This window comes from Scomber japonicus, chromosome 17 (assembly GCF_027409825.1).
Source record: "Scomber japonicus isolate fScoJap1 chromosome 17, fScoJap1.pri, whole genome shotgun sequence".
Taxonomy (NCBI): Eukaryota; Metazoa; Chordata; class Actinopteri; order Scombriformes; family Scombridae; genus Scomber; species Scomber japonicus.
In genome coordinates, this window is record NC_070594.1 from 28604990 (window position 1) to 28677078 (window position 72089).

Here is a 72089-nt window from a genome sequence, read left to right on the forward strand (position 1 = left end):
GCTGCTCATGTAGGAATGTTGGTCTCTTTAAATTAAATTAAGGAGAACAGTGTAGACCTGCTCTATATGTAAGTGCCTTGAGATGACTTTTGTTGTGATTATAATAAAAACTGATTGGTTGATAGAAGTGCTATAATAATGATGACGAAAGAGAGAGAAGAAGAGGAAGAAGAATATTGATAATATTAATCAAAAGTAAGAATGTGTTATTAGACATTTCAGAATACCTTTACTAACTAAATGTATTCTGACGTCACACTGATCGGGATGTGGAGTAAAATCACTTGTTGAGCGTGTCACTTTCTGCAGTGTAGCACATCACTATCATCTCAGCCGGAGGGAAGCAGTGGATGGATGGATGCTACTCTCGACAGTCGTACGTCCACAGCCTCTCCAACACACCAACCAGCGTGTGTGTGCGCGCGCGCGCATGTGTGTGTGTGACGCAAAGGAGTCTACTTAAGCGGGATTAGAGCTGAGCGGCACACACGCCGTTCAGTCACACCCAACCCGCCTTGCGTGCACACACGACCGTACACTGGGGGGGGGGGTGCCCACCAATCGGGCTGGAGAGCTCAGGCTGGCCTCACAGCTTGCACAGCGGGAGACGCGTAAAGCAGCCAGCACCAACACATATATCCATGCACTCCATGGATAATGTTGCACCTGTCGGATACCTAGAAGTGGAATAGTAGGAACCTCCGCTGATTTTTTTTTCTTTCTGTGCACAATTTGCACCTGAGTGTGATGATCAATCATGGGCGAGTGGACCATATTAGAGCGTCTCTTGGAGGCGGCTGTCCAGCAGCACTCTACTATGATCGGAAGGTAAGAGTTGTGAACAGAAACACAGAAACAATTATTTTATTTTCAGTAAAGGTGAAGTATTTCAGGGCCACAATGAAGCTAAAATGAAAAGCTGAAAAGCATTGCTTGGTGATGACCTGGCACAGGTTTATTTGAGCTGTTAAAGTAAGTAGTTTCTAATAGCAATGCGAAGAATCCCACAGAGGATTTCAGCACTGGAAAGCTCCCAAACAGCGGCTCCGCTTCCCCTACAACTCACTGATGGACTCAGTGTTGAAGAGTTTAATCATTTCAGTGTTGTTGAATTGATCTTTTTTTCTGTTAGGCAATGGTTTGTATTTGGTTTTTATTTCTGTGCTATATGAAAAATACTTCTATGATCATGTTTGTATTCTTTATTCATTCTGTTTCTGACATCAATCTATGCTATTTGTACTCCTGGCTCAGGAAAATTCTCTTAACTGTTTGATTTATATCAGAAAACAATGAGAATTTGAAGCTATTTGATGTGGCTGAATAGAAATGTGATGCACTACAGTGAACATCAACCCTGCTTTAATTGTTGTGTAAATGACTAATCACTGTGTGCTAATGCAGTTTAAGTGCAGATTGATTTGAGCAGCCAGCACTAAAAGCAGATATGATGTGCATTGTGATTGAAACATCTACAACATCATCTCATACTTTAGAAGACAGTCAGTATTCAGTTGTAGAGAATGGAATGAAAAAATGTTAAACAACAACCAGAATATATGCTGATGGCATTTTCCCTGAATGAGTTCATCATCAAACTTTTTAATCCAACAGACACAAAAATTGATCAAACATCTGCTGTTTATATATAAATTCTGATGTACAGTATATGTATATATTGTGTGTCCAAGTCTTTACACAAATATGTTAGAAACATTATACATTTATGTAGATCATTTAAACACAAATAGGTCACTAATAGGCAGTTCTTGCATTTTACCAAAATTCTATAATAAATATATTTTACAGCACTTAATATCACTATTAAGGGCCAAATCCACAAAGAATGGACTGTGTTCACTAACAGCACCATTAACTGTGCATCCTATTCACAAAAGATGTTGTGCTAATGAAATGCTTGTGCATAAAGTTCTGCAGGTGAGTACAAGTATTTGTCCATAATGAAAACTGTAGAGAGCACAAAAGACTCAAAGAGAATAATTATTAGAGGTGCACACACACAAAGCTCTCCACAATCACACACCTAGTTTCATGTATTTTACTTTCACATCTAGAACATAATTCACTGAAATATCAAGTTTCAAAATACAGCTATTAATGTGACTCAGGCAGCTCTGAAATATGTTAGATTGTTGTCTGAATCATAAAACAATGTTGTTAAGGTGTCACTGATTGGCTTTGGCATAAACATCAGTACTGATGTTCTGTTTGTTTTCCACAGCTGGCTGTATGTCACACAGCAGCGGAAATGGTAATTGCGTCTCTAAATTGAGAAAGAGGATGTGCACATTTCGGAATCACACCGGATCTGTTATTATATCAATGTCTATGTCACAGATCAGCTGTTATATTCAGATTCAGGTTCATGAGGTGGGATTGTTTGTTATAAAGCAGCCATTATGGATAACTCCCACCCCTTAATGTCTGACTAATGATATTGATATCGTTCAATATCAATTCAGTATCATTCAAGCTTCACAATGTTGAAGATTTAAGACAGAGAGAGAGAGAGAGAGAGAGAGAGAGAGAGAGAGAGAGAGAGAGAGAGAGAGAGAGAGAGAGAGAGTGCATGCAGTTAACACCAACTCTCAAAAGACAGTAATAACTCCACCCTAACTGCATGAGCCAGTTAGTGCTGGTCTTTGTGAATTAGACAAAAAGGCTTATTTGCATATAACATTTTGCGCCGTATGTATGAATATTACCTCATTTACATACATGCATGCAACATACACACCATGATGCACTTTGCTTGGCAGCGCAGTTTGCATTGTTCATCCTTTGAGGGTGCTTTGTGAATGACATGCTATCTTTTTGTCTCATTCGCAGCGTTTTAGTACAATCCTTTTGTGGATTTGGCCCTATGTTGTTTAGCGTCAACAAATGACAACTGGATGGATTCCAACTCATGTTTGTTCAGTTTGTTCTTTGATCACCACATTTGGAGCAGGATGATGTCTATTGACAAGCTCACCAAGCAGCTTTAAAAAACACAATGAATCAATATATTATAAATATAACATAACCTATAATAACGGACCATGTTTGTGCTTTTGTACATTTGATTAATGTCACTTTCAGATTTTTTGACTATTCTGACATTTTGATTGTGGACTCCAAGGAGTTATTTCTCAGAAATCCAGGATCATGTTTGTATTCAAAAAAGGTTAAAGAACAGTAACTATTATATTTTGGATGTCATTTTCTCACATGTGCATAGTAAAAGTGGATCTAAGTTTACACAGATGATGTAAATCTCAATATATCTGTTGCTGTTGTTTCTCAGGATCCTGCTGACAGTGGTTGTGATCTTCAGGATTCTGATCGTGGCCATAGTTGGAGAGACCGTGTACGACGATGAGCAGTCCATGTTTGTGTGTAACACCTTACAGCCGGGCTGCAACCAGGCCTGCTACGACAAAGCTTTCCCAATCTCCCACATTAGGTACTGGGTGTTCCAGATCATCATGGTGTGCTGCCCCAGCCTCTGCTTCATCACCTACTCCGTCCACCAGTCCGCCAAGCAGAAGGAACGGCGTTTCTCTACAGTGTACCTCTCCCTAGACAAGGACCAGGACTCCATGAAGAGAGATGACAGCAAGAAGATCAAGAACACCATTGTGAACGGAGTGTTGCAGAACACAGAAAACTCCAATAAGGAGGCAGAGCCTGACTGCCTGGAGGTTAAGGACATCCCTCACTCATCCATGCGAACTACAAAGTCAAAAATGAGGAGGCAGGAAGGCATCTCCAGGTTCTACATAATTCAGGTGGTGTTTAGAAACGCTTTAGAGATAGGATTTCTAGTGGGTCAATACTTCCTGTATGGATTCAATGTCCCGGCAGTGTACGAATGTGACCGATACCCTTGTATTAAAGATGTAGAGTGTTACGTTTCCAGGCCGACGGAGAAGACAGTGTTTCTGGTCTTCATGTTTGCAGTCAGTGGCATCTGTGTGGTGCTGAACTTAGCAGAGCTCAACCACCTGGGATGGAGGAAGATCAAAACTGCTGTGAGAGGAGTACAGGCCAGGAGGAAGTCCATTTACGAGATCCGTAACAAAGACTTACCCAGGATGAGTATGCCCAACTTTGGACGCACTCAGTCCAGTGACTCTGCATATGTGTGATGAGGAGACTGCAGGACAGCTGTGTACAAAGTAGTTATCAAGAATGTGGGGCAAAAACATCCAACATTGCAACTTAGTTATCCATATTTAGAATATTTAGACTGAAGTTATAGGTTTCCAGTGGGAGTCAACTTTCAGAAAATCTCTGAAATAAATCACACTGCATCAGAGACAAGTGAAGTTACAGAACCCCCTCAACCCCAAACACACACACACACAGATGTTGTGTGTGTATGCTTCACTTCTTCAAAGGAATGTGAGGTTTGAATGATGGAGAATAGAGTCTGTGTCTTGAAATGAAATTATATTCAGCCAGACTGAAAACTTTTCCTCAAGATAAACACTTTCTCTTGTCAAGCCTGTGCTGAATTTGGAATGATATGATGGAACTTTATTTGTTTTATATAAGGACAGCAAAGAAACAATGAATCACATGTTTGTCATATTGATACGGAGAAGGCACTGATGAGGGTTTTCATTTTTGTAAAGTGCTTCTTAAAGCTTAGGCTGATACAGTATGCTACATGGTCAAAAATATGTGGACACCCAAATACTCCCAACATGTGATGGTGACACAGTGTTCATTGATCTGCTGTAATCACCTCCACTCCTCTGGCTTCAGGATTTCCACAAGATGTCAGAAAACAGGACTCTGTGTAGACTTCATGGAGCTGACTTTGAGCATGGGAACACTAAGCTGTCACCAAAAACACTGATGTCTAAATTATTACTGTATGCTGGAGATTTCTCTTCCCTGGGTACAAAAGTTGGTGTACTCTAAAAGGTCGAGGACTCAATAGTGTTAAGCTTCATGCCATGTTCAGGTTTAAATGTCCTTTTGCTGTTTGTAAAACAGGCTTTCTGGTATAAATTTGTACTCTTGATTCCAAAGTGGATGAAGAGGATCTGAGACTCTGGTAGTCCATTCAGAAAGGTATCAATGGTGCAAGGTTATAAAGGACTTTGAAAGCGAGGAGCAGAATCCTGAAATGTTTACCTGAGGGAATGGAGGAACAATGGACAAAGAGTTGAGTTTTGCTAAGGTGGATTTGGTACCACAGAGGAGGATGCTGTTAGACTTGAGGGAGTTGAGTGATAACCATGATTTCATTTCCAGTAAACAGTTGGATAGGGCAGTCGGTGGCAGAGTGGAAGTAGACTTAAGGCCCATTTATGCTCAACGTACGTACGAAAAAATATACGTCCCATCCTTTTCAAACAATGTTACCGTCATTGCTCACATACTTCCATGCGTCCTTTACGTTGGCAAGGATGTTAACCAATACATCCATCAGGGGGCAGCACCGAGTCAAAGGTTTATAACAACAACAAACTCAAAAACAAACATGGCGACTGTGGAGGAGATATGGATAATGTTCCTCTTGCATAAAAGACAAAAACGATATGTTTAAAGTTTCTAATCAATTCGCACAACCTTTCCTCAAAAAGTTCCACCATTGTTATTTCTTCTTCGTGTCTCACAAGTGCTACGTATTGAGTAGTGACAGCAACACTGCCCCTCCCATGGTTTCCGGTGGTACTGCTCCGTTTGGTCCGTATACGTAAGCTTTATGGACACGTGCAGAAATACGGACGAAATGATGCAGAGCACGGACAGAAGGCTCCGTCCGTATCCGGATCCATATTTAACATTGAGCATAAATGGGCCTTTAATGGAAAAATAGAGCTGGGTGTCATCTACGTAACAGCGGAATTGAATGTCAAATTTCCCATGAATATGACTAGTAGTACTCCTTGTGATGAAAAAACCTGAATTGGAACCTTTACTTGGGACTAAGGGGCCTGTCTCAAACAATTAAAAACAGCCCCAGACCAAAAGTATACAAAAAGCATTTGAACAGGAGTGTCCACATACTTTTGGCCCAATAGTGAATCGGATTTCAGTAGTTTTTTAATATCTGAGGAAAGCAAGTACATTCTTGCACTAACAAGCCAAATGAACATGCCTATCTGCTTTGAGCTGCGATGGTGTTTTAATGACATTCCAGTGATTTCCAACTCTTTTTTTACAGTAAAACACAACAGTGTCAGATTATAGTTATTACCGGATTCTTTTAACATTATGATACATAACACATTCTTACAGTTTATCTCTCATTTCAAATATCTATCTCTTAGCAATTACATTGTTCTGGATGCCTGTGCTTGCACCACTGACCTTAACCTACCGATCACTCCTTTGCTTTAGCTGAAGGGCGGTGGTGTCTGGAAAACTGCCACCATTTATTTTTTTCTATTACACCTAAGCGCCCATCTCTTTCATTTGTGATGTTTCTTGTTTTCATGTCATCAAGTGCCATACATGTAGATAAATATAGTATGTTACATACATCTATAGAGTATTATACCCTTTATCCAGAGATATAAAATTTGTATTATCATGATATCATTCTTTATCATCTGAAGACCTGTATGGAAATAGTGTGCTGCTGTCATCTTTGATATCAATTTGCAACACGAAACCCATCCAGCCATTACATATTCCAGAGTGATTTTAATCTGGGTTCACTTGATTTTAATCAAGTATAACATATATTTAAATTTCATTTGGAAAGCAAGTGATGCATTATTGTCTGTAATAACAGTGCTACGATATTGTATGTCACTGTAAAATGAATATGACAAGCATCTGTAATAAAAGGGAAGTCATATGAACTAGATAAGTGTGGTGTGTGATGTTGAAGGTTTCCATAAAGGGGGGTCATAAATGGCTGTTTTCATGTTGGACAGCCTTTATATAGAGAGATGGAGAATGATGATATTCTAAATCATGGGAAAACATAGTAAAGGATCAGGCTAAGATTATTCTACATTTTGCTTATTGTCAACCAATCACATGAAAAGACCCAAACCAGCAATGTGTTACTCTCTGTGGCTCTGAACTCCAAGCCCATTGCTTCGTACTAAAGATGCACAGTATCTATTTATTTTTTTAAAGGTCAGGCATTCATAGCTCAAGAAGAAATAACACATTGTTCGGGACTATTTTCAGTTGTGGATTAATACACATTTCTAGTGAGTATTTCTGGCAGGAGGATATTGAGTGTGGGAGTTAATAAAGGACATGTCACCCAGTGCAGCGATGTGGCTCATTGATGTGTCTCTACAGCACAGAGTAAGAAGATTTACACAGTACTTATTAGTACTGCAGGATGCATTATCAAAGGAGCAAAATGTAGAATTAAGCCAGACTTATCACATTTGGGGGGGGGGGGGGGGGGGGGGCGGTTTAATTGTTCCATAATAAGATTTTTATTCTTAAGTTAAATTATAAACCATACCAAACTGTTTTAGAAAATCTGAAAAAAACAGCTTTACACAAAACATTTCTTATCTAATGAAAAGCGACATGTGTAGTATTATATTCCACACTCCACATCAAGCCATAAATATATGAAATTACAATTAAAAGAAAAAAATGCATCTAATCATCTAGAAAGCAGGACTGGTGTGTGTGTGTGTGTGTGTGTGTGTGTGTGTGTGTGTGTGTGTGTGTGTGTGTGTGTGTGTGTGTACTCTGTGAACAGGGATGTGTGTGAGGATATCACAGGGGGCAGAGAGTGCTGCCAAGATGACTGCAACTTTGTGATTGACAAATTTCCCTTTTCGGCAGGGATTTTAGACTTTCCTCTCAAACATGCAACACACTATCACTATTTTCTCCCTTTAGACACACACACACACACACACACACACACACACACACACACACACACACACACACACACACACACACACTTCAAGTAAGTAACTCCAAATTGCCCAAAAGCGCCACTGTGTGTGTTTTATTCTACAACTGTAATATAAGTTGTGGCATTTTCCAGGTGAAAACTCAATAGATTCGATTTCAACTATGTGGTTGATTTATCCAAATAATACAAACATGCTGAATGAAATATGCCCTCTTCTTTGTTTGTTTGTTTGTTTCTTTTCTTTAGTTAGTTTTTTTAGATGTTAGGAGCATTTTTAAGCATAATATATATAATGTTGTTTCTGAAGATAAGGTCAGGTATGGCTAAAGTTCATGTTTTCATTGGACAGTGTAATATTGTACATCACATCACTGCTCCTGTGAATTCTTGTAAATTAGAATAAGAGGTGTATCTGTGGACAGCTTCTCTCAGTCAACCTGGCTGAAGGCAGAAAAGACTGCTGGGTGGATATGAGGTTATTTTGGTGTGTTGCAGAGTAATCAGAGTCCAGCTGAGCTTCTGAAGTTGTCGAGATGGGAATATATACAATAGCCTCTTCATTAGGTACACATGTGCAATCTAATTCAATCCAATACAACAGCTCTGCTTTAAATTCAACTTTTTTAAAGTTTATATATTTTCAGTTTTTGTTGACATTATCAGGTGATAATTCTAATTTATGTTTATTACTGAGGTCATACTAAGTGATGGTGGTGTATTGTGGTTAATTATAGAAATAGATGTTCCTTATATTTTGACACCCTCATATACCACCATCACCCACTATGATCTTAATAATAAACAGAAAGTAGGATTATCACCTTATGGACAATATTAACAAAAACTGCAAATGTATAAACTTTTTAAATGTAGAATGTATAGCAGAGCTGTTGTATTGAATTGCATTACATTGCACAGGTGTACCTAATGAAGAGGCCAGTGAGTGTATGTGGAAGCAAAGAAAGGCCATAATGATCTGAGTTATGTGACTGAACACCTTGAAGTGTGAAATGTTTATGTTATAATTGAAATACCACTTAATTGATAGCACTGAAATCTATCTCAATGTATGTGGTTCTTATTCTCTAAAAGTGTCTGTGCTTTCCAGTCACTCATCTAAACTTCTGTCTTGACCCATATAGACTGAGACTAGATTACTGATCAAATGAACTGAAGATGAAAAACTGAACTAATGCCACTTTATGAATTAGAATTAAAAGAATTAATGTTAATGTGTTAAACTGCATGAATTGTGATGATTGTAATAGATTTAATACATTCTGAGGTTTCAAATAAGTAGTCACTGTTGATTAAATCTCACATTTTAATTCTCTGTTTCCATGACAGCAGTCTCAAGTGTTAAACACCTAATCATCCACTTTAACCTGCTCCCTAAAAGCTTTTACAGCGCTATAAGAACATTACACTCCTGCATTCACTTCTCACAGACAAGACAACAAGAGATCCATGTCAAGAAACCTTAAAGACCCCCATAGATACTCACTGCCCTCTTTTCTTGAAAATGTTAAAGTTCGTGTAAAGTAAGACTAAATATGTGTTCTGAGTTTGACATACCATAGAAAAGTGTGTTGTTAACCACCCTGCCACATTCGAATGATTTAAAAAATCGCCAAATATATGAAATTAGGCTTCAAAGTTATCTAAAACGCCTTTTTCTTTTCTACCAAACACTGTGGGAGTGCCCACCGAGTCTGCTGAAACCCCGCCCCTACCAAGTGTCACCTGTCAATCAAAGTCACCACCTCTACCAGAAACATGGACACTATGTCTGAGAGCTTTCTGCTGCTAGCTCAGCGGCTAGCTTGACGGCTAACTCAGCTAACTGGCAAACTGTAGACTGTAGTAGTAGTAGTGTGCGCTGAATTTATTTATACCTCTACAGCAGCAGGGGCGGGTTTATGCTAATGCACCGCCGCATTACGTAACGCAGTGGTGATTCAGACCTGCCCACTAAATCCTGAACACAGAAATCTTGAAACACAGTTTGTGAAGTCTAGCTCCACAATTCAAATCTAAGTGGTTGAAATGGTTTTTACACCTTTTTTAGAAATACATTTATGACCTATTAAATGTGTTTAGAAGAAAATGTCTGAATTCACTTTACACGGTCTTTAAGTCGTTTTGCCCCTGTAACCACACCAAGCAGTGATGTAACACTCAAAAAAAGACAATATAAATACATGTTCCTTATTGTTTTTACCTGAAGGAAGAGATGAACAAAGTAATGAATTGGCAGATGTCTATGATAGTTACTTCTATATTACCTGTGAATCTCTCATCCACAGTCACTACAGTGATCCTCACACCCTCATCACGTTAAGTCTGTGAGCTTCTGGGCTTTTATTGGAAATCAAGCAGCTACTGTAGCTTTCAAATATAACTACTAATTCCCAGGGAGTCTGAGCGAATTTGGGGAGAAGTCAGTGATTAAAAAGTCACAGATGAATATGCAGGATGGAGAATTATCCTGACATGGGGACAGTTTTAAACCCGGTAGATTGGATTATCAGTTTCTAATATTTTCCAGTGCAACATAGGACAGGTAATAATACTTTCTGTTGCAGCCCGAACACACACAACAATGTTTTCATATCTCCTCTCTGCTGTGAACACACAAAAAAGCCTTTATATGCAAAGTATTGAGACTAAAGTGAACGCTATAGCTAGCAGTCACCACTGAGGCAAGCCTTCATTTGATGTCAAGGGTTTGTTCTCACCATGCTTAACATCTGAATATGTGGGGTTAGGGTTAGAGTTGTATGTAGAGTTGAGTGGATATAAAAGACTGTATACTGATGACTTTTATTTTTATCCTGACCAGGATGCTTTTACTACTTCTACATTTGTATTCTATTCCGTTCTATTCTACAGTCCTCTATTGTACATAATTGCATTTTACATCACTGTATTATATTCTTCTTTATTCTATTGCATTCTATTGTTCTCATGTCCACTTTTAGCTCAAACACTATCAGATTTAAAATTTAAAAAGGCTGTTGTGTGTGTGTGTGTGTGTGTGTGTGTGTGTGTGTGTCTGTTTCCTCAGAAGAATATACAAACCAATCCGAGCCACTCAGAGCTTCTCCAGACACACAGCCTGTCATCATAAATATTCATACCAGCAGCAACTGACTGTGTACACTTATGATCAATGGCTGCATCTGTCAAACACAGCACAGCAGGATTGCAATGGATGTTGGTCTGGTTTTGAAAGGCGCTGTTGACCCAGTTCAGTTTTCACTTGAAAGCATTGTTGAAATTATGAAACTGGCTCTCGACAGTTTTCTCTGAAGGGGCTTAAGGAGTCCAGTGTATAAGCCCACTGCTACGAATTACGAGTGGGCAGTTTATACAATACAAGGGCACCACATTGTGGGATATAACCCTCAAAAAGTAGCAGGTTAGCCAAAAATGAAAGGTATGAAATGTTAATTCAAACAAGAGGTGCATGCAAATGAATAAATTGTTATTCTCATGCTGAACTGACCGGATGAATGGTGTTAAGTAATGCTAGCAGTGTGACTCTAGAGATGGTGTAGTGTCTCAGAGGGTTAAACATCAGACCTATATGCATTGACTTTGAAGTGGTTTATTGCAAGAAACCTAAGAAATCCATCATACATCTCATATTAGATGTCATCATTTCCTGTTTTTATGACATTGTAAGGCTTTTGCACACAATGGTCTATCTTTCACACAACCACCTATCTCTTCTCACTCCATAGATGCTAATCTCCAGTCTGCTAAGAGTCAGGCTGTCTTCCTGTGGTATTAGAACCTCACTCAAAATGACTTTGCATGAACCATCCTATTGTACACCTAAATTGACCTTACAATACCATATAATCCCCTCTTTGGTGGTCCCTAAACCAACCACAGCAAATGAGGGCAAAAACCCAGCCAAGTCAATGTCAATTAGCACTTAGCATTATGTCAATTATTAAATTTGCTGGGAAATTCCCTCCCTCAATGTTGTTCTGTCTGTCAGTTGGTTCACCACTTTGGTCCAGATTGAAATGTCTGAACAAATATTGGAATGATTGCCATGATATGTTGTACAGCATTTCACTGTTATATATATATCTATATATATATATATATATATATTTCAGTTTGGACCAAAGTAGTGGACCAATTGACCAGCAGTGCCATTCACTGCTCACATCATCCTTTGGGTTTTGGAGGTCACCTCCATCATGCCGGACATCCAAATGCACCTTCTTTTTTGCTGACTGCTAGTTGGCAGAGTAGCACACATCTGTGTTACTGCCTGGAGAGGACATGATGAATTTGGAATACTTTTATTTCTGACTGCTCTTCCGGTGTTTTGATTTACAGTTCATCATCAGATTTGAACTCCAACACAACTAGACAGAAGTTTTGCTACCTGACATTCCAACTTTCTGATATAAAACGATGTTTGGAATGTCTCATAAATGGACAGGAGACGTCTGCTATGCAATTATTTATAGCTGCAATAATCTTGTTTACACTCTTTCAGTCACTGTGATAGAGTGCAGAGATCACTGTGAGCATATTTGCAGTGGCGATGTCTCTGATAGATGTGTTGTGCTTTAAAGCAGCAGATTACTGAGACATTATCTTCACTTTCAACAATTCTAATCACACATCTTGTCAAATGCCATGTCTGTAGCCACGATGTGTGGTTAATGCAGAACTATGGATCAAACATGATTGTTTAATACAAGTCGGCTAATCCTATTGTACTCATCAAAATTAACTGCTTACATCTCGGAAATTGGACGAAGTCATTACAAGAAACATGAGCAGTTGTTAAAAAAAGTTGATCCAGATTATCTGAGTGCACCTGAAATGTCTCTAATAATCCCTCACTGCACATGAAAGGCTGATCCTCTGGAGAGTAGAGACTGAGTCAGTAAATTACATGGTCTGTTTATGACATGTTGTGAAAACCTTTTGACATTTGGACATGATGTACTGATAGTGGCACTAGAGGAATATTGACTAAGCCTCCATTGCTCCAGTGAAGGCACTTGTGTGGGCCAAATGTCTTTGCAACAGATTGGGAGTGAAGCAGGCTGTTGCTAAAATAGAACTTTGAGTGCTGCTGAGTCAACCTTCACTGTGGAAATAAATGTTAAAAAAGTATGTCAACCCCTGTCTTTTTAATTGCTATCACTTAGTCTTCAAATCCTCCTTTTTTTAGCATCACGATTGAAAACATAATGTGAGAGAAGGATGGTAGCATCACATTCACTAAACTTAAGTATTTCATTTCCCCTGATGGATATATGACAACACATCAAACAGAACACAGATATTCCTCCATCCACGGCAATCACAGTGTTCTCCTCTTCCTCTACCTGTCCATCCTTGCTCAGCACAATGAGAGCCACTCCTCTCCTTTCATTTCCTCTCAACTGGAGCAGATTAAGGCTTCAAAGCAAGCCACTGTGCCGTGAGAAACAGGAGTGGAGCTGATGTTTTAAGCTCCCTTGAGATTTAGACTGACATGCCACAGTGCTGAGTCATACTAAAGGTGTGATAGTCATTAGAAGAAAATTAATAATGGATGGCTGTATTAGAGCAGGTCGTCCACTAATCAGAACATCCGTCAGTGGTTAGATTCCAGTCCACGTGTCTAAGTGTCTTTGGGCAAGATACTGAATCCCAAACTGCTCCAGATGACTGTGCCATCAGTGTGTGAGTGTGTGTGTGAATGGGTGAGTGAGTTTTAGTAACATTTAGTAAAGCACCTCACAAAAAAAGCATCGACATGACAACACACAGCAATCCATTTTGTCAAGGTTCAAATTATGCGTCAATCAACATCGCCAATCCATCTGCCTCACAATTATAGTAAGATGGTGATAGACAGATGGTTCATCCAATCACCTGCCAAGTATTTATTGAAAGTGTCTGCCCTTTCCCAAACAGTTTCCATAGAGAACTTCTCAGATGTTTTTTTTTTTTTTTTGGAACAAACCATCAGGTACTGTATATCAGGTGAGCAGCCTCTGCCATCAAGTGGTGGTGGAGCTTTGAGCAGTTGGTAGACTAGGAAAGCATTACATAAATGCAGTGTATTTATCATCACTTTCTGAACTGGTGCCCCTATCAGCATTATGACATCATTTCTGAGTGCCTACCAAAATTGTATGACTGATGGTTAAGTGGTTAACTATAAGGGACAAAAAACGCCTTGGTTAGTGTAAGGGATGGATAGATAGATCTTTTGGCCCCCTGTTGACCCCTGATAAACATGACATTGAACCATTTTCCATGATAGTAAAGTCAAAATCTTTGTACCTTTGGACAAAACAAGTCATCTGAATGTGTTCATTTGGGCTTTGGAGAAAAATGATGTCATGATGTTATTTGTCACCATTTTCCAACATTTTATAGACTGAACAATTAGTGGATTATTAAAGACAATAATTGATTAACTTTTGTTTTCCAATGAAATGTACCTCAACTTTACAACAAATGTGCTCAATATAAACTAACAGTAAAGCCCACACACTAGATTTTTAAAAGTCCCTCTTCAAGACCAGGACTAGGAAGAGACAGGCTTCTTCACGGGTACAAATGTCTAATACATTTCTGATAAGTCAGATTACACTCTAATGATATGGAGTAAACCTGGGGTAATGGGGGGGTTATGTGCAAGACTTTTTCTTAAATGGGACCAGTAAGTCTGTGCTGGTTAGGTATCGACTGAAATAAATCGATACCAAGTAGTATTGAATCGTCTCCCATCAAACAGTGAATTTGAATTGGCCACTTAGCATTTCAATAGTCAAGATGCGGAGTGGTGGAATTTTATGCAATTTAATGCTTCTATTCACATGATGGGTATCGAATGAAGTACTTAATTGGTATTGTATCACTTTAAGGGTACTTGGATTAATAGCGGTATAGTAATTATCAAACAATACCCAGCCCTAATTGACTCCTTTACTGCCCATAAAATAGTTAATTGTCAATCATTGTCAGTTTTTGCCAAAATGTCATAACATTCCTTTAATCCTAGATAATGAAAGCCACTAAGAACACCTAAAACAAGGCAGATAGTTTACTCAGCTTTACCTGGAGTGAGCACAGTTCCTAACTGAAGTCTTGATCATGGTCTGGGCATTGGGCCCATTTATATCAGACCACAGTAAGGTCAAAGGAGCTGTTAGAGATCATAAAGAAGGCACATATAATGATGACTCATGCAACCTCAAGGAAATTAAACCCTGAGTCACCCCAGTCCACCTGACATCAACATGCCATCCTGGCTGCCAAATTCTGACTGAGTGCAAAGACAGTCGCCTCTACAAGAGCAGAGTGTGTGTACACACTCCAGGCAGCACTCATGTCTCAGAATGAGCAGCCTGTGAAACTCGTTTTGAACATCCATAGGAAGAACTGTCAAAGCAGAGGCAGTGTTTTCTTGTTGATGACATTTTTTTATTCCAGACATATTTTTGACTTCTGGTGATATGTGGCATTACTGTCATTCACACAGCAAGCATCACCTCAAAGACACAAGAGTTTTCTGAGTTCTTAAAGTAGCACACAACCTCGCCTTGCCATGGATGAAGTGCTATAATCATGATGAAGTGATTTTGAAGTCAGGAGAGAGGAGTGGAACCTGGAAGAGAACAGGGTTGTGATCAGAGATGGCAAATTCAACCAAGTTCACATGATCCACAAAGAAACCACGGGAGAACATGAGGTCAAATGTGAGTCCTTTGGGTGCTTCACATATAGGGGCAAATTAAAAGAATCTCAAATTTTGTTAAAATCAGAAGCAAATGAAGAGGAAGGTAACAAACATATATATTGAGATCACTAGGTATAAGAAGTCCATACATTGAAATCATGCACAGGTCCAAAGGGAGAGTGTACGATAAATAGAATAGAATAGAATAGAATGCCTTTATTGTCATTATATAAAGTACAATGAGATTTAAGCTTCACCATTAAGTGCACACATTAAAAATAAACATTAAATAAATAAAAATTATGTACAATAAAAGTGAAATGAGGTAGGGAAAATAAGTGACTGTAGTGGTTAGTGCAAGTATGCTGTGCTATAATAGTACAAAGGTAGATGTCTGAGAGCATGTTGTTTGTTGATATGCAAATGGCGGTGTTGAAACATTTTGTAGTGCAGTGACAGATCTTGATCGAGCATGGATCAGTTCTTAGTGCAAGCTTGAGTTGAGTATGCTGACGGCTCTTGGGAAGAAACTGTCTCTGAGTCTGTTTGTTTTGGCTGCTATGGTCCTGTAGCGCCTGCCAGAGGGCAGCAGGTTGAGGCTCTGTATGCACTCTTGATGTTAGAGTACACATGATCCAAAGTTTTATCCTCTCTTGTTGGAAATTTCACGCGCTGGTGAAATTTGGGCAAAACAGTTTTGAGATTTGCCTGATTAAAATCTCCTGCGATAATGTGCGTGCTGCATGGGTAGGCACGCTGGTGATTGTTTATGGCGTCAAGTAGTAGAGAGAGAGCAGTTCTTACATTAGCATCCGGTGGTATGTAGACTGCAGTGATGATAATGGCGGCCAGCTCTCTGGGCAGAAAGAAGGGTCTGCATCTCACCGACATGAATTCTAGGTCCGGGGAACAATGTCTGTCCAGTACAGTGCTGTTGTTACACCAACCCTCATTCACGTAGATGCAAAGCCCACCACCTCTTTTTTTCCCCGAGTCGCTGGTCCTGTCTGATCTGTGTAGCGTGCGGCCTGTTAGCTGCACCGCAGCGTCGGGTATTTGTGGATGTAGCCACGTCTCCGTGATGATTAACGTGCAGCATTCTCGAACGCGGCGATTTCCAGCTAGCTGTAATTCTAAATCGTCCGTCTTGTTTACCATGGATCTGGCGTTGGAGAGGTAGATGCTTGGCAGTGGTGGTTTGAGTGGCTGTTTCCTGAGCTTAGTCAACAGGCCAGCTCTGCAGCCTCGCTTCTGCTTCCTCTCCCGACGTCGCCTCCTTCGCCTGCCGGATCCGATAACAATCCACGGAGACCCCGCTGGTCTCACTATCTCGTCCGGAATGTTGTGCACGCGATGGAAGTCGCTACAAACAGTCGTTTTCTGCTGGTAACTGATGTCTAATAAGTCCATACAGTTGTAGTTGATATTGAAGTCCGGTACAGATGAACAACTCGCAAAAATACACACAAAAAACATGAAGAACGTGCACAGGTAGGGAGAGCTTGAAGCCGCTGCATGCTCATGCGCCGCCATCTTGGAAATGTTTATCTCCCCTTTCATGTGTAGTTTTCTCCTCTTTATATCTGTGATTTTTGTAAGGGAGTTGTGAGAGTTTGTCACTGCAGGTGAGAAGAGAACAGGTGTTATCTTGGCAGGGAGAAAGGAAAATGAGCACATATCTCAGTGTGTCAGGTGTATTAGGGTAGATCAGTCAGTGAAATCAGAGTGTTACCTCTGTGGCTGCAGCAAAACCTATCTACAGTATGTTGCTTTTAATTTGAAATAACTACAATTTACCCATTTTCATTGTAACTGTTTTATCCCTTAGAACTCTAACCCTAACCCTTACCCCACTATCTATTCACCTTATTGTCACCAGTGTTTCTTGACCTAACTATGTACCTGAAACCATTTATTAGCTCAGTATATGCCTCAGTTTTGGGGTGACAGTTTGGTGGGATTTCAGTTAAGCAGATGAATAAAAGGTAGAACATAACATTTTGGTCTTTTACTTTGAAAAATGTAATAATTTCACTACAAAGGTAACGGAGCGTATTTTAATAATATTGTTGTACTTAGTCAGTGTTACAGGTCTCTCATGTTATTCTTACAGCAGAGTTAAAGGGTAACCAGTAGGGCTGTGGTCAACCAAAGAAAATATTGGCCAAATAAAATCTTCAAATAATCACTTAGTTTTGGGTGGGGGGGTTAAAATTGTTGGATGGAAACAGAGTGAACTCAGCAGACATACATTCCTCTGTTCTCTATTCTCTGTTAACTCTTCAGGTAGCACTAACTTTCTCAGTATATTCCCGTCCAGCTCTTTGGATAATACTGTATACATGGCCTTTAGTGCTTGCTTTTTCAATCAATGCGCAGTGGAGGAGATACAGTGCAGTGTATGGCCTCCTGTTATATTCTCTCCATCAGTCCTCCACTTCACAGCAGCACAGGAAGGACTCATATTACCACCCATCTCAGGGTGTACACACAATGACCTTTACTGCACCACCGGCCAGGACAAATGAGAAAAGTGAGGAGAATCCTTCTACCACACAATAACTGAACTCACTTTACTTTAGAAAGTAATTCAAGGCCAGACCATTCAGTTAACTTCATCTTTATTGGGTTACACACTTTAAGTAGATTAGTAATCACTGCATCGCTATCATTACACACAGTTGCCAGCCATGCTCACAACTATTAATATTGATAATGTCACCCACACAGTACCCATTCTTATCACATACAAGCCACATCTGGTAACTGTTCGTTTGTGCCTTTGTGTGTAGAGAAGGGGACGTTACAGCAAAGACAAAGGGTCAATTTGACCTGTGGCTTATTTTATAGGTCATGAGGTTGAACAGCTGGGACTGTGTGGTGGTCACAACAACCTGGAGCTGAACACGCTCAAAACTGTGGAGATGACAGTTGACATTAATTATATCCATCACTGCCCCTCCTCATCATACTCAGCAGCACTTTGTCGACTGTGTGCAAGCAAATGGATGCTGTTGATGGAGACCTGACTGCGTGCCTCTAGCACCACCTTGGCTATCCTTCTTCACATTGTACTATATGTTAACATCTCAAATATAAGGAGGAAAAGATGTGGTCTGTTTAAAAGGTATTGCTCATTGATTGCTAAGATTACTATTAAGATATCTTTAAAAGTGTGTTAGTGTAGGTGGTTAAAATTAAGTGTAACCTATTCTTCAAAAACTTTGTTTGACAGTCGTGTTTTGATCATAGCACAGACACTAATGGTAAATCATTTTTGTTTTTCTGTCACTTACAATAGCTGTTATTCAATTTGCTGAAGAACAGGAAGCAGCAGAGGAGGATAAAAGTGAAGTTATCTGGCTTCTGCCCTGAAAGGCTCCAAAGTCTTCTTTTTGAGTCCAGTGAACTTAAAGCGATGGTTCAGCATAATTTCAACCTAGCGTCATATGTACCATTACATCTATCTAAACACCGCCTCAGCCCTATTTTTTAATTTGGTCGCAAATTAGTGGAGTGAGAGCTATCAATGGCTTAGTACAGGCGCTAATGGCACAGAGTACCTTCGATATTGAGCCACTCATCTTCACGTTATTTCAGTGATTGCGTGAACTTTCGACAATGTTTACAGCTTTAGCAGTAGCAGCAGAGTAAAAGCCATCAGGTAAGGGTTATTTTAATAAACTCCTGGTGTACTTACAAACTTTCCAATGCATGGATTTATCAGACCCTATTTGTACTACTGTAGAAGTTTGATAACAATCCAGGTATTATTAGTGGGGTAATTTACGAAATACACTGGTGGTCCCGTTAGCGCCTGTACTAAGCCATTCGGCTAATAGCTCTAACTCCACTAATTTGCGACCAAATGAAAAAAAGGGCTGAGGCAGTGTTTAGATAGACGTAGTGGTGCATATGACGCTAGGTCGAAATTACACTGAACCATCGCTTTAAGTTGCAGAGTGACCTGGTGTGGGCGTTTGGACTCTTTAAAGAAAAATGTGCATTCACAAACCAAACAGGTAGGTCTGAAAAGTGAAGCCAATGCAGAAGTGCTTTAACTCTTACATATTGTTCATATTCTGACTCATAATTTTTTGCATAATTACGGTGTCGCATTAGGAAAGTCCACTTAGAAGAAATGTGTATACAGTGTTTTTACAGCTCTCAAATGTAAAAATGGGTCACATTTGACACTGAAAAGCATGTAAGAGTTAAACTGGCATTTTTCCTAATGGCCAGCAGAAGTAAACTGACATTATAGCGCATTTTCTGCATAGAAATCATAGAACAAGAATGCCTAAAATCAGATTCTCTTTTATGTTGTAATATTTAGATTTGATCTTCAGTATGAAAGTAACCCAGTGATTATTGTCTGTAAATCCATGGTTACAGGACAAACAGGAACCACTACTAGATAATGAAGTATGACTTGACATGACACCAAAATGTAAAGAAATAAATTAGAAGTTAAAGTAGTGGTGCTCAAAGAAAGAGCTAACACCCATCTCACTCAGTCCATGGCAACACCATGTTAGCATTACATGCATTGAATAAGAAAAATAATAAGGCATAACTAAGGCCCTGTTAATATGATCATTATATCCCAGCACACCTCAGTTACTGTGTGGAACGTGGACAAATAACAAACATCAAACTCAAACATCTACATTTTCTCAGATAAGCAGTGTGATTCACATTCTCATTTATCATTTCAATAATTGCAGTTGCTGGAAGGTTAGAAATAGAAACATTGCCTGCAATTGGTCATTTTCTGGCATGTAAAGAGAGTGGTTGAATGGTTCTGGTGTGTGAATTTGCTGGTTTTATTGCCCCAGGGCTCTCATATGTTGCAGCACATGCACTCATTCTGACATCACCCTTGTGTTTCTTGTTGTTCTGTCCTTTCTTACACTGTAAAAGACATTCCGAGCTTTTTCATTTCCATTTCTATAGAAATACATTTTGACGTGTCTTTCCTGAAGTCGCTACCAAGGCCTGAGCTGGGAGGTGCCACATGAAGAATATTGGCTCCTCATATTAATTTACTACCCAAAGGCCACTTGTGCAGATATTTATAGCTGACTTCCAGGGTCCCTTCAGTGTGATGGCCTGATGAGACTGTTCAATCAATAAGAAAATAGTCACAGAAATAGCTGGTGGGGGGAGAATTTATTGATGCACTGTAACTCCTGTCACTCCAGGGCTTTGATCCTTTATTGAAAACAGGACAGGAGCTGCCTTTTTATATTTAAAAATTCACACTGTACTGAACAAGACTAAGAGCTAAACCAACAATTAACTGATCTACTAGCAAGTATTGTGTGTATGCAAAGTCTGATTTATCTTATTCCTCTGTGTGGCAGACCTCTGTTTTTGTCCCAAAACCATTAAAAAGCCACACGGCTGTACTAGGTGACGTGTTCCTTCATTATGAAGAGTTTGATCACATGAGATTGTTTAGAAACAGCTCCAAAGACAATAACATTTCCAGTCTCTGGAGAGCAGTTCCTTGTATAGCTGAAGCTCATTAGCACATAGGCTAACTGGATGTGCAATGATATATTAATCAAGGGACTATTATGAGGACAATGGTGAGTCATTTCATTTTGGCTGGCCAACTGTATATAATATATAAAACAGCTGGTGTTTCTGTAGTCGCTGCGTTTCTCTTCTGCTGAATGAAAAGGAAAACTTTTGCTCTAGAGTGGGACCTGTTGCTGCCAGACTCAAGTTAGTTATTTAGTTACAAGCTCGCGGTTACAAGCTACAGGTGCCTAGTTTATGTGTTTACTTCTGTTCAGACTCAGAAATCATTTTTTTAAGCAAATCAGAGGTTTATTTGGAAACTTGTAGAAGTTTGCCCCGATGATTGTCGTTTTGTGTCATAAACGTCTTTTTGGGAATTGTCCGAATTGTCTACTTAATAGAGCTGGAGAGTGCAAGATTAACATGACACATGGAGCCAGAATGGCCCGTTTATGGGAAGGACATCAGGTTCAAATAAACCATAATTTTCCTTTGTGCAAGGATAGAACATTAAAGATAGATGTCACAGTGGATCACATATCCACAATAAATTCACAGATGAAACACATGCTGGGTTAAGTGTCCAAATTGTGTCAAATGCAAATTCACAAGAAACACTTCCTGCCACATGGGAAATTATAAATACTTATAACCTAATTACCTTTAGTAATATATAAAAGCAGACACACAGGAGCTCCATTTAAATGGAACATACTACAAGCAGTTGAATCTGGACTACATTACATTGGTTATCTTGATTCTGAGTACTCAAAATCCTTCCAGTTGACTGGGTACTGCACAGAGATGTAAGGAACAGGATTATCTTGTAATGGTAGACTTGTACTGTGTGAAGGAAGATATTAGAACCAGAGTCCAGCCGCCTTCTTCCCCCAGAGTGCTGGATCTATCCAGCAAATTGACATCATCCATGAAAAACTGCTTGGCCTGGCTGTCACAGCAGTTCACCCCCAACCTCCAACCTCCATATATAACCCTGTTGATGATGTCGAGGGGCATGATCAACCACAATTGCTGCCACATTCTTCCAATCATATTAGTCTAAGAGCAAACTTCCTTAAATCAGATCTAATTTTCAACTGAGCAGTTTATCTTGTTTTAGAAATCTACAAGAAATAAAAGATTTGTGGTTAATCAAAGTGAAATACTGATTGGTGAATATGGACGGAGATTTTTTGCAGCACAGACACATGAGAGGAAGATTAATGTTTGAGTCAGTTGGTGATCTATTACAGGGCACAGGTCTCCATGGAGATGGGATCCTGCAACCCACTCAGCACCACCCTGTCTCTGCTTCTGTCCCAACTCTGACTGATGGCCCCGGAGATGTCAGGGTCACACTTGATCAGGTCTGTTGGCGCCTGGCCTCAGTGCTGGAGGACATATTATACTGTATTGGTGGTACATGGCAGTTATGTCACATAGAGTAGAGGCATCTTCACCCTACATGATGATTTAACCAGACCTGTATTATAATATACCTCGGATTCAACAAATAAGAAAATAAGATCTACGTTGTAATAAATTATCGACAGAGGCCATGATATGAAATATTTCTGTAACATTTTTCATTCTGTATTGTCTCACCATGCTATCCTTCTTCTCTCACTCACTGGCTGTATTAACCACATACATAATAAATCCAATTGTTGCGGTGAAACTGCACACACATTAGTGCTGTATGAAAAGCAACACTTGGACTGGAATAAAACAGGTGCCACTATTATTTAAGTAAAGTGTTAGTAAAGTATTTGTAACATGTAACAAACTTATGAAAATGACCTATGTTCCAACTAACATAGGTCTAGCAGAATGAAAAAAGAAATTGAATCTTCTATCTCGTAATTGAGTAATGAGAGTTAAGTGTAGTTATCAACAGTGTACAATCTTCTGCCACACTGTAACCGCTGTATGACTGGACATTGATTGTCATTGTTGCTTGAGGTGGGTTGCGTTCAGATCAGAGTGCTGCATGGGTTTGGGTACCTGCCAGTACCTGACGGGCACATTTTAATGAAATGGGTGAAAATACTCCACTGTGTAATTGCGGGTAGGGTTTTGGTTCTATTTAAAGCAGGTCGAGTTGGGTAAGGAATTTAGTGATGCTGTCGGATAACTGGGTTAGGGTTAGGGTTAGAGTTAGGCACAGCAGGTATGGGCGGGTGCAGGACTCTGGTTCATATCATTTGAATCCTAGTTTGTGAATTCCAATTTACAGTCAGGTTTTCAGTTTGTTTCTATGCTGGTGTTTCCCCTCAGAGACCAGACACACACACACACACACACACACACACACACACACACACACACACACACACACACACACACACACACACACACACACACACACACACACAACTAAACAAACAATGAGCGAGCTGTGTTCTATGTCTGTTGGTCCAGCTTTGTCTTCATGTCAGCGTCACATCATGTGACATCACGGGTCATCATACTGACAGGCAGGTTTGGAGGTTGCTACATGATGTGACACTGTTGTGCTGTGAAATATCTGCTGTGACATCCCAATGCAATGGGTGCAATGTGCTGACACCTGGAAGTGCTTGCCACACTGCTATTACCCAGGATGCTCTGGGCCAGCATTTGGACTGTCATGCACTCATGAGGGAGAAAGGATGGTTTACTTAGGGTAACAGGAAATTGTCAACACCCACCCCTTCCCCACCCACAGCAGAATCCAGTCCAGGCAAGTTTGCTGGGGTACAGTCAGTCTGGACTGCTGTGAGAAGCCTCGTGGTACCCAGATGACAGAGTAAGATTATTGGGTCAGCCAGCAGAGTTTGGGCTATACCCTACATGTAAATCTCAAGGCAATTGCTCACTTTAAACCGGTACATGCTGGAACACAATCCAAGGATAGTTTAGCAAAATAATAGGTTAGTAAGTGAAGGATTACTACATTTGATTCTCTTCTTACTGAGGAACCATTGCAATATTCACAGTAGCACACATTCAAAGAGTGAGAGGGGACTAGGCATGTTACCAGTTTCAAAAAAAAAGTCACGGTTTCAAAACCACTAAAATTTTCCGTCACACCGTTCCTGCGGTATGAGTGGGTTTTTTTGTTAATGTGACGTCTCGTCAGAGAGAAAGTGGAGTTCGCTCAGGTCGTGTGCAGCTGCAGCGTAAAGTAGTCCTCCTCCCGCACCTCCGGTTGCTGTTACAAGCAGGTAGCTCTGCAGGCTGTATGATGGCTGAAGGAGGCGAGCCCCCCGAACTTTCCCCCCCGTCTAAAAGCGCCAAGTCGGCTGTATTTATACTTCGGCTACCGTAAAAAGACGGCCGCGGCTTGGAGGAAGAAGGTCCCAGACAGTAGCAGCGCGAGGAGGCAATACATCCAATATGATAGTGAGCAAGTCTCCAAAAACTGTTGATATTCAGTTTTAAACTCTTGCCTGCATTTATTTATTTATATTTATCTTACAAGTGTTTTTACTTTTTTCAATTATTTATGTTCTGATCTTGAGCCACAGATTAAGTGATTGCATTTATTTGCATTTTGTGTTGTTTTTTTTTTCACTAAAAATAATTAATTTATGTTGGGACTTGAGTTGCAGGTTTAGCCTCAGTTACAGGACTGCATTAAGGACTGCACTTATTAGGGCCCGAGCGCTGACCAGCGCAAAGCCCTATTGTTTTTGCCATGATTATTATTCTCTTTATTTTTCTTCTGACAAAGTAACTGCCTTTTTGCCCCCCTAAACGTGCCCCGAAACTCACCAAAGTTTGTATGCAAGCCAGACCCGGCGAAAAATTTGATATTTTATGGTTTGCATAAATGGGCGTGGTAAAATGGCTCTCTAGCGCCCCCTGCAAAATCATTACAATCGAGCCCCTCGCCACAGATTGACATAGAGAAACCAAACTCTGTACACATGTTTATCATTTCAAGATGCACCAAAAACTCTCTTGGACACATACCCTAACACCAACAGGAAGTCGGCCATTTTGAATCAAATTATTGATTTTAATGCAGAATTTGGCATCATATTTGAACGAATTAGTCCTAGAGATTTCATCCCATCCACTTCAAATTCACACAGAGTCATCTTGAGATATTGGAGATGAAAAGCTATCAAAAGCTTTTTTGCCCGTCATTCCTGGTTGACGTGGTGACGCAGCGAATTTCAATGTCTCGCCATCAAATTTCAAACCCTCGTAACTTGACTCCACATGGTCTGAGCTTTTCCAAATTTCAGATGCTTGTTCAGCGTCCTGGTCTGAACACATGTACAGTCTCATATTTAGTGACAGTCATAGCACCACCCACTGGCAACAGAAAGTCACTTGCGTCATTCTTTCACTAATTACTCCCATAATCTTAAGTATTTACACCTGAAATTGACTCAGCTAAGACATAACACCAGTTATCAAAAGCTTTTTTATGACTTATTCCTGTTGGGCCACCTACTGGACACAGGAAGCCAGCCTCATATGACAAACATTATCCGATTTATATGAAATTTACAGGATGTGTTCTCCACATCATACACTGCAACATGACATATAATTGGTGGGTGATCTCTAGCGCCACCTAGTGGACACAGGCAATGTGACTTAGCCCCATCACACAAGGTTCAATAAAAGCCCGGGTGCCAAGAAGTCTACGTGCCCGCTGTGTCTGCCATGTGACTGCAGCATGCACCGACATGCATGAATGGGGCGGTGCGTGGGGGGGCGAGGGCCCGTTCATCGCTGCTTGCAGCTTTAATTTTTTTTATTATTTATTTAGAAATCTGGTTTGGTAGATGGAGACAGGCATGGCACAGGTAAACACTCAGGTTTAGTCCTCTTGGTCAAGTCCAAGTTCTCCTGACAACTTGTTTAGAAACAGCTCCAAATAGTAAAAGTCTTGAAGTTTCATTTCAGAAAAGGTTTAGATTTTTTCAGAATTAATGCTCAAGCAGATACTGAAAGTTTGTTTGCTTATATTGTTTTAACACTACTATATTTCAGGGTCAGAGAATTACATCTTGAACATAAACCCAATGGCTTTAACAAAACAAACAATGTAAAACAGCTATATAATCTAAGTAAAAAGAAGAAAAGCCTCAGTGGTCCATCAGATTAGGCCACAGCTAAGAAAAATACTTTCAAGTACATTTCTGAATGGGTAAATGTTTACATTTTTCCAAATAATTTGAAAATGAACCAAACATGTTTATGTTATTACTCATATGCTGTTAGAAATTCACATAAAATCCACAATTGACACTCAGATCGTGCAATGACAGACTCAAATCCTGTGGTGACAAAATGTGATTTATCCAAACAGTGTTGCCGTACCACCTGTCCAAGATGGTGGACCTACTCGCACTTTAAATAAAGTAACAATTCAGCAAATATACAGAACATTCTTGACTTTGGGGTCTTTGGCTAATTCAGAGAGACTGATCCTTCAGAACCTGGACAATTAAAACTAAAACATCTGATAGATACTACTAGAAGAGAGTGAATCTTTATTGTTTGATGCTGATGTAAATTATGATTGTATTATATAGACACTCAGTCAACAGACCTAAATTACAGTCAAAGTCAATGAACAATAACATCAAAACAAACTTTTATCAAAAGAGGTGTAATATGCTATTCTCATGTGATAGAATTAGAGAAAAAATGAATAGACTGTCTTCTACTAACAGGCAAATGTCCTAAAAGTCACTTTTGAATGCATCTTTGACAGGCTATGTCCTTGTTTCAACTGATACTGTCCGTTGATGGAGAGACACCATTAACATATTTGGGATTGGTGTTATTCAAAGCAGAGAGTATGATTGTGTCTGGCCTCTTTAATCATCCAGCAGCCAGCAGCATGTGTGGATTATGGGATTTGCAGCTGCCTCTCTGTCTCATTGTTTTTCAGGTGAAGTAGGCCAGTTGTTTGGAACACCAGGACTAAAGCTGGCCTGGCTGTCACAACATCACAGCCCAGTATGAACCCACCAAAGTCCACTGTAACAAAATACACATTTTTCTGCTCAGTCCTTACAGTGACTCTGTAACAGTCTGCTGCCTTTTTTAATTTAATCTCTCTGATTCCTGATCCTTTCTCTATTGTGTGACAGAAACTCAGAACTCATTGAACAGAATCAGTATTGTACACAGTATATGACATGACACCACCAACAATAGAGGCAAAAATGTCAGTGGTGACATCTGTCAAATTTCTGGACTGTTGATTTTCTGGACTCAAACACACACATCTGTTTTATTCTGCCTGATTCATTATTATACCTGTTTTATATATCAACAAGAAACCAATCAAATGACTAGTTCAGTCTTTTTGGAAATACACACATGGCTGTCTTCCTAAGAGAGGCATAATCTCATGGGAGTGTGTAAAGAACAGAGCTGCAGTCAGGACAGGCTGGGTAGTCTAACTAGCTTCAGACTGGAGGCAGAGGACACAGCAGGAGCCGGCAGATACAACTCTGTCCACATGCATTACACTCCAGTTTTTCCCTCTCTTCCTCCATATTTTCTCTCACATCCTTCCTCATCACTATCTTTCTCTTTCCCTCAAAACCAGAGCACCTGCAGTTTGAATCGGCTGTTTTAGGCACATGTAGAGATTTAGATCTGTGTCGCTGTAGAATTCAGCTACATGCTGCTTGCCATTACTAAGCATCTAATGCTTATATGATGCTAAGATTCAATTTCATTTACTTCCTTATTTACTATTCACTATCGAATATGACTGGATCTGTTCAGATGCTGTTCTCTTCAAAAATCTGAATCTCCTCCCTCCTCTTCACTCCCTTGTGTCTCTGCTCTTCTGTCACATCTGTCTCTATGCATCTGCCTGTCCTCCTTTGTTTATGGGTTCCCTCTTTCATACTCATTTTTCCCCTTCTCCCTTTTGTCGTCATTCTGAGTCTTTTGTTTTCCTGCCTATCGCTTTTGTGTGTCCCTTGTCTTTCTCTTTCCCCTCTTTTCCCTCTGTTGCTGACTCTTCTTCTCATACAGTCCATGTTAGGAAAAGATCCATGTTGCGTGTTGTGTGTCCTCCTGTTGGCGGTGGGATGTTGTGATGGTTGTGTACAGTCCCATAGCTTCAGGCTCTGGCTTGGCAGGTGGACACAGGCCTGGCACAGATAGTCCTCCTGGTCAAGTCCAAGACCCCCTGAGGTCTTGGCCACAGGGTACACTGCTGCTGACCCAAAACTACCCAACTAAGCAGTGCCCCCTGCTGTCAGCATGGGAAAACGTACACACAGTGTATCTTCAGTCTGCGAGTGTTTGTGTGTGTTCTCCTTGTGTCTCCACATGTGGTTTTCTATTTTTGGTAGCAGTAGCAGCTTGGCCAAAATGCCTCCATCGCAAAGCAGGCTGGTGTTATTCCTCATCAAGATCTTTGCAAAGATAAAACCATATGTGCTGAACAAGTCCAGAGCATATCTCCCATCTGTTACCACAGTTACCTAAAGCATTCTGCAAACCACAGTTATTTAAAGAGACAATAAAGACATGAGCTTTACCCATTCTCATACAAGGCACAGTGAAGCTGGGCATTTCAACCCTTTATCCAACACTTTTAGCTACATTTCAACTTCTCTGCTCACAGTCCAACTAGCTTTTACAGCACATGGTCCTTTGCTGTCAACCTATTGTGGCTGGTATATATATATATATCAAAGATCAGCCTCAAAACAATGAGTAATCAGTTTTTATATTTGTTGGTGGTTGGGGTTGATGGTGGAAGATCAAAACACAAGATTTTTACACTGGAGACTGGGATTCACCTCATGAGTGTATGATTACTTTTAGGAAACACTTTGGTTAAGTTTAGGAAACATTACTTTCTATATTAAATTTCAGTAAACATATCACATCCTGTGCATTCTCTCTAATGGCCAGCTGAGGGTGAGCCTGCCTCCTATAAGAAGTGTGATCATCCAAATATGGTCACTTCTGGCTCCAAAAATCTAAGATGGCGACAGTCAAAACACCAAACAAAGCTTTAGAACAGGAATCCAAAAACCAGTAGTCTGTGTTCTGCACAGTAGCTTTTTTACAAGGTATATGACACCTAGATTTTCTTCCTTCCACTTGCAGAGGAAGTAATAAGTTAGCAAAGTGGATGCTGATGGTGCCTGACTGTTGAGTGCAACAGCAGACTGAGATATCAGGACCATTATCAGCATGGAAGGATCAGTGAGCAGGTCAGCTCACTGTTTACTGGCTTGGCTCTCTCTCTGCATGGAGTTTTGTTCTGTTTCTTAGATTTACACACATTTTTTTCATTTCAACTCGATTCACTGTCATTTATTTATTATATAACTCAAAATAACTGATGCAAATTGTACAGAGCATAATTTCTTCAGCTACAGCCAGTAGCTTGTGAGCATGTGGACAACATGAAGAACACATGGACAAATCAACTAACTATCTCTAAGTAACTAACCTTAGCAGCCAGGGCTACTAAACAGACTGCCATTTATGGACATGTGTGACAGGCCAATTTTGGCAAAGTAGAAAAAAACACTGCAAATTAAATGTTCAGAACAGGTTGACACCCTGGATTATGACTTGCAGGGAGACTTTCTACATAGCTTAACCTCAAGTTTTGCTTCAGAACTCCAGAAAAAGCATAATGTCCCCTTAAATCATCCCACATTTGCCATGTGCAGATATTGTAGGAAGAAAGACATTTTTAAATGTTGGCATGCCTTGCTTGTTCAATGACAATGTTGGAAATATGGCTTGATGACTATAAAGCAGGAGGTCAGAAAGGAGTAGTAGTGATGGCTTTAGTGGAGAATAACAGCTGGATATCATTGACATAGCAGCAGCAATGGAGACCATACCATACTGGCAGGAACTGACAGTAATAGCTGCATGGAAGGTGTTCAATTGATTTAAAACACTTTGGAAAATAGATAGTAATGAGATTGTGTGCATTTATAATGAATGAGGGGAAAACACAAAGCACTAGTACAATCTTTTAAAAGGTGGGCAACTGCAGGGCTACATGAGGATAAAAAGCAGCCATCCGTTTAAAGTCAAAACTATGTGCTTATATTTCTTCTTCACTTTATTCTCAAACACACAGATGTGCAACCATTCAAAAAGCCTTTTGTTCACTCAGCCACATTACATAATTGTATCAGCCAGGATCACTGCTATTAAGACTGTATCATCGTGTCATAGGAATATACTCAGGGTTTAATCATTAGAGTAGGATTTAGAGAGCAATAACACCCTCATATACACTGTTCTATATTGTCATATACAGTATACTGCTAATGCAGTGCAAGAGCTGTATGTGATGGTGTTGTGTCATTTAGCCACAGAATGATATAGCTTATTGGAGAGAGAGAAACAGTGTTGACATGACAGTGTGTTTCAGGTTAGAATATCTGTCCTGTACAGCCACAATATCATAATATATATATATATATATGTATATATATATATATATATATATATATAGGATGTTACTACATATATAGGATGTTACTACCCATAATTATATGCAATCTTTACAAATTATTTTAGCATTAATCCTAGACAAGGCAGAGGGTTGTAATCATACTAATGATTAACCAATGCACATATATAACCACGATTGACTAGTGAAGTGAACTAAACTTGATGAGCTGTCGGTCCTGTTTTTGTCTTCCTTTGGGGAGGACGGGGATCTAGAGGGGAGATAGAAGCTTTTTGTGGTACCTGCTCTGGCGAAGTTCCAAGCGAGCTGAACCGATACTAAAATGTGACATCAACAGACTGCAGCCACTGACTGGTCAGAGAGTGTCGTCGCTGGAAGAGTCATGAGCACAACGTCAGACAAGAAGCAAACCAATCAAGCTATTTTTAAATACCAGCAACAGTGATTCGACTCTCTTCTCTTGCTTTGTTGTGTGTGTGACAAAAAACCACAGACCGAGCAGCAAGTAAACAATTGCCTCGATGTCCTCCATTGTTTATATGTTTGTGTTGCATATAAAACAGCATCACAGCGGTTTCGCACATCCGTGCATGGAAAACAACGTGCCTGGTACCAAAACCAAGTAGAGTCGAGTAGAGCCGAGTAGTGCTAGAACTGTATAATGGAAAAGCCCCAATAGAAATGGTATACATCATCTGAATGGGAACCTGACAATAAAATTTACCTAATGTATGTTTCTGGTCAAACTTCTTCATGTTATGATTTTATTGAAATTTTGAAAGGGTGTAAAAAGGTTGGACTTGAAGTTTGACACTCTATATCTAAGGCGACTGATTTTCTACTTTGAGCTCATTATAATAACTACAGCTAGGGGGTGCTGTCACTGGAAGGTCAATATATGTAGTTTTGGGGCTTTTGCTAAAGAATATTTTATAAAGGCCATGCCAGGTCCAGCTGACATGATATCAGAGATCCCAATGTCTAACACACACACAAACACACCAACTGCTGTGCTTGTCTTTACATCTCTGATAACACAGCAAGAGGATCAAAATAATGACCACTGGATTACACCACAAATATAAATAGAACAGGAGGAAGTACAATACCGTAAGTGTGACATATGATGCTGTGCAAGACATGGGTATCAGTGCATGTGTGTGTGTGTGTATAAATGTGTGCCTGTCATAAGAGGAAAATGGAAGCATGGAGCAAATGAATGAGGGATAAGAAGAAGTATCATGACGTAATTTCCGGACTTTATGTTATGATATGATCAGCCCTTCAACAGCAGCTGCTATCTCTTTTGTATCCAAACCCATAATAAATAATGACATGTGGAAAGATCACATGTACTATTAAATGTGATGCTCCATGAAACATAATTCAAATTTTAAAGTGGTCAGCAGTGATGTGAGACTGTCCTTATTGGGGAAAATAGCAGCATTGCTCGTGTGGTCGACGGTTTAGAATGACCTATGTTTACATTTACTTGGCATGCTATCTCTTGTAACCATGATGACTCAGAGAATCAAAGGAGAAAGCAGGTTGCCATTATACCACCATTAAACCTGGAGGAGGGTTGATCGAATTATTGTGTGACTTAGACACTGTAGACTAGGGTTCAAATCTATCTCCTGTCAACTTACAACATTGATTTATTTCTCTAACTTTGAAGGTAAACTATGTTTTTTACAACTTGGCTAACTTATGAGAACTTTGTACAAAGTTGTTGCTCTGGGAACAAGGAGACATCACTAAAAATGGTCCACTGGGTCAAGAAATATGAGCAGTCAGATTAACAAATAGGTTAATAAAAAAGCCATCAGTTTATCCAGATTATTTAAACACTTTATTCAAAGGTCAACAAAGTGAGTGCATCTGAAATGTTGGTAATAATCTATCATTGCTACAAAGGTACAGCTGGGCACAGTTGAAGCACAGAGACAATCTCTAAACTGTGATGGATGTTTACAACAGACAGTTTCAGGCACTGAGTTTATTGTTCACCTTTCCTTTCCTGCTAAAGCCCATGAAGGAGCAACACTTTTGCATTGGGTGACATCCTTTCAGTCTGATCAAGATGTAGTGCTGGCATAAAATTAACAAACAAGTCTAGAGTGCAGATTCTTCTGTGGGTTTGATACATATCAGGTCTGTGCTGGTACATACTCCCTCCAGTAAGTGGCTATATATTCACACTCTAAAGTCTGACACTAACAGAAGCCCTTGGTCTCTCCTTCATACTCTCCTTTATATCAATGGGCTGCCAGCAATAACATTGATGCGGTATAAACTTAAATTGTATTAAAAATCTGACCATGTAGTACTAAAAACCCTCAAACTCACTTATAATGTACTGCTGTATACCGAAGAATACCATAGAGACCGCTTGAGGACCGATTCTTTCATGCACCACAGTCAGACAGCAATTTGACAGATGTCACCCATCCTGAAACCAGTCAAAGAAGTGGGTCAAAGTCAATAAACTCCAAGCATCACCACTTGAAGTTGTTAATTTCCAAAGGGAAGGAGATAAGGTTCATAGGGAAAGAACAACTGCCAAGAACTTGCTTTCTATCTTGCATTAAGCTTCTGACTAAGAGAGGCAGGTGGACCTGAAGAAGGAGGACGCATCTTTTCAGAAGAGTAACTTCACTCCGACCAAACATGGTTCTTCTATCCAAAAGCACAAACCAGTGGCTGAACAGTGTCCTGGGATGCTATCTCTCACCAACTGAAGAAAGCCAAATACCATGATTTGATAGATGAGGCTGTTGTCAAAGAATGACATGCAGACCTATGACCCATTAACATCAGCTTGCACAGTTTCCCAGCAACATCAGTAAGCTGTTTCTTGCAGAAGTGAGGTTTGGAGCCCAAACAACTGAAGAAAACCACTGAGGAGATAGCCATGGTAGCTAACTGGATTCATAATTAATGGACAGAATAAAAGTTAATTAAAGCATCACCAATACCTTGTATACATCCAGTGCACATCACTTCCTGTTTGACCAGTCTGCTCTCTTTCAAAGTGTTATAAACCAATTGACTGTGCCCTATTTTATTTGGCAGCACCTGTAGGTCATTTATTGAGAAGCAGATGCATGGATTGCCAGGTAATAAAGCAGTGAGCATGACCTAAATCGCACATGGCCTTGTCTGAGCTGTCAATATCTCAACGACCTGTACCTTGCCCCGTCCATGAACCAGTGCGCCTCAAATACCCCCCCCCCCCCCCCCAACGAACACACAAACACACTTAGATACTTACACTCAACCAATTTCACAAATCAGCTGTTAGAATGGGGATGTTCTCTGTAAAGCTGCTTAGCACATTGTTATTCACCTCAACTATTCTTGTGCCAAACACCTGTACCTGAACCTAGAAAATGATTGCCAAAGAAGTCCACAGATGGCTGATACAAAGCAACAAACTGAGAAGTAAGTGTTTATATTTCGCTCTTTGTGTTGGTCATTGTTGAGATAGAGAAATTTCTTTGATTTATGGGTATATTTGTTGCAGTAGCATTCTGCAGTCTGTCTCTCTGTTGGATGATCAGTCCATCACTTTGGTCCATATCTCAACATCTATTCATGGTGCCCAGAGAGTTTTTCTTCTAGCATCACCATGAGATTGACTTTAGTGCTTTAGAACAAAATGTCTTGATACATTTTCAATGGATTTTATGCACGGTGCAGATACTCATAGTCTTAGTTAACTCTGTTGATTCTCGGTTTGTCTTTGAAGTAGTTTATTTTCCCACTGTTAAACCCCAATGTTTCCATCAAGATCATTAATAGTAATGCAGTTTTTATTTAGACTTAGTTTAAAGTCCTCCATCATAGTATTTGATCAATTTTTTTAATGTGTATATTGTGAACAACTAAACAAAACGAGAATGTATGTTTTATTTGGAATTCATTCTGAGAGTGAATATGTTATGTTGTCAACATGATCAAATGTTTCCTACCAAACATATTTTATAATGCAAATAATGCAAATGTGTGAAGAGATATAGAGTTGTGTGGTCCTCTATATTATGGACTGTGGATGTAGTTAAAGTCTGTCACAAAACCTTTCATATCATATACCTCATATAAGCTGGGACTACCACCTTACAGTATCAACTCTCTGTTTTGTTAAAAAGGTGTTTTCTCACCCCTTATTGGAAGAATTCACCATTTAAAATCCCTGCTCATTCGGGAGAAGGGGGGTGGGTTAAATCCGAGTGAAGTATAGGTCAGTGGGGGTTGCTGGGTGAGTGTGGGCAAGGCTGAAGGTGAAGCAGAGATCACCATATGGTCCTACTGTGAGCGGCAGTCCTGACCTTAGCTGCTGCTGTACACATAAAACATTGTGCTACACACTCACATCATCCATGCATTTGTTTAGCAGTGAAATTTGTGTGGATATGTACTGTGAAAGGGTCAAATGATTTCTGCATGGAGTCTTAGGTATGCCGCATATTACATAACATTACATTAGAGGGTTTTTTTTCATGGGTACAATAGAGAAAGAGCACTTTGATATAGTGGCAAAAGTGAGTTGAGCCGCTGCTCCTTTGTGCCCCTCTCAAACTTACATGGTCTGATAATTATTGCCTCAAATTGTCTCTGTTAAACACATCATCATGCACGTCATGTGTTATAACTGCATTTGAACAATAACAATAAATAACCATATGTCTCATATCTGAATCAGAGAATAAAAAAATATAGAAAGAAAAAAAAACCTCTACTGGCCCCTATTTCCATGTACTATTAGGCCTATTTTAACAGTAATTTGCAAAAAATGTAAGCACTAAAAGTAGCTCCAAAGTCTTATTTTGTTATATTTTATTATTCAAATGTATTAACTTGTTTTATTGTATGGTCATGCATTATTTTATTATTTATTTATTCATCCTCACCATTTCTTACCCACTATTTGGATCATGTTCTCTGTATGTGGAGTCTCACTGTGGTCTCTCAGTGGTGGTACACCCTGTACAAGTGCTGTTAACAAACCCACAACCACCAAGACCTAATGCATGCGTATGGTTGACAGCATGAAATGTGGCTTTCAGCTAAAAAAAAAAAAAGCTTTCTGAGTGGAGAGGGCACGTGCCACTAAAACTCATTGTGTTTCTCTCCTTCCTGTCCCACTTTCATAAACTCCCAATAGTTATGTGCTGTACATGTGTCCTTAATCCTCCACTACAATCACAGCAGCACTCAGCCTCAACCCACATGTTTCATTTCCACAATAAAATGCTGTTCCTTGTACAATCTCCTCATGTGTTGCTCATATATCATTATGTCCAATTTCAGAATGAATATACATTTCTTTATTTTTGTCCATGTTCCCAAAAGAGAAGATAAAGTTCACTTGTCTTTCTTGTTGGGACCACAATGTAAAATGCATAGGCATCCAGATGTTCACTGACAGATGTCACTGTCATGTTGTTTGCTAGGGGTAGCGCAGCAGGTGGACCCAAAGGCAGAAGACAGCAGCAAGCACGAACTGAAGAATATCTCTTTAATGAGGAATGAGTGTAAGCAGAGCAAAACTGAACCCAATAGAGCAAAACTGAACAACACAGAACAAAGCAGAGCAGAGAATCTACACAGGGGGGAAAACACGGACCAAAATCCCAGAAACACAATCTTGTTATGTATCCAATAAGCCCATCCGAGAATATACATGAATAAACTTAAATCCACAAGTACACTCTCATACAAAACTTCATGGTGAGTTCTTCTAACATAGTTTTCAGTGTTGTGGATTTTAAATCTGCAGACCATACATCAGCGGAGGAAGTGCTCAGGAGTCCAAGATGTCTTACACTGAAAAGGTTTATTGAGACTTGATCAAGAAGAATGAAAGAATAATCAGATGCTCCCTTCAAATCTGGGGTTTCAGTCCTTCCTGGGATAGTCTTATGGTAAGCCACACAGATAGTGCCATAAGTGAACGATCTCCAAATATGGTCAGATCCAACACATCTACAGCATATAGAATTTAGTCAATTGATGTACAGATGAGGACGATGTCTGAGAATGCAGCTCAGCACCCTTGTCCTCCATTCCTCAGGGTCCACAATATCCAACCTCTGACTACAGTTACATCTACTCCGCTCATAGAGACAGGCAAACACATCTCTGACTTTGGCTGCCATAGCAACACTATCAGGGTGCCTGCTGTTTTCCCCAAAAGGAGCAGACCTACTGTCTACTACTATCTCAAGGGGAGACGTGTCTCACGGTTAAGATTTGGTGCGGCTTTACAATGACCTCAAGTCCTAGTTTGACACAATGTATGACAATGTATGACCTAAGTTATAGAAAATTCCTTAATAATAACCACTAGTATTAAATGTGACGTGCTGTTGTCAATATTGTACATGGTGTTAGTTTCATAGTTCTATGCTACAGCTTTTCCAGCAACCCTAAAAAAAAGTAATGATGTTTACTGAAAGACTAAACAGGCTCTGGCATTATCACACATCTGCAACATTTCACCATAAACACATTGCTAGAACATATCCCACAGCTGTACCCACCGACACCCAAAGTGTAAATAAATAAATAAAAACAACTTTATGAACTATGAACCATGAAATTATCTCAAAACTATGAAATGTTATTACATCCTGCCTTTTTTCATAATAATATATAGTATACCACAGCTATTTTTAAAATTTTTATTCCAGCAGTTTTTATTTCAAAATGTTGGCCTGATGGGGGCAGACTGCCACTCACGTCAGCCACAGTCACAGAGTCACAATTGCATTATCTCTTCCCCCACATGAACACTAACAGCTGGATTCTTTAAAATACAGTACCTGTCATAAAGTTTTACTGGTACTATACATACAGTGTAAATGTATTTAAATTAACAACATATCTATATGAATAGCACTAAAATTACAACATCTTCCAATCTTTTCACCATTTATTCCTGCATGGAATCAGTAGATTTTGCAGCTGATGATCCTGACACACTTGTCTTTTCCACATCCATTATCAGACTCAGTATACTCCTACTGTGAGAATGAGCCATGATGAGCAATGAGCCTAGAGGTCTAACTCACTAGCCTGCACTCAGACTCAGAGAACTGTGATAATGCTGGCAGCAGAACAGGAGGACACACGGAGGGCTGATGCTCAATCACAGTAGCTCCAAAGCCACCAAGTCACGACCACAACTTCCTGCTGATGCTTTTACTTTAGCCTGGACAAACTGCAGTTGATGATACTTTAAGTAATGACAGTTTTTTATTTATTTATTTATTTTGGTTTGTTTTTAAATGCATTCTGACGTATTACAATGGGTTTAAATGCTGATGGCACTTTACCTTTTTACTGTTATTATGTTATTGTGTCTGACCTGTTTGTTTGTTTTGTGTGGATGAAGCTAAATCATCACTTAAACTGTGAACCAAATCTACCTTGGGGTACAAATAAAGTTACCTTACCTTACCTTACCTTAATAGTTCAGAGGCAGTGAAGTGTGACCTGTCTATCAAACTTTGTGAGAGGTCCTTTATGTCTTTTTCTGTTTATGAAGTATAAGTTTATGTCGTTGATCCCTTATCTGTCAAGCCATGGAGGGTATTGCTGGTCAAACTACTCAAACAAGAAGTTTCAGTCATTATTATGCAAAAAAAAACATGATTTGGCATCACTTCTTGTGTGGCTGAAGGCTTTTTCCTTACAAACTTCAAACCAGGCTACAGTACACTAGATTGAATCACTGTTGCACTGTTTTTGGGAGATGTATTATTGCAGTAACCACATAGAAGTCATGTCAATGTAAAAATGTCCAATGAACTAACCCACTATTTATTAAATCAAAGGATGTAAACTGTATAGACTTAAAAACCAAAGACCATTCTGTGTATGTTCCTCATGTCCGCCATCATGTCAAACATCTCAGTAGATACATAACACAACACAAATGTGGGGTCGGAAATGTCAAATATTGTATACATGGATGGAAATGGGCTATGACCAATAACCTTTACTGTTGTGTAAGTAAAATAATTAATTTGATAACTTGAATATGAACTTGTTATAATCTAAAATGACCATGTGTTGAAAATAAATTTCACTTAAATTAACTTTTAATATAATTAATTTAGCAATAATTATAAAATGATACCCATTGGAAGAAAGTGAGGTAAGTATGTGTACCTACAAGGTGAACATATTTGTTATTCCACTTGTTTTGTCATGTTGCTACTTTTTAACTTCTTTGATTCAAGTCAAAAAGTCTATTATAGGTTTAAGTTGCAACGACTGACTTGTCAACGACTTGAAACGATTCAAACTCTCATAACATATCAACTGCTTATACCACACACATGTTGTGGGGAGTGTCTTGCTTGCTGTTTGAGCACCATCTGGTGGTTAAAAGCCTGAACAGCTGAGTGCAGCGAACCAGTCCAACATTATATTTTGGGGTAAGAAGGGAATGGGAGCTTTGTGAATAGGTTAATTAATCACACGCATACATTGCATACATGCAACTCAAGCCTAAAGTAAAACACAAAATATTAAAGTCTAAAATGCCCGTAACATATAAAAGTGTAAGATCAAATTGAATTCAGAATCACAAGAATGTAGTTCTAAAGTCAACATTTGTGGCAGTCATTCTTTCCCCAGGATGTCGAAGTCGTTGTTTTTGTTGGTTGGGTCGGGTTTCGGTAATTAGCTACTTCACCATCCTAGGAAAAGAAACAGCACTCCGTTCCGGTACGTAGCCCCTCCCACTTCCCAATTCTTTATGTCACGTGATTTTACGTCATAGGTCAGAGTTTCTTACCAGGATTGAAACATGGCGGCGCCGGCTAAGAAAGTTTTCGAGGTCTTCGTGTCTAAAGTACCATGGACATTAGCCAGCAGTAAGTTCATTCACTTGTTCAAAATATCATTGTCACTTTGCGGTGGTGGAATATCATTTTATAGCCTCTCACTTTATTTTATACATCGTTCTATCGTAACACATGTAGCCTGACATCAGTCACACTGTAACCTCTGTTAGCTAACATGCAGGACAGTGCTACAGAGTCCTTGTGATGGGAGACAAAAGACAATATTACACTGTTTTCATTTCTATATGCTGCTAATGTAATTTATGTAACACGTTCATATGCATTAGCTGTCCCTTCAGTTATCAATACATTACATGTTAAATAGAGAGTTGACTTTAAATTCAGTTTGAGATCTCTAATGAAATGCTGTACTTTTTTCCTCAGGGGAGATGAAGGAGTATTTCGGACAGTTTGGACAAGTGAAGAAGTGTCTTTTACCATTTGTAAGTTACCTCTCTCTCTCTCTTTCTTTCTTTCTTTCTTTCCTTCTTTCCTTCCTTCCTTCCTTCCCTCCTATTAATAATATCATGACAGTTTTAGGCAATATGTATCCATACAATGATAGATTGTTTGTAGTAGTAGTTGCTAGTGGTGTAATTAAGATGTGTGCAATATAACTATATTTTAAATTATTGACATATCATTTATCATGATATTGTCTAAAAAATGGCATGATATTATTTATAGGTTATATTGCCCTGCCCTAATTCCAACGAACAAAACGTCTAGCTTTATTTATGCTGAACCTTCAAAATCTGTTTGTGTGTGTGTGTGTGTGTGTGTGTGTGTGGTAACAGGATAAAGAAACAGGTTTCCATAAAGGCTTCTGCTGGATTGGATTCACAACAGAGGAAGGGCTGACTAATGCACTGCAGAAAGAGCCACACATGCTGGAGGGGGCCAAGGTAAATAAATCACTGCCTACTGCCAGGGTTATTTATGACACTGATGAAGACCATAACCCAAAAGATGTTGTTCTGTATATTAGGAGTCTTGCTGGAGTTTTGTTTTTTTGGGGTTTTTTTTTTACCTTTTCAGACTATTTTTCCTTCTCAGTTCACCTTGGAGGTAGGTGAAGTTGTGCCATAAACCTCTGCTAAGGACTTCTGTTGTTGATTTTATAAGTCACATTAAATGTATTTAGGGCCTGAGCACTAAGTGGTGCAGAGGCCCTATTGCATCCGAAAGAATTATTATTATCATTTATAAAACAACAGATTTTTGATGGCCTAAACATGCATAAGCAGACAGAAAAATGAATGGAAAGTGGGTAAAGACGTATATGTTTTAATATGAAATAAGATGATATATATTTGTTGTTTTTTCCCAGCTCCTGGTTCAGAGGAACAGACGGCCGTTCTCTGGACAGAGATCAAACAAAGAAAGCGAGTTTGACTGAAATTCTGTGTCTGTGAAAATCAAACATGTTGTCATGCTCAGGCTCACATTCACTTTGCTTTTGTTCTCGCTGCCATATTTGTTTGACATTTGTTTGCATTTGGGGCATAATGAAGACTTAAAGAAGTACGCTGGGCTTGGTTTTATATTTCCACCTTTTTAATCAGTTTGATCCTGAGCATCTCTGTCATTTCTCTAATGTGTCCAGCTGTGATGATTGTGTTTATTTATTATCTGTGATACTGTTCAACCTGGTATCTCTCCAAAGCATGACGTTTATCTCAACTGTCACTGTACTTCACATAGATGCAGTTGTTGGTATGGAGTGTATGACACAGTGAAGCAGTGAGTGTATTAATGTTTAACCTCTCTGTCAGACACCATCATCACTACATAGACTTGTATTTACTTCAAGTTTATGAAGCATGATTTACATGTGTAGTGTATGGCAATAAAAACATTGTTTAATCCAATGTGTTGCTTTTCTTTGTTAAAGAGCTTTTTAGTTTTACTTTGTAAGATTGCTTCTTATACTTAATATAAAGGATACTGCACTGAAAGGTAAAGAATAAGACTGTTTTTTATATTTTTCTTATTGTCAACCAATCTTGTGCAGAGCCAACTAACAATGAACTGATACTACTTGTAGGTAATGTGTGTGTGTGTGTGTGTGTGTGTGTCCAAAGCCTGATTTAACTTATTCCTCTGTCATAGGCATAGGATATCAAGAAATGACTAAAAAAAAGTATAATTTATCTTTTGAATGTTCAAAAATAAGATTTCCTAATCTGCAATAAAACATACAAGCACAAAAAATTATTAAAAACATGAGTGAGTCACACTGCTGCACTGGATGACATGTGTAACAGAGATTACAGTCAGTCTCAGGTAAACAGCTGTGCTACACTGTAAATTCAGTGCACATCCAAGAGCTAGTGAAGCTCTTTAAACATCACTACTAACAGTGACGTGTTATCCTTTAAGACCAATCATCCTAGCTGCTGAGAACAACTACTAATCAACTGATTTTGCACATGGATTGATTAGATTTTATAATTCATTTATACATATTTATTTGCTTTGACAGATTTCACATATGACACAAAATAACACACTGATGTCTCATGTTGATTGTATTTTGCATCAAACATCATTTCTATATGGTCTTCATTTCCAAATCTCATCATCAATAAGATAAATCTATATATAGCAACATTTCATCAGGTAATCCTATTTTTACATATGTCTGTAACTTTGCTTTGTTGATGTGTTCTGTACATACAACATCCCTGTTTTATAAAAAAGGAAAGATAATCTATAATCTCATTAAATCTACTGTCTACCATAAAATAAATCAAAATTACTTTATGTGGTTAACGTATAAATCTGCTAATTCCCTTTAGATAATAGGAAGAGGGAATATAATGAGAGACAGTTTATGTGTTAACATAGGTGTCAGTAGTGGTGTTGGGTCATCCACAGTGATCATCACCAGTAGCTCATCTGCATCGGTAGTGGAGACGTACACACAGGTATTATTGGTACTGTCCTGTGATGGTTTTGATGCCCTATGAAGATGTGCAACATGTTTGTTTGTATTGAAAGATGCTTTGCAAATGGAGAAAAGAAAAAGATAATGATGTAATATAAAGTTAGTGGTGCATAAGTCATGTATCACAAAAAGATTCTGGTCTGAATCCTGGTGGGTGAACAACTGAGGATATCTTGCCAACATCTCACATTGACTGTGTTGTTAAGCTACAGTAGTTAACATGATGTGCTGTCAGCGAGCTGCTTCAGTCTACAGTGTTGGGTTCAAATTGAAATGACCACAAGCTTGGAAAGATACCACATGTTATGGGTTTGATCTCATTGTCACAGAGTCAATGAAGGGTTTTTATATGGAGAAACATGTCAAACATTGAGGCTGAAAGGTGAACGCCATTGTGTCCTGATACCAGATACCTTACAAATAGTACACAACTGTCTGAGCTTATTCTATACTATTAACAATGCAAGAGCTACATCGTTCTGCAAATTCCACGACAATATTCACCAAGAAAATTCTACCGACTTCAGCCACTAGGTGACACAGCACGGGTAGAAATATAGGGTGGGTAACCCCCTACTATGTTAGCAATTGACACAATAGTGTACCCTATTTGATAAAAAGGCAATTGAAACAAATATTGAAGCATTGTACAAGTCACAGGAGGAGTGCACTGATGTAAAGACAGTCGCAAAAAAATCTAATAAAAGTGGACTGGCACAAGTTAGCAGATCTTTCATTACTTCAACTGAAGCACTGAGCTGTATGGCTTTATGCGTTGCCTGTGCAATAACATCTGCGTAGTGTTTTATGTCTAAGTACACAGTATCCAACAAGTACACAGTATCCAATGATAAGAGGTGTGTCCTCTGTGGACTATTAGATTTTCAACCACTGAGTCAATTGACATGGAAGCTATTTTCTACTCTGAAATGCTTCATAAACACCTAGCTTTTAACCAATGGTGATTTTTGGACAGGACAACCTTCTCTTCCAATGTTCAATTCCCATTTAACTACAGCTGTTAACCGCTATTCTCTACATGAGGAGAAAAGGATGCACGGTTAAGCATAAAATGTTTGACCTGTCGGGATTCATCAGGAACATGATGTTCATATACATTTTCTGTGTGAGGAAAGCGAGCTGAATATTAAGAATACATAAACTAGAAAACAGTAACGTAGATTTAGTTGCTCACATGGGCACGATCAAAGTTTGATTCAGCAGTGTTGCAAAGCTGCATGTTCCCTGTTAAATAAATCATTTTATTCTCATCAAGCTTTCATAGAACATCTGTCCCCTCACAGAATAGCTCTGTCTCGACACCTTATCCTGGAAATTCTTAGCTTAGGACACTTCCTAAAAAGATAGTAGAGAGAAGAACCCAACTACAGATAAAATGGCGGACATAGACGCAGACATCTTGGTGAATTAACTTGGACATTTTTTAAAACCCTCAATTGCTAACCTCTCAGTTTTACATACTGCATGAAATCTTTAAAAGAGTCAGTTGACTAAAAAGATATTTGATGTTATGAAATTATGTTTTAAATCAGTTAGCTACTTTGCTGTCAGGGTCGGAAAGGTTACGTTGGAAATGTAAGTTACAGATTAGTTACTCTATTTAAAATATAAGTAATGTACCTATTTTAATTACTTCATCAAAGTAATGTAACTTATTACATTTGATGACCTGGATGTTTTCAGCTGTTAGGGTAAATGTTACCATTAAGCACCAAAATGTAAGTTAATCTGTTTTTCATGGATACTGACATGATTTATAAGAGAGATCATTTCTTATAAAGCAACATTTATCTCTCATTGTAAAATGTATTCATTAGTTCATGTAGAGTTTGGAAGATGAAAAAAAGTCAAAAAGTCTGTCATGAGCTTAATTGGTACTGTGACTCCATTCAAGCCAAATAAACCCATGTCATGATTTATTTACAAAATATAAAGAAATATTGATTTCAAAGAATTAAAAACAGCAGTATATGTATTCAGTAACATGTTAAATATTAAAAAATGAGTAAAATGTTAAAGGTGTGACTTCACATGTAACCTCCTTTATAATCATCAGTAAATGTAACAGATTACACTTACATTTATTTTGTAATTAAATCAAGTAACGCCGTTACATGTAACTACTTTATGGGGATTAAGCGCACGAAGAACATGAACTTCCGCTGCGAATGTCACATGACTTCCTGTCAGTTGTGGAGGTAGATGTCTTTCTCTATGTTTGCCACTTTGTCTGCAGCTTTCTTTTAGTCATAAAAGTAAAGATACATTTAAAGATACAGATACATTTATTGATCCCACAGTGGGGAAAATTAATCGTTACAGCAGCTCAAAAAGATAGGGATATGACAAAAAACATTTAAATTAAAATTTTTAAAAAACTAAAAAAGGCTAAAAATGTGTCTCCCATAATTGTATTGTTTTGAGTTATTAGGGGAGGGTCTTGTATGCATTATTTTTTATGTAAAAGGAAATATGAATAAGGCTGGTTAATAGAAGCCAGAATGAAAACACTAGGGATCATACGATGTGTTCGCTCTGCTGTCGATTGCTTTTGACTAGAATGAGGCAGACTAGTAATTGTGAATCTGATGTGGGACTTCCTGGTGTGGCACTGCTTTTCACTTGAATTGGGAAACATCATTTACCAGAAGTCTTCTCTCTGATCGGATGTGTAATCCAATCATCGGGCGTTTAATATATTAACCCCAGCTGTGATATCTGACAGCGATCGACAGAGAAGAAGCTTCATTTACGTCTACGTCAGGCTCAGCTGTGCTCTAGCCATGTCCGCTTCGGCTGGATGCTCCCCGGCGGGCCAGGGCTCGGGCCTCGGTCCCGGTATGTCTATGTTCCGCTGGTTGGAAGTACTGGAGAAGGAGTTTGACAAGGCCTTCGTGGATGTGGATCTACTGTTTGGAGAAATAGATCCCGATCAGGTCGATATAACGTACGAGGGTCGGCAGAAGATGACCAGCCTGAGCTCCTGTTTTGCTCAGCTGTGTCACAAAACCCAGACGGTGTTCCAACTCAACCATAAACTAGAGGTCAGTCACTCTTTTAGTGTGTGATTCACAGGGTTTGGTCCACACACACACACACACACACACACACACACACACACACACACACACTGTGATTGTCAGTGTTGTTGGTTTACAGCAGGCTGTCAGTCATGGATGATGTTATTTATACTGTGTGTGTTATTAATGGATCACATGGAGCTGGTACACACCATCTATAGCACTGATATTATTAAACCTCAGCAAAGTGAATCAATCATTAGTTTACAGACAGTGCGTGTATTTAGTGGCGGTTCTAGCTTGTACTGCGGCCTGGGCTAACCCCATTTTCGGCCCCCCACCCCCCAGATGGATAGATAGATAGATAGATAGATAGATAGATAGATAGATAGATAGATAACAACCATAAATACCAAACTTATATACAGTCACAACTACCAAAAATGAAGTATGACGAATAGAAACAATTGTAGTATATATGATATAAAGATAAGATATTCCTTTATTAGTCCCACAATGGGGAAATTTGAAGTATTACAGCAGCAAGTGGACAGTAAAAAATAGAAGAGCATCAATAAGAAAGAATAAAGAACAATAACTAAGTACGAAAGACAATAACAATAATAATAGAAATATATAATTTTTTAAAAAGCACAGCTGTAATATTGGTAGTGGTAAATTGCACAAATTAATATGAAGGAAAAAAATATATATTATATGTATATTGCACAGTTCAATTGAAATTGGTATTATACATGAAATACTAATATTGCACAGCATTGGACATTAAAAGTACAGAATCTAATCTACAGAATAAAAGTATATTGCTCAAATCCCACATCACACAAATACACGAATAGAACAACACACGTATAAATTGTGGTTTAATTGGTAGTGTGACTGTTTTACTCTTTGCATCATACATCGTACAAAAGTAGGTGTGCTAGACCCCCCCCCCCCCCCCCCCCCGCTCCTCAGGTCAACCTACACCTGCTGCTCTCCTCATCTCAGCAGATAGAATCTGCTAGTTCACTAACTAGAACAAGGGCACTTACTCCATAATTATAGAGCTCTGCAGTCTGCTGCTGGTGCATCTGGGTCAGTATTTGGATAATTGTCATGCACTAGCTTGTCTTTTTGCTTCAAGTTTAATACCCACCTCTCACACAAGTGATGAAATAGGATGTTTATGTCAGGCAGATAGGTGACATCATGATCTGTCCTAGGTCTGGAGGGTGTGATGCACCCACAGGCAAACAGAGCAACGCCTTTTTTCCTCCTTAAATACACCACTGCAACAGCTAGAGTGATGTGTGTCTCCATGGCGAAAAGAAGGATCTATTTCTAAGAATCCCTTTCCCGGAAAACTAAAGTTTAGTGGAATGACCTCGCATTGCACAGAACATCAGATAATATCAGCAATGTTTTGGTTGACATTGGTATTTTAATACTGCAGCACACGGAATGCCAGAAATTAAAGGTCACACCCCCCCCCCCCCCCCCCTTCAAAAAATGACATTTTGAACAGCCTGTTCTGTTCTGTCCTTTCCTGTAGAAGACCTCAGCGTTCTTTGACCAGTCCAGCTTGTTTTGCAGTTGCATTCGAAGAACTTGTAGGTGTCCACTATCTCCACCCCCCCATTTACCGAAACTCCACCACCAACTCCGTGGTTTTTCCTGGTGTTGACCTGTGGGCGGTTCCTATCGAACCATCCTACAAAGTTCTCAACTAGGTCTTTGTACACTTCTTCCTTATTGTTCGTGATGCAGCCAACAATGGAGGGGTCATCTGAGAACTTCTACAGCTGGCACGTCCCGGTGTTTAAGTCAGAGGTGTATATAATGAACAGATGCTTCATTGACAAAGCAAACATACTGCAGTTTAAACAGGACAAACCTCACAACCACACCAACACTTCCTGCATGGGAGTTTGACTATAAATTTACAAAAACACCACTTCTCATTTTCATGTGGTTATACACTTACCAAAACATACTTATGAATATTATATTCCATTTCAGCCAACTATTATCTGACACACTGGTCCTTTTTTAAGAATAAAAATAAAAGAACAGCTAAATGATGACTCCTATGTAAATTTGAAGAGTGATATAACTGATCTTACGAAAAGTAATGATTAACCCAGCAAACATTTCAACATTGCAAAGAAAGTCTAGGGTTTGAAGTACACAGACAAAATGCAACTTGAACAGATGTTAGTTTTATAGTATAGTATAGATGGTATATGAGAGTGGATAAAGAATTTCATAGCCCTCAATGTTTACATGTTTACACAAATCCAATGCACCAAGAGGAAATGGTTAGGGTAAAAATAGTGTGGTTTACACACATGGCACAAGTACAATCAGTTAAGTTTAAAAAAATCCTCCATAGACGGTTATTTAACGTCTGCTTCCAGAGACATACTGAGACTTGGCTTTGCTCAGAGAGGATGCACTAAAACACTTCTAACAAATGAAACTATACATCTGAAGCTGAACACTCCACTGTAAAGTATTTATGACTGATTTAATATAACTGTGCTGCTTCTTTAAGTTTGCTGCATATAGAACAATTCACAGAACTATAACCATAAAGGATCCGGATTGCATCGTGCTGCCACTACCTCCCCCGCTCCTCCTGGAGCATGCTTTAAGAGGTCAGACGAGGCACATCTCTATTGAGGGTTGCGTTGTCAACTCTTCATCTTTTCATAGCGTCTGAGGAGAGAAACAAAACAAACTGTCAATTCTTTCAGCAGCAGCCATTTTAACCATACATAGAACAATGAATATTTAATGAGTGATATGCTGAGAAAATGTGTATAAATGCTGTTCACTGGAATCACTGTTTCATAATTTATTAAACCCAGCCATCACAAACACCAATACAACACTAAATTACATTATTTTAAAGTCATAGGTTAGTGCGTTTGATGTATCCTCTATATAAAAGTGGAAAGGTAAATAGTTGATTGGAATGAACTTTATGTATTCTGTACTGTATTCTTCCAGAACCAGATGGTTCATTGTGATGAACTGTTCTACTGTTCTTTATAGTCAGAACATGATAAACACTTTCCAAACGGCACATTTCATGAATCTGAGGTTGAGCTTTCAAAATAGTATAGTAAATAATTATGAAATCTTTTTTCAGCATCAAAATATGCATGAGTATAATTAGATAATGCAATCCAAGTTATTTTCTGTAGCCACAAATTTCAGAAGTCACCTAAATGCCTCACATGGAGACTATCAAAGTAAACAATTACTACTATAATTTACCAATGGTCAGTGCTTAATCAATTATTGATTAATTTGCATGAATAATTTCATACATTAAAATGATATTAACCAGTAATCTTAGAGGACCGGGGACTTTTGGTGTAACTGTGCTGTAGCGGTTGCTGCACGGTTGCCACTAGATGGTGCCATTTTACGATTTAATGCTATCCAAAGAATAAAGTTACAGTGTGCCTCGTTTTGTTCCCTGTGGCAGTCATGTTGATGGACACTGCAGCATAAAGTTGTAAAAAATTCCATGGAGTTGTTGCCCTTTTAATGTTCAGGATAAGTGGATAAGAAGTATTTATCAACATGCTTCCAACAAAATAAATTTAAAAAGTCGTTTTCAAAGTCGCTTCATGCTCCACAGAGGAACATCATTTAAATAGGATCGTTAAAATTCTCTAAAGCCAGAACAGTTGACTCTGACCTAACATATCTACGTCTGGTTTCCTTCCCATGTACCCCCCCTTCTTCCATACTCTCCCCTCCTCTGTTCATCCACTTGTCCACTCCAGGCTCAGCTGGTGGACCTGCGTTCTGAGCTTACGGATGCTCAGTCTGAACGGGTGGTGTTTGAGAGAGAGGTCCATGACCAGCTTCTACAGCTTCATGCTCTCCAGCTGCAGCTTCATGCCAAGCAAGGCCAGGCTGAGGACTCTGACTCTATCAAAGACAGACTGGTAAGTAAGAGGAGCTGCCATGGTCATTAAAAAAGAACGAAGAACTAAATAATACATACAAGTGATTTAGGAGTTTAGGTTCATCTATCACAAAGAGCCCTGTTGTATGGAAAACACAAACTATATGTCAACAAATCCAAATATTGCTTCTCAGAGAGGGTTTGCGGCCACCATCATCATCAGTCATCATTTATAACATGATCACTGCAGAGCTACGTGAACTCTGGCTGCTATTTAATCTCAGCAGTTTTCTTCCCCTCTGCAGTGTTGATGTGATACAGCTCTGTGATATTTACTGAAAGGAACAGGATCAAATTTAAGTCTCATTCGTACACAGTTTGCAGTTATTTGCATGAAGTGACTGTTTCAGGGCCAGTGTAGAAGCGGTTGCTGGTTTATCTTTAGATGTTGTCAACAGGCTAAAGGACTTGAAGCCTTTAGGGAAGGAATGTGCTCTCATTACAAGTGCTCCAAAAAGGTTTGGGAACAACTGATACAGTACTAAAAAGACAAAAAGTTTCATATTATTTTAGGTGCTTCCTACTCCAGCTTTCTCTTTGGTCCTACTGCTTTCAGTTACTGTTTTCAAAACTGATGTGCTTATTGCTTTACAATGCTGTATACCTGACAAATGTATTGAATGCTCTAAAACCTGCTTACTCACCTTCTCTGTTGCTTGAAATTATTATTTCTCTAATCTGTGACTTCTTTCTCTTCTTCTTCCCTTTCTTTGCTGCTTTTCCACCAAAGCCTGTACCAACATTGGGGGAGAGGGTAAGTTTGTGTTTGGGTGTATTTTGCGATTGAAAAAAGCAGGATTTAAAAAAACAAATAGCTACACTTGACTAGGTGGTGCTGATGTCTTAATGTCTTCAGACCAGAACTGATGATTTGGAGTTCAGTTATCACTTTATTTTTTCATCACCTCATTTTGAAGTGAGGTGCAAAAATTCAAATTTGGGAGTTTATCAAGCATTCCTAACACCTCAAAAATGTAAAAAAAAAGTTTTGGCTCTAAACAAAACTTGGGAACGATTCTTGTTTAGGAGTAGGTGAGGTTGACATTAAAAATGGGAGTAGGTCCACTTTAAAGCTCAGTCCACCTTAAGTGAGCCAACCCAGTTCCAGCAACTGGAGGAACAACAGATGAGCTTTTTGTTTGTCTTGAGAGGCTGCAGCATTTATTAACTGACACACTGTTGTCTCTGTGTTTTTACTGTCAGACTGACATCTTACTGCCAACCCTCTCCTCCTCTTCACCATCATTTTTCTGCTGCTCTCACTCACTCAACCACACACATTATACACTGCTGTATTCCATCGAGGAGCTACCAAGGGTTTCCCAGGCAACCACATAGAGGGTGACTCACGTTTCTGAACAGAGCTGTGGAAAGGCTCCCAAAAGCTATTGATTTCTGGATTAATGGATATTTTCTGTTATTTTTGGCTTCAAGAAGATGATGATTTTGGCCTGGTGGGGGTTCTTTCTGGTCCCACCAGGCCTGCACAGTTACAGGAGCAACAGTGAATACAATAGGGCCTTTGCACCACAAAATGTGGAATAAGGAACATTAAATACAACAAGAATAAAACAATAATTTAATTAAATTACAGATGGTAAATGAGGCTGAAACATTAAATATATTTGTTATATGTATGTTGAAGGAGGAAAGCATGTGGAGTTCATGCTCAGGCTGCCAGCCGGAAGTGGGAAATGAGCTGTATTGTTTTTGTAAAAGGATTTGAGCCTTTCTGCTGCAAAAAATAATAATTGTGATTCATCTTTCCTAAATAAAATTAAAAATATTAATTACATAAGAAGATATTTTTTGCGATGTGGTTATTAAACACTTGTGAAAAAGAAATGGAAGCAGGATATCAGACATCAGTGAACTTCACTGGGAATAGAATAATTATATATTCCTATAAATAATAAAACACATGCAACAAAAAACATATGTACATATATATTAAACTTGAATTAAGTAAATGAATTAATCAAATATGCATAAAATGCTGCCTATATAACTTTGTTGCATAACGGACAACAAATACTGCCATACTGACATATCTGTGATAGGCCTATATATATATTTGAGAGAGAGAGATATATCTATCTATCTATCTATCTCCCTCTCTCTCTCTCTCTCGATATCAATACAACCCCAATTCCAATGAAGTTGGGACGTTGTGTAAAACATAAATAAAAACAGAATAAAATGATTTGCAAATCCTTTTCAACCTTTATTCAATTGAATACATTACAAAGACAAGATATTTAATGTTCAAACTGATAAACTTTATTGTTTTTTTGCAAATATTCACTCATTTTGAATTTGATGCCTGCAACACGTTCCAAAAAAGGTGGGACAGGGACATGTTTACCACTGTGTTACATCACCTTTCCTTTTAACAACACTCAATAAGCGTTTGGGAAGGAGGACACTAATTGTTGAAGCTTTGTAGGTGGAATTCTTTCCCATTCTTGCTTGATGTACAACTTCAGTTGCTCAACAGGGTGCCGCCTGAGGGATCGAAGGTCACGGGCATTCAGTGTTGGTTTTCGGCCTTGCCGCTTACATGCAGAGATTTCTCCAGATTCTCTGAATCTTTTGATAATATTATGGACCGTAGATGATGAAATCCCTAAATTCCTTGCAATTGCACGTTGAGAAACGTTGTTCTTAAACTGTTGGGCTATTTGCTCACGCAGTTGTTCACAAAGTGGTGAACCTCGCCCCATCCTTGCTTGTGAATGACTGAGTCTTTCGGGGATGCTCCTTTTATACCCAATCATGACACTCACCTGTTTCCAATTAACCTGTTCACCTGTGGAATGTTCCAAACAGATGTTTTTTTTTTAGCATTTCTCAACTTTCCCAGTCTTTTGTTGCCCCTGTCCCACCTTTTTTGGAACATGTTGCAGGCATCAAATTCAAAATGAGTGAATATTTGAAAAAAACAACACAGTTTATCAGTTTGAACATTAAATATCTTGTCTTTGTAGTGTATTCAATTGAATATAGGTTGAAAAGGATTTGCAAATCATTGTATTCTGTTTTTATTTATGTTTCAAACAACGCGTCCCAACTTCATTGGAAATGGGGTTGTATGTATGTATATATGTATGTATATATATATTAACACACAACTGTTAATGCTAAATGCTGATACTTCAAATCAGTTTTTCAGCTGCAGTACATCCATTTTTTTCTTAATTTTCTGAAGGATTTACCTCCTTGAACTTAATACATTTAAATGCAGGAAAATCATTCAACTACTTCCACTAACTGATGTTGTATTCACTTGTCAGAGTTTAGTATGATTTTCTCTTGTCCATTTACATACACCCAATTGTATGTTGCTACGCAGATGATATCCAGTTGTATGTCCCATTAAAGCCTGGTACCACTGATATTTCATGTGTTATGTACTGCCTCAGAAATTCAAAATATGATGCTTAAGAATTTCTTGAATCTGAATGACTCCAAAACAGAAGTCATTATAATCACCCCCTCTGGGCCCAGCACTAGCAGTGTTAACAATCTCTCCTCTAGCCTGGGTGCTTTATCTAATGACATTCACAAAGAGGTCTGTAACCTAGGTGTTATTTTTGTCTCTGTCCTGTCTTTTGATGCCCAGGTGACTAAAGTCCTGCAATCCTGCTTTGCCCAATTTAGACCAAAAAAAATTAGGTCATTTCTTTAGTCTGCACATTTAGAAAAGGTCATCCATACTTTCATCACTTCCAGACTTGATTCTAGCATCAGCAGGCCAAACATCTTTAGACTGCAGTTGGTTCAAAATGCTGCAGCCAGGGTTTTTACTAAGTACTAAGGGAAGTGACCACATTACACCAATCGTTACTGCCCTTCACTGGTTACCTGTGAGTTTCAGAATTGATTTTAAGCTTTGGCTCCCAGGTTCCCGCTTATATTTGTGAACTGCTAAGTCCTTATGAGCCTGATGGCTGTCTGAGATCCTCCAGCAGGGTTCTACTGATGGTTCCTATATCTCAACATGTCACTAGAGGGGACCAGGCATTTGCTGTTCAGGACCCTCAGCTGTGGAACTCCTTGCTTGGAGATCTCTGGCAAGAAAATTCAGTGTCATCTTGAAAATCTCTTCTTAAGACTCACTTTTATCATATGACTTTTTCTTAACTGTTGGTATTTGTTGTATTATTTAATTGTTTGTATATTGTCGATATTTTTGCTTTGGATCTTTTAGTTGCATTATTACTTTTTATTGGAAAGCACTTTGTAACTTTGTTTTCAAAGGTGCTATATTGATAAAGTTATCATCATTGTTATAATTAGTATTAGTATTATTCTTTCTGTGTTTATGGTGCTTGTTGTGTTGTATGTGGTGTTCACGTGTGATATGCTTGTTCTAGGAACAGGAGCTCGAGGCCAGCAAGAAAGAAAAATTAGCAGAAGCGAGGCTAGAGGCAGAAGTGAGACTATATAAAAAGGAAAATGAGGCCCTCCGCAGGCACATGGCAGTTCTTCAGGCTGAAGTGTATGGAGCCAGACTGGCTGCCAAATACTTGGACAAGGAACTGGCTGGCAGGTAATGAACTACAACTCCCAACATGTCTGTGTGCCAAGAAGATAATGAGTTAGAACGCTACACATGACATTATTGACAATACATTAAACAATAACCAGTGACAATTTATTGTGTTAGTCTAGGTCTACTTGGTTGAGGTATTATCTCTCTCTCTCTATCTCTCTTTGTCCTCCAAAACACAGACAAACCAAACAAGCTATTATATAATAGATAAGTCTCGGGTGCCTGCACTGGACTGTTGTGTAATTACATGGAGGAAATATTGATGAAAATGGATTACCGATTTTGTTCGTATTTTACTCTACCCCCTCCTCCACTGTATTTGAATGGCAGCCCAAAGTAGCCCATCAAATTAAACGTGGAATATTCATTAAATGTAGCTTGCAACTGTGCACTGATTCATTCCCTGCATGCAAAATGTTGACAATAAAGTATTTGAAGTTCTTGTTCTGCAAGAAAGTGGATAGACAGGCTGAATTTTGCATTGACAGCAGTATGTTTTGTTTTGTCTTCCAGAGTGCAGCAGATCCAGTTACTGGGTCGTGACATGAAAGGGCCAGCACATGACAAGCTGTGGAACCAACTGGAGGCAGAGATTCACCTTCATCGCCACAAGACTGTCATCAGAGCATGTAGGGGTCGCAATGATCCCAAGAAACCTCTCCCCTCACCTGTTGGACATGTATGCGTAAAGACACAAAGCACTTCAAACTTTTGATATAGTTTAACCTTTTAAATGTGTTTTAAAATGTTGGATGTGTTAATGTAATTGTAGAACTCGGACATGTTGAAGAAAACCCAGGGAGTAGGCCCTATCAGAAAGGTGGTGCTAGTCAAAGATGACCACGAGGGCTTGGGAATCTCCATTACAGTAAGTGATGTGTTTGAAGCAGCCTACAGACTGCTCGCATCAAATTGAACAATGTTCAAGCAGCAGGGAATAAAAGTTGAACTCAAACTGTATTTGCATTATATATACTATATATACTATAATACTTTAGTTGCTAAATTTAACAATAAAACAGTAAATGTTCCATGTCCAAGAGTTCAGACATACAAGAATTGACAGTAACATTTCAGAAGAAGACAAACTTCTTTACAGGGACAATAAAACGTATCGTATCGTATCGTGTCGTATCGTGTCGTATGGTATCGTATCATATCGTATCTTGCAGTCATAAGAAATAGACCATGTTTCAACATTTTTCCCAGATTCCCAGTTAAGACACTCTGGTAAGAAATGCTTTACATTATGGGCTTAAAACTGCCTTGAAATGTAAAATAACAGGATTTTAAACATGCAATTCAAAACGTGATTAATCGCAATTAACTATGGAAATTCTGCGATTAATCTCGATTTTAAAAATTAATTGTTTGACAGCCCTAATTAAAAGTGCTTTCAGAAAGCCAATTCCTTGTTTTCGGTGTACACATGATGGCATCCACTGGGAGAAGGGTCACTGCCACTGTTATGGACAGCAGTATTTTCCACTGCTATTATAGTTGATGATGGGTCTTGGGTAGATTTGAAGGTAGCCAGTAGTGGGGGAGCTGCTCCCTGCCTTTCATTGTCTGAAGGCACTTTTGGAAATTAAGCAGAACTGTTGAAGTAGAGATGAGCTTTTAAAAATGGAACGTTTCAGTGTGATTTGATTCAATACGATTCAATGCATTACGATACAATCTGATATAGTTTCTTGTTTAAATTAGACATTTTACATTATAAACTTCTATATGCCTGTCCTCTTGTTAGGGTGGGAAGGAGCACGGCGTTCCGATTCTAATTTCGGAGATCCATCCCAGCCAGCCCGCGGACAGATGTGGAGGTCTGCATGTCGGAGACGCCATTCTTGCCGTCAATAGCATCAATTTGCGTGATGCCAAACACAAGGAGGCGGTCACCATTCTGTCTCAGCAGGTAACACAGGTGTGCACACACATACACACACACACTGCACACCGCGCTGTTCCTCTGTTTTTCTCACAGTGTTCATTCTGGGTATCAGGGAGGGCAGATAGAGTTCGAGGTGGTGTACGTGGCTCCAGAGGTGGACAGCGATGATGAGAATGTGGAGTATGAAGATGACAGCGGACATCGCTACCGACTCTACCTGGATGAACTGGAGGATGGTAATTCAGCACCACCTAGTGACAATTCAGCATCACTGCAGGGTAAGTTTTCGAAAAATGTTCAAGTGCTCACACATTCATACTAAACTTCTCCTTACATGGAAAATTTAAAGGATAGGTTCACCATTTTTCAAGTCTGTCTTAAAAACACTGAAACAGGTTTTTCTAGCTTTCATCATTCATTCTGTTCATATTGACTGTTAGATGATCCTCCTTACAGTGTGAGTGATCCGCGACAAAATCCAAAGTCTTCAATGTATTTAAAAGGTAATATTAAGCTTTAGCTGTATGTGGATATCTTGTGTTTGGGAGATAAAAAACCCATAGTTGGATACCCCACATTTAACTAATGATCCATGAATAGACAGAGAGGCAATGATGGATGTTTTAAAGTTGCTGCTCGGTTAAAGCCTTTTTAAAAACTCATTTTGCAGCAATGACACACTGGTACTACAGAGAATTCTTTGTTCATTAGCTGACATGTAACATATGTGTGTGTGTGTGTGTGTGTGTGTGTGTGTGTGTGTGTGTGAAGAAGTTGGGATGAGAGTCAGTTCCTCCAAATCTGAGACCATGGTGGTCTGCTAGAAAAAAGGTGGACTGCCCCCTCAAGGTTTGGGAGGGAGTTGATTTCTTATACATCTGTATCTGTGTCTAACCTGCAGCTCTGGAGAAGATGACACTGAGCAACGGGCCAGAGAACGGCGATACCGGCATCTCCCATGAGACACCTTCAGAGGAAACCTCTTCGAAACCCCCCGACACTGACTTCTCCTCCTAGAGTCTCAGCTATTAGAAGAGAAAGCAAGAGGATTGGTGAAAGAAATCCCTTTCAAAGAACTGAGTCAAAGAATTCTATGACGTGCAGAAACAATGCCCCTTTTTTTCCCTTTTTTCTCTTGGTATTCTTTGCGTGTTGGGATTTCAGGGGTTCAGCCTGGGCATGTGGTAATCAGTCCGTTTACATGCACTGAAGTAACCGGGTTACAGTGAGCTTTCTCCTGAAGTCAGCTGATTTCTTAACTGTCGTGTCATGGAGAACTGCAAACAGGGTGTGGGATGAAGGAAGCCTTTTTTCCCCAGTTAGATTTCTCTGCTATATATCTCGGCTATGTATACATGTTACCAGTGTGCTAATTGGCTTTTTACATGTATGCATGCACGTGACAAAAGACTGCAAACAGGGACGGTTAACAGCAGAATTACTGAATGAAAGCAGAGGCCGTTACATGGAGCGACCCATTCTCATATTTAAAATAATTCCATCCAAAGATCAACTAACACAAAGTAGCCTGTAAAAGTCTAAGATCAGGCACATTACTCTGCCTGTCTTCACCTCTCACTTCTGAATCTGTCAGCTCCGAAGCGCACACACACACACACACACACACACACACACACACACACACACACACACATACAAACAAAAGCCAGAAAGCATAGTATTCTATCTATAACTAATACATCTCAAATCAGTAACTTGTTACCCAGTTGCCTATGTTCCCTGATTTCTCTGAATAACCTGGCTACTGAAATTAATGAAAAAAACTTATGAATGAAATAATTTAATATTAAGTTATGATACTAATGAGTATTGACAGAACAGCTGTAAGCTAGAAAAGTCACCAAGCTGTGACTCAGGAAGGAAGAGGTTATTAATTATTGAAACATTCTTCCAGAAGCCACTTTAGAGACACTTCAAGAGTGTTTTGCTTCTATTTGTATAGTTATCATCTGGTCTTGGCAACACTATGACAAGATTACAGTATATTATCCTACAGGGACTCTGAGAGAGACCAGGATAAAATCTTTAAGAGAAAATTAAATTAAAAAAAGAGCAGAGAATTTTTTTTTTGCCTGATCATTTTAGCAGCTAAGTGAAAGACTATACATACAAGCATTCAAACCTTTGCTGAATATCAAATGCTTTGAAATCCTGACAAAAATGTCACCTACAGACTTTTTTCCTAACGTTTTTGAAACACCTAATCTAATCACATCATTACATTTACCAAAAAAGTTGAAAATTGAGAAAAGACAGCAGTGGGTCAAAGTACTTCCACTTCCTGCTTCTGGCTCTAAATTGAAATGCTGGAACTTTCTTTATGGTTATACAGTAGTGTGTCATATATACAAAAGTATATTTACTTAATAAACCAACAATCTTATTCTGTTTTTTTTTTTTTTTTTGCTTCTTATCCCACTGAGGAATCTACTATTAGAGGGCTTTTGGTGATGAGTCCCTCTAGTGACATCTAGGGGGCCTGTGACAGAAACCGATAAATCTAGCTGCTTCTCAGTTTGTTGGGGTTAACTTTGTTGAAGTTTTGTCATCAACGTCTGACAAATACTGTTTCAAAGGCTCCTCCAAACCCACAATCCACAATCCACTATCCAGAACTGCGGCCTTCTTTTTTCCTAGCCTGTTCCGTTACCGAACCAAACCATGAAGACTTTGCCATATGTCGATTTTACACTGACCCTTATTTTCCCTCCATTTCTTTCTTTTTTTTTGTAATGTGAACAAACAAAAAAAGCATGTTACAACATTGAATGCCTTACATTGCACATACTCTCCCAACTTCTTGAGGACAGTGGCTATGTAAGTCACATGACCTCAAACCTTTGTCCTGATATCATGTTCTATTTATTAGGTTGTGACTGTAGGGTAGTTCTTCCAGTGACCCCCCTCGTTTTCCCCGCCAAAGCATTTGAATCTCGTTCCATCACTTACATGAATTTGTTGGCATGGTAACCTGTATGTTGATCATACAGGGGTTGGGGGACGGTTACACTTGTATTGCTATACAATCACCAGTACAATCATTTTTTGGAATAATGGGGGTCTTTCTCAATCTACACTAATTGCTGTACACCATCTTCTGTCATTGTTTTGTTTTTTAATTGTGTCATATGAATTCTATTGTAACACACTGTGTGTTTTGTCAGGATCACTTCACAGTATAATGCAGTAAATACAACAAACTATATCAATGCTTCTAAACTGGTGAGTTAGCTGAATGGAACCCCTCCTAACACACATCTCACCAATGCACTGTTGCAAAGATATCTATTTGAATACATTGTCGTGCCCAGATTTTGTTTGTGTTACTTTGGCCCCCTGAAGAAAAGACAAGTGAGTGGAACACTTTCTGACCTTCGAGCATTTATTTATGTCTGATTCTTCTACTTGCTTTTTGTTCCTTCTGTATCCTCCTTGGTGCTTTGTTTGTGTCTCTAAACTATTCACATATACTGTGATGTGTATCTTTATAGGTAATGCATTGAAGTTAAGCAATTTCTTTAGCCTTTAAATAAAGTTTTGTTCCAATTTGACTTATTTTTAATACATTTTGGAGAAGGAATGTGCCATAAAACACATCCGATGGGAAATAAATGGGAATTCTACTAAGACTTACTAAGAGAAGGATTCTTCTTGAAGGTCTTAAAGAGTCAGTTCGAGGTGGAAATAAATGGGTGATACTTCTACAGGACTGTGATTACCTGGAACTTTCAATTATGTTGTTGGAATGATTACCTGTTGTTAAAAACTGCTGTAGTTTTCTAAAGCTTCAAGCAGGAAGGTGTTATTATTACTTCAATTATGACCCAGGGCCTCCTCTATTGTCACTTGCAGGTTTTCCTCAGGTAATAATAATAATAATATGTAATACACTTTACATTTGAAACAAATCTCAAAACATCAATATAAAACTTTGAAAGTTGATAAAAAGTCAAAGGTTCTGCTAAAAAGAAATGTTTTAAGTCATCAAGACGAGGGGCAGCGGAACAGAAGGCCGGTGTAGTTGGTACAGCAGAGGGATGGTGTTGAGGTTAGTGGGATGAGTAGTTCTTTCATGGTCATCCACTGATCATATTTAAACCACCTTACCTGTTTTTTATCTGCTTTGCTGTTATTACAGTCTGTGCGGCTTTGCCCTTCCATCACCCTGCAATCATCACATAAGATTTTATTCTCACAAAAGTCTATTGTTAGAGATAGAGTCTTAAAAAATGGTCTTTTCATGCCATGCTTTATGGTTTTGATAATGAAAATATGTCCTCTGTTAAATGATATAGGTTCCTGCAGGCGGTGGACCTCTCATCAGCTGCTAGTCACACATGTTTGCTGGACATCTCAAAGTCATTCACATCCTGAGATAAAGAAATTCAATACAAACCTAAATACTTAAGGAGAGGAAATCTGTTTTTATTGATCTGTTAGATAGGTAGGTAGTCAGGTCTGCATGTCTTAGCAAATGTTTCTTTAAGAAGCCTTGTGTTCCATTTGTTACCAGAAGTTGTATATTGCTGTGTTTCTATACAACATTGTGTTGATCCAGCTTGTGAGCCAACCAAATCTGTCATCAGGGACTAAGCGTTTCCCGTCAGTGAAGTTAATGTGGCCTGTAATCAGAGTGAGTTGGGCCTGGCTCATCACACTGAGCTGTTGTTTAGAAAAGAAACCCCATGGCCCACCGTGAAACACAGAGGAGGCTCAGTGATAATTTTTTGGGGGGGTGGGTTGCTTTTCCTGCCTCAGGGCAACAATGAAACCAGAATACTACCAAGACATTTTGACGCAAAAACACACAGTTCAGTTTCAGAAAGCTGTGTCAATGTAATGTTAAAATGGATTTCATAAAATTGGTATTAAAAAAAAGATTGTTCAGGAAGTGGTATGGAAGTGAAGGTATCAGTGCTGGTATTAAACATTTAAAATTACATCCAATGGAAACTGGCCTGTAGTGACAAAGTAATGTCTTGACAGTGCACTAATTATTCTTTAAGCAACACTTTAAAATGTTTCTTGTAGACTTTTTTGTAATCTATTATGCAACAGTACAGTGGGCGGTATGGTGGTATGGTGGCTTGGTGGTTAGCACTGTTGCCTCATAGAAAAGGCCTTTTTGTGCTGAGTTTGTATGTTCTCTCTGTGCTGCCATGGGTTTCCTCCGGGTGTTCCAGTTTCCTCCCATTGTCAGAAACATGTATGTTAGGTCACTTCTCCTGTCGGCGACTGTGACCGAGGTACTGACATAGATCTGGAGTCGGCCCTCAGGCGCTGCACAGTGGCTTCCCACTGCTCCTAATACTTCAGATGGGTTAAATGCAGAGACTGAATCTCACTGTACAACTGTATGTGTGACAAATAAAGTGTGGGCTGGACAGCAGGAGAGTTATTGAGTTATTCCTTGCATAACTTTTCATTATTTGAGTTCAATAGTCCAATCTATCTAATTTTCAAGTCATAATGAATTATAAAAATTATGCATTGTTCAGCACTGTTTTAACATACTGTAAGGATTGTTGATTTATGTACTGTAAGCTATCAGGGACATTTGTATAATAATACTCATTAATAATACTCCGGCCAATTAACTGTAATTAGGTCAGGGTAGTAGCAGAATTACTGTCCACAACAATTCAATGTTTTTTTAAAAAGCACACACCCTATATGGAATTAATAAAATACCAGCACAGATACCATCCACATTACACCGCTCCTGTTACTCAGTGATACACACAATGTACTGCCATGAATATGACACCTGTTTAAAAGAAATCAAACCAATCCTTTAGAAAAATAATTTTATTTGCCATCTGAACAAATCAAATCAAATCCTCATATTAGGGGGGAAAAAAACACATGACAATTTAGGAACGTCACTGCATATAAACAGACCTTTGGCTTTCATAGATTTGGCGGTAAAACTAAAAGAATGTCAAACAAAAAAAAGGATTTTCTCTACACAGGAACGAGCCACTCAGTGTCAGTCATTCACAGATGGACTGACGACACACAGAGAACCAACTATGAAAACCAAAGCCACACTTTTGGCTCTCATGGTTGCTTTGTGCACTTAAGATGTAACAAAGCTGTTAAAACATGCAGACAAAAAATATCGACGACAGTTTATTTGTTTGATAGAACGAGTTTGGTCGTGAAATTTTCATTTTATTGTGTAACCTTCCCGGTTACAAAACACAAAGTCTACCAAAAAAGTGCAAAAAGTGCTGCTTCAGTTTACTCTCATAGCTTCTTTGGTAGAAAGATTCACTGAACCCAAGTCCAATGGGAGTCATATAATCATCAATAATCATTTAACAAGTTACAAATAACTAATAATATAATAATAATATGAGGGGGGGGGGGTTGACAATCAGCTGATTTTCACCGGATGAGTCATTATTTAATTATTTACACTCACTGGCCTCTTCATTAAGTACACCTGTTCTATCTAATTCAATCCAATACAACAGCTCTGCTTTAAATTCTACTTTATGAAGTTTACACATTTTCAGTTTTTGTGAACATTGTCAAAAAAGTGATAATTTTACTTCATGTTTATTACTGAAGTCGTACTAAGAGGTGGTGGTGTACTGCCTGGGCTGCATTATATTGACTTGTGTTCCTAATATTGTGCCCCCCTCATGTATGTTAATGGAGTGGACAAAATATTAGGAACACCATAATGCACCCTAATACACCACCATTACCCACTATGACTCTAGTAATAAACATCAAGTAGAATTATCACCTTTCTTATAATGTCAGAAAATGTATAAACTTCATAAATGTAGAAAGCAAAGCTATTGTATTGGATTGCATTAGATTACCTAATGAAGAGGCCAGTGAGTGTATATGTCCTTTAATTACCAAAGAGTCCTACACTTTAGGTGGTTAACAGCTGATGTTGCTTAATAAGACATTTGAACTCACAGATAAAGTATAAGACTTTCAAACAGGTAACTGACATCTACAATTCAGTATCCTGCATGGAATGATGGAAAGAGAGCTGCATTGGATCCACATAGCAGAGGCTGGAGTTCTGCAGGTGAATATGAATGTCTAGTCTTAACATGTTCCTTACACATCTCAGTATGTGAATGTGCTTGTCTGCTTATTTAGGTGCATAAGCAAGCCTATAGTATTCATTTTAACTACTAAATAATTGATATTTGGGTCATACAGGGACTGTACAACAAGCTTTAAGTACAATATTAACATATTATCACTTTATAAATGTGTTGAACATGTAAGCAAAAAGTTTCCACTTTGGGCAGATGAACTGCTCTGTAGAGCTGAGCCTCTATAGGTCCATCCCTATAAGCAACAGCTTTCACATTACATATTACACAGTCATTGAATCAATTGTTAATATAAAAATATTAATTAGTGCAGCTGGAAGTTGATTTTAGTCAGTAGTAAATTCAGCTCTTGGGGTTTAGACAACTTGTCGTGGCTGGACTTATGTCTCTTCAAATACTTTTAGTTCTGATTGTGGCAGATTAAACATGATCCAAGACCATTATCCAGGAGATCCAGATGAGATCCAGATGAGATCCAGATGAGAGATCTATAACACAGGTCTTAAATCCGTGTCCTGCAGCTTACATTGGTGGCGAGCTCTGTCGCTGTCCGAGTCAATCCACAACCAATGTGAAGGACGACCACTCTATATGAGGTTAGGCTGATCAACATGATTGGTCCACATGACACACTAACATAATAATGATAATGTTAATGTGTTATAGCTTGTATGGTGAAATGCCTGCATTGGTCTGAACCATAGAACTCTTAATATATGAATATCCTTTATGTGGTTATGAATGAAATGTATTAAGAAGTAAAAGAATTAAAACACGCACTATGTTAGAGCTTTGCTATCAGAGCTGGAAGATGGGGAGGGGGGAGGAGGAGGGGTCAGTGGGAGACACAGCTGTCAACCATGTAATGAGCGTAGCGGTCTGAGATACTTTTCCTCAGCTCATCGATGTCTCTCCTCAGCTGACCCACTTCTAGCAGCTTGAACTTCAGCTCTTCCTCCACCGCGTCCCTGGAGTCGCTCTCCTCTGCAGAAACGCTCAGCGCTGGACGGAAACAGGTAAGAGACAAATAAAGGAATGGTGAATGGTGGCATAAATAGCGTAGCTTCCCATTTTCGCTGTTCAAATGCAACTTAAAGTCCGTGTAAAGTAAGAATAAATATGTGTTCTGAGTTTGACATACCACAGAAAAGTGTGTTGTTAACCACCCTGCCAAATTTGAATGATTAAAAAAATCGCCAAATAAATGAAATTAGGCTTCAAAGTTGTGTAAAACTCAGCCTTTTTCTTTGCTACCAAACGCTGTGGGAGTGCCCGCCGAGTCCGCTGAAAGCCCGCCCCCTACCAAGTGTCATCTGTCAATCAAAGTCACCACCTCTACCAGAAACATGGATGCTACGTTTAAGAGCTTTCTGCTGCTAACTCAGCTGTTAGCTCGGCGGCTAGAGCTCAGCTGCTAACTCTGTGGTGATTGGTGACTTAGTAGGCGGGTCTAGCCTAGCTCCACAATTCAAATCTACACCGCGTTCCAAATTATTATGCAAATGATATTTTTCTCAGATTTTCCTAAATAGTCAATGAGAATGACAGTCAGTATAATTTTCAAGTCATCAACCGTTAGAATATAATTCGAATTTTATTGAACAAACGTCCCAATGATAATAGTATTTTTTTCAAAAATAAAAAACTCAAAATGCACTGTTCCAAATTATTATGCACAACACAGTTTCAAAACATTTTATAGGTTGTAAAGAACTGAAAATGGTCATTTGTTGAATTTGCAGCATTAGGAGGTCATAATTACTGAAATCAAAATCTATTTCAATAAAAAAAAGCATCTTAACAGGCCAAGTTACATGTTAACATAGGACCCCTTCTGTGATATCACCTTCACAATTCTTGCATTCATTGAACTTGTGAGTTTCTGGACAGTTTCTGCTTGAAACAGCAGATCAAGAGAGCAGCTGCTAAAATGCCATCATGAAGCAGCAAACAGGTATTTGAAGCTGCTGATGCCTCTGGAGTCCCACGAACCTCAAGGTGTAGGATCTTCCAGAGGCTTGCAGTTGTGCAAAAACCTACTATTCGGCCACCCTTAACCAATGCTCACAAGCAGAAACTGTTGCAGTGGGCCCAGAAATACATGAAGACTAATTTTCAAACAGTCTTGTTTACTGATGAGTGCCGTGCAACCCTGGATGGTCCAGATGGATGTAGTAGTGGATGGTTGGTGAATGGCCACCATGTCCCAACAAGGCTACGACGTCAACAAGGAGGTGGGGGAGTCATGTTTTGGGCCGGAATCATGGGGAGAGAGCGGGTGGGCCCCATTAGGGTCCCTGAAGGTGTGAAAATGACCTCGGCAAAGTTGGAAGAGTTTCTGACTGACCACTTTCTTCCATGGTACAAAAAGAAGAACCGTGCCTTCCATAGCAAAATCATCTTCATGCATGACAATGCACCATCTCATGCTGCAAAGAATACCTCTGTGTCACTGGCTGCTATGGGCATAAAAGGAGAGAAACTCATGGGGTTGTCCCCATCCTCCCCAGACCTCAACCCTATTGAGAACCTTTGGAGCATCCTCAAGCAAAAGATCTATGAGGGTGGGAGTCAGTTCACATCCAAACAGCTGCTCTGGGAGGCTATTCTGACATCCTGCAAAGACATTCAAGCAGAAACTGTCCAGAAACTCACAAGTTCAATGGATGCAAGAATTGTGAAGGTGATATCACAGAAGGGGTCCTATGTTAACATGTAACTTGGCCTGTTAAGATGCTTTTTTTATTGAAATAGATTTTGATTTCAGTAATTATGACCTCCTAATGCTGCAAATTCAACAAATGACCATTTTCAGTTCTTTACAACCTATAAAATGTTTTGAAACTGTGTTGTGCATAATAATTTGGAACAGTGCATTTTGAGTTTTTTATTTTTGAAAAAAATACTGTTATCATTGGGACGTTTGTTCAATAAAATTCGAATTATATTCTAACGGTTGATGACTTGAAAATTATACTGACTGTCATTCTCATTGACTATTTAGGAAAATCTGAGAAAAATATCATTTGCATAATAATTTGGAACGCGGTGTAAATGGTTGAAATGCTTTGTACAGCTTTTTTAGTACACATTTATAGTAATACATTTATAACCTATGTTAAATATCATTTTTGTATGGCGCTCTTATGTGGGGTATTACGTTTTTTTTTTTTTGTATACCTACGTGTATGCCATGCTACGTCAGTCCCAGTTGTGTGCAGTTGATGAAGAGGACGGATGAACAGAGCCGTGCTTTATTTGAAGGTTCTTGTAATAAATGGTTGCATTGTGTGAACACTCCGCTTGTACTTCTCCACGTCAAGTTAGTCCTGTGCGACAGTCAGCATACTTAACAGGTTATGGGCCCAGGGTCGAAGATAAGCGAGTGTGAAAATTTTAACGCGACGTATTACACGATAGCTAGCCAGCAAAGAAGCTGAGAAATTGGCGGGGTTGGAAGATGGCAAACCGAGCAACAGGAACCCCAGCACCGCAGCTTTTATTCGACGGATCTGAAGAGAAATATGACCTTTGGGAAATGAGGTTCCTAAGCTGTCTACACATTCTCAAGTTGAAGGAGACCATTTTACATGAACCCGCTCAGGCGAGTGATGAGGACGACCGGAAAAATGCAGACTGCTATGCCGAACTGGTAAGGCTAATAGACGATAAAAGCCTATCACTAATAAGGCACGAAGACGCTGATAATGGCAGGAAAGCCCTGAGCATACTTAAAGAACATTATTCAGGAAAAAGCAAGCCACGGATTATAAATATGTACACGTCATTAACAAAGCTGCGAGTGGCAGAAAACGAAACTGTTACAGACTTTTTAATAAGGGCAGAGAACATCATTACAGCGTTAAGAGATGCGGGAGAAACCATGAGTGATGGATTAATCGTAGCCATGATGCTAGGCGGGCTACCAGACTCGTTCAAGCCGCTAGCAGTCCATGTAACGCAGAATGAGGATAACGTTACGTTTTCAGACTTTAAAAGAAGGCTACGGGTCTATGAAGAGTCGGAGAAAATGAAAATGACAGAACAGACAGATAACGTGATGAAGACAGGGCGGAGGCCACAGCAAGCCACAAGGTAACAGAAAAGAAGAAGATGCCAACTTGACTTGTTATAAATGTGGAATAAAAGGACACAGGGCGAGAAAGTGTTACAAGAAAGTGTGGTGCAATTACTGTAGAAACAATACCCATGCTGAGTCACTATGTAAGAAAAAGGGGGGACAAGATGGCGCCAGAAAAGTTGCTGAGGAACAAGATGGCGGTGAAGGAGATCACCTCTTCATGGCCAAACATGTGAAAAGTGAAAGACCACCACTCAACGTGAAAACGAAAGGCATCATGGTGGACGCGGGGGCAACTTCCCACATTGTGAACGACATCAACAAGTTCCAGAACTTTGACAGCTCGTTCCAACCAGAGACCCACTGTGTGGAATTAGCCGATGGAAGCAAGTGCAGTGGAATGGCCCAACAGAGAGGAACGGCGGTGATCCATCTCCTAGACAACGCTGGACGGCAACACACAGCGCAGCTACGAGACACGACACGACACGACATCTTCTCAGTGGCAAGAGCGTCAAATGGAGGAGCTACAATCACTTTCAAAAAGGGGGACAGCCGCATGGTCACCAAGGGTGGTAGCAGGTTTGACATTCATGAAACTGGGAATTTGTATTACTTGCCAACTGTTGAAAAAGGTGTTGATCAGTGTAATGTATGTCATGATATACAGACGTGGCACCAAATACTGGGTCATTGTAATTTTGAGGATGTTAAAAGGTTACAAGGTGTTGTGAAGGGCATGGAGATTAAGGGAGGTACAGTTGGTTTGGATCAGTCATGTGATGTGTGTACACAAGGAAAGTTCACTCAGACAAGAAATAGGGAGCCAGATAAGAAAGCAAAGAAGCCCCTAGAACTAGTCCACACTGATTTAGCCGGGCCTATGCCCACACCAAGCAAAGAGGGACACAGATATGTGCAGTCCTTCACAGATGACTACTCAGGCACTATACTTGTGTACTTTCTAAAGTCCAAGAGTGATACGGTGCAGGCCACAGAAAGATTCTTAGCAGACATAGCGCCTTATGGAGAAATCAAGTGTATCCGTTCAGATAACGGCACTGAGTTTACAAGTCGAGACTTTCAGGCACTGTAAACAAAGAATAGGATTAGGCATGAGATGTCTGCTCCTTACTCACCACACCAAAATGGCACTGTGGAGAGAGGTTGGAGAACACTCTATGATATGAGCAGATGCCTACTGATAGAAAGCGGGCTGCCAGATGAGCTGTGGAACTACGCTGTGCAGACTTCAGCTTATGTGAGAAACAGGTGCTATAGTAGGCGCACAAAGAAAACGCCCTACGAGCTATTCACAGGCAAGGTACCAAACATATCCAAATTGCAAAAATTCGGATCAATGTGTTTTGCTTACAAGCAAGAGAAAAGCAAATTGGACTCTAGATGTGAGCAAGGCGTTTTCATAGGCTACGATAAAAACAGCCCAGCCTATCTAGTATACTATCCAGACACAAAGAGGGTCCAAAAGCATAGACTGGTGAAATTCACCACTAAAACAACCAAGGAAAGGGAAACACAAACATCTAACTCACACATAGAACATGGGGGTGTAAGTCCAAGGGTTGACAACAGTGAAGAGAGTGTTGTTGATGAAAATGTGGAAAATGTACCAGGTCAGGGTGATCAAAGTGGTATTACCGAGACTTCACCTGAAAAGACTGAGTACACACAGCCAGGTGAAGTCACAGAGACTGTGACCAAAAGGAAACCACCGAGAAATAGAAAGAAACCAGCTCATCTACAGGATTATGAGACTGAGGAGGAGGACAAACTGCACACATGCATGGACTTTTGTTACAGAGTGGTGTGTGACATACCTCAAACTTACCAGGACGCCATTGCATCAACCAAAGCGAGGCAGTGGACAAATGTCATGAAAGAGGAGATGCGATCTCTGGAGGAGAATGAGACCTTCAGCCTCACTCAGTTGCCACCAGGCAAACAGACAGTGGGGGGCAGATGGGTTTTTGCACTTAAGACTGAAATTGATGGGTCTGACAAATACAAGGCAAGATTCGTAGCAAAAGGCTACAGTCAGAAACAAGGCACTGATTATGAGGAGACTTTCTCACCCACAGCTGATATGACAAGTGTGAGAGTGGTCATGCAAAAGGCAGTGCAGGATGATCTAGTCTTACACCAGATGGACATTCAGACCGCTTATTTACATGCCCCAATTGACTGTGAAATTTATATGGAGCAACCTGAGGGTTATGAGAAAAGGTCAAAATCAGGTGAAAAACTAGTGTGCAAGTTACACAAATCTCTCTATGGTCTTAAACAGTCAGGGAGGAATTGGAATGCTATGTTGCATACATGTTTAGTTGAGAATGATTTTGTACAGAACCCAGCTGATACCTGTGTGTATACAAGAGAAAAACACAATGAGAAAGTAATCCTAATAATTTGGGTTGATGATCTGATCATAGCAGCTAATAACGAGAGTGTTCTGGGAAATGTAAAGAGGATGCTTACTGAAAGGTTCAAAATGAAAGACATGGGAAAGCTGAGTCATTTCTTGGGGATAGATTTTGAACAAGCAAATGGTGTAGTCAAAATGTCACAGGAGAGATATGTGAGAAAGATTCTAGATCGATTTGAAATGCAGGATTGCAAGTCTAGAGAAACACCATGTGAACCAAAACTTGAATACACAGAAGATGCTGAGAAAATGCAAGAGCCAAGAAAGTATAGGGAGGCAGTAGGTAGTTTAATTTACTTGTCCACATGCACCCGTCCAGACATAAGCTTTGTGGTCAGTAAACTCTCTCAGCACTTTGCTGAACCAACAGTAGAACACTGGAACACAGTAAAGCATGTGTTCAGGTACCTCAAGGGTACAACAGAACAGGGGCTATTCTTCAGGAGAAATGACACAGAAAAATTAGGTCTAAGGGTCTACTGTGATGCTGACTGGGCATCAGATTCAGCGGATAGACGAAATACATCAGGATATTGTGTCAGTTTAAATGAGGGAAGCTCTTTGATATCCTGGAAAACAAGAAAACAACCAACAGTAGTGTTATCGACTTGTGAGGCTGAATACATGTCCTTAGCATCAGCCGTACAGGAATGCATCTACTTAGAACAACTGCTCAGAGGTATAGACACTTACCAATATGCACAAACAAAGGTGTATGAAGACAATCAAGGTGCCATAGCACTAGCCAAAAATCCAGTTAACAGACAACGTTGCAAACACATTGATATTAAATATCATTTTGTCAGGGAGAATGTGAATAATGGAAAGTTTATTTTGGAATATTGTCCTACTGATCAAATGATTGCTGATGTTCTGACAAAGCCAGCTACTAAGCTAAAGTTGAAAAGGTTTGCAGGAGACATGTTTGGCACTTAGGAGTGCAAAGATTGTATTATACATTAAGATAATGAGGAAGCCTCATTCTGTTATTTTGTTTTCATGCAACCTAATGAGATAAGAGCGAGTGGGGGTGTTAAATATCATTTTTGTATGGCGCTCTTATGTGGGGTATTACAGGGTTTTTTTTTGTACACCTACGTGTATGCCATGCTACGTCAGTCCCAGTTGTGTGCAGTTGATGAAGAGGACGGATGAACAGAGTCGTGCTTTATTTGAAGGTTCTTGTAATAAATGGTTGCATTGTGTGAACACTCCGCTTGTACTTCTCCACGTCAAGTTAGTCCTGTGCGACAGTCAGCATACTTAACAACCTATTTAATGTGTTTAGAAAAAAATGTCTGAATTCACTTTACACAGTCTTTAAACAACAACCTTCGCCTATGTTCACAACCTTGCATAAAGAATGTGTGTGTTATCCACGTACATGTCATTCCCAGAAGCAGAGACAGGTTGAGCTCCTTTCCTTGTGCTCTTTGAGCCAGGATGCTGCAGAGACCCTGGAGGTCCAGGAGACACAGAGACATCTCTTTCACCAGCCGGTCCACTTCTGGCATCTCCACATGGGGAAGACAATGCAGCAACAACCTTTCCTCCAACTGCCGCTGCTTCTCAGGAGGGAAAATGAAGGTATATATTTCAGTTTTCTCATTTGCCACTATCACATCTGTGCCTATAAAACAAATTCCGAGCTCTCACTGATGCTGGTGTAGTAAAAAAGGAATAACAGGAAGTTATAGTCATAATTCACAGAAGGTATCAACGGGCTTATGAATACGATGGATAGCAGAAAGTATTCTGGACAATCCCTACAAATCATCCAAATATGCAGCAAAACTTCAATTTGGAAGGATGAAATGTGTAGCAGTAGTTTTTATAAGAAATAACAGTGGAACAAAATGTTTTCAGACAGAAATGATGGAAACGACTGAGGAGGAAACGGGGAATCGATTTTTATCAAGGAAGGAATGCAGGAGAAACAAATCTTTACTTCAGGACTTCAGTGCAAAACCAATTCCTTTTTGGTCCACTGTCAAACTTTTCACCAGTTTTTGAGATAAACACGTTTGACTAAAAATAAAACCTCCTTGGTAGAGGTAATAATAATTTTAGGAAGGAAGTGAAGACTCATAATGAATTTGTCTGTTGCATCTATAAAGGGGGACAACCTGTAAATGACCAAAAGCATTGTTCTACACGCTGATTTCTGGTTGTTTGTTCATGGGGTAATAATCTAAAAGTTAAAAGCCATAGATAAGTATAAATAGTTAATACAGCCTTTCTTAAAAAATCTGCAATGGGCCTTTATCACACTGGTGGAAAAAGTACTCAGATCCCTTCTTTAAATGAAAGTACCAATACAGCAATGTACTCCATTACAAGTACAGGTCCTATTTAGGAAAAACACAGGTACTGGCAGCAAAATGTAGTTAAAGTATTGCAGTGAAAGTACTGCAGTATTATTAGTGATGTAGTATGCAGTATTACAGTAAAAGTACTGCAGTATTATGAGTGATGTAGTATGCAGTATTACAGTAAAAGTACTGCAGTATTATAGTGATGTAGTATGCAGTATTACAGTAAAAGTACTGCAGTATTATGAGTGATGTAGTATGCAGTATTACAGTAAAAGTAGTGATATATTATTATATATGACATCATTAGATTATTAATAGTGAAGC

The 72089-nt window shown here is 39.2% G+C and overlaps 4 protein-coding genes across 4 annotated transcripts in view; 3 read left to right on the top strand and 1 right to left on the bottom strand.

Annotated features, from left to right (window-relative positions):
* The first annotated feature begins 757 nt into the window (after nt 1–757).
* Nucleotides 758–4151, top strand: LOC128377416 (gap junction delta-2 protein-like). The gene is made up of 2 exons (XM_053337363.1): nt 758–828; nt 3308–4151. Exons 1-2 carry the CDS (start codon nt 758–760, stop codon nt 4149–4151), a joined length of 915 nt encoding a protein of 304 aa, XP_053193338.1.
* Nucleotides 4152–39342: 35191 nt separating this feature from the next.
* On the top strand, nt 39343–41257 carry slirp (SRA stem-loop interacting RNA binding protein). The gene is made up of 4 exons (XM_053337366.1): nt 39343–39422; nt 39777–39835; nt 40190–40297; nt 40723–41257. Exons 1-4 carry the CDS (start codon nt 39356–39358, stop codon nt 40789–40791), a joined length of 303 nt encoding a protein of 100 aa, XP_053193341.1. The 5' UTR covers nt 39343–39355; the 3' UTR covers nt 40792–41257.
* Nucleotides 41258–44804: 3547 nt separating this feature from the next.
* gopc (golgi-associated PDZ and coiled-coil motif containing) lies at nt 44805–57353 on the top strand. The gene is made up of 8 exons (XM_053337361.1): nt 44805–45407; nt 49187–49351; nt 53748–53923; nt 54440–54605; nt 54699–54794; nt 55677–55841; nt 55930–56095; nt 56719–57353. Exons 1-8 carry the CDS (start codon nt 45147–45149, stop codon nt 56832–56834), a joined length of 1311 nt encoding a protein of 436 aa, XP_053193336.1. The 5' UTR covers nt 44805–45146; the 3' UTR covers nt 56835–57353.
* Nucleotides 57354–63614: 6261 nt separating this feature from the next.
* Nucleotides 63615–72089, bottom strand: part of cep85l (centrosomal protein 85, like) — a 25548-nt gene continuing 17073 nt past the window's right edge. Inside the window, exons 11-12 of the mRNA XM_053337360.1 lie at nt 70835–71015; nt 63615–63928 (exon numbers count right to left, since the gene is read on the bottom strand). Of these exons, the coding sequence (XP_053193335.1) occupies nt 63762–63928; nt 70835–71015 (348 nt within the window). The 3' untranslated portion in view covers nt 63615–63761. The remainder of the gene's footprint in view (nt 63929–70834; nt 71016–72089) is intronic.

Bases quoted from the DNA above. Each gene is read 5' to 3' on its own strand.
- LOC128377416 (XM_053337363.1), top strand. From the start codon at position 758: ATGGGCGAGTGGACCATATTAGAGCGTCTCTTGGAGGCGGCTGTCCAG. The intron at 829-3,307 runs GTAAGAGTTGTG...GTTGTTTCTCAG, and splicing joins CACTCTACTATGATCGGAAG to GATCCTGCTGACAGTGGTTG.
- slirp (XM_053337366.1), top strand. From the start codon at position 39,356: ATGGCGGCGCCGGCTAAGAAAGTTTTCGAGGTCTTCGTGTCTAAAGTA. The intron at 39,836-40,189 runs GTAAGTTACCTC...GTGTGGTAACAG, and splicing joins AGAAGTGTCTTTTACCATTT to GATAAAGAAACAGGTTTCCA. The intron at 40,298-40,722 runs GTAAATAAATCA...GTTTTTTCCCAG, and splicing joins ACATGCTGGAGGGGGCCAAG to CTCCTGGTTCAGAGGAACAG.
- gopc (XM_053337361.1), top strand. From the start codon at position 45,147: ATGTCCGCTTCGGCTGGATGCTCCCCGGCGGGCCAGGGCTCGGGCCTC. The intron at 45,408-49,186 runs GTCAGTCACTCT...TGTCCACTCCAG, and splicing joins AACTCAACCATAAACTAGAG to GCTCAGCTGGTGGACCTGCG. The intron at 54,606-54,698 runs GTATGCGTAAAG...ATGTAATTGTAG, and splicing joins TCCCCTCACCTGTTGGACAT to AACTCGGACATGTTGAAGAA.